At 44.5% G+C, this 72,089-nt stretch overlaps 1 protein-coding gene across 1 annotated transcript; it reads left to right on the top strand.

Annotated features, from left to right (window-relative positions):
- The first annotated feature begins 14,771 nt into the window (after positions 1 to 14,771).
- Positions 14,772 to 56,738, top strand: DUSP4 (dual specificity phosphatase 4). Its single transcript, XM_063920033.1, has 4 exons — positions 14,772 to 15,438; positions 44,246 to 44,382; positions 52,966 to 53,185; positions 54,051 to 56,738. The coding sequence occupies exons 1-4, from the start codon at positions 15,018 to 15,020 to the stop codon at positions 54,425 to 54,427; spliced, it is 1,155 nt and encodes a 384-aa protein (XP_063776103.1). The 5' UTR covers positions 14,772 to 15,017; the 3' UTR covers positions 54,428 to 56,738.
- Positions 56,739 to 72,089: the final 15,351 nt, after the last annotated feature.

The raw sequence follows: 72,089 nt of genomic DNA on the forward strand, positions 1-72,089 counted from the left end.
GCATCCCATTTTACACAGTAAGTCTCTTCCCAGGAGATTGGTCGGTGCCGATGCAGCCAGCAAAAAGGAATGCTTGGTATGTAAAGGCCCTATTGTAATCTCTGCTGGTTTGCTAACAGGGTAATGCTGGACTACTCCTGTTACTCCCACGGCTGGAATTGTCCTACCAGTGGTCCTCATGCCCACTGTCGAATTTATCACTGATTTGGCCGCCCCTGTGTCTACAAGAAAGTTTAATGATTTACCAGCTACATTGATTGCAATTTCTGGTTCACTTCCAAGACTTGCAATCAATTTTACTGGCTGCAGATTACAGGTATGGCCACACCCCTATTGGGTATGGTGACCTCCCTGAATCCCGCTGGCAGCAACTACTTGTGAGGGAGTTAGCTGGGAACTACCAGAGGTTTGCCAATCTCTGTTTGGGGGGTATCTTTTTGTTTCCCCTGCATGTGGCTCATAACTCCGTTTCTGCGGACCTTGCTCCCAATGTCGTGTGTCGTGTCGTTGTCTAGGGGGTTGGTATGAGTTTCGTACATTCTTTACTCTACAATCTCGTGCCATGTGTCCCTGTTTATGACAAGAATAACAAGTAACCACACTTGACTTACCCACAGGGTTTGGTGATACAAACAAAGGCTGCCTTGTGGTCAGGGCCTGTATACTTACGGCCATTAACTTATCACTTTGTTGTTCCCTGTGTCTGGTGATGTTCCTATCGTGATCAATAGCAGCCTCTCTCAAAGTAGCCACAGACAGACCTCGCCAACATGGTTGTGTGGTCTGTACCCTAGTCTTTAATGATTCTTTTAAACCATCCATCAGTACCGATACTGCTACTTCTCGATGGTTTATGTTTGTTTTAATGTCCTCTATGCCTGTGTATTTTGCCATTTCTGATAATGCTCTGTGAAAATACTCTGCAGCTGTCTCTGACTCCTTCTGTTTAATGGAGAATATCTTGTTCCATCTGACTACCGCTGGGAAATACTCTTTTAACTGTAAGTTTATTCTTTTTACATTGTCTTTGTTGTACACATCTGTAAGAGGTACATCCTGATCTAATCCGCAATCAGCTAAAAATTGAGTTGCGTCAACATTGGAGGGTAAACATGCTCTCAGCAATATCTGCCAGTCTTTATTGTTGGGCTCTACAGTGTTACCTAAGTCTCTGATGTATTTTTGACTGGCAACTAAATCTTTTCTAGGGTCAGGGAATTCAGACACTATGGTCCTTAATTCCATTCTGGAAAATGGGCTATACATGGCAATGTTCCTCACAGGGGTGACCCCTGATGTGTCAGTTTTCCCATTTGGAACAGCTATTACCCTAACAGGAGTAACTCTAACAACATCACTCTGTGTGGGTTCTACAGCCTGTGGTGAAATGGCTTCAGCATAGTGTATGGTGCCGTACTTACCTGTAGATACGACCTCACCTATCCCTCCGCTAGGGGCCTTTGTTACTAATCTCGTGGGTGGAGCTGTGCCTACTGTGGTCTCTGCTATGGTGGCTGCTAGAGAGAGCGCTGAAATTGTTGCCGATTCGTCTTCTTGATCACACTCCTGAGGAAAGTTCAAAACAGGCTACAACTTGCACGGGTTAATACTTGCATTGGTTAATTGGTTAACATTATCTTTAACATTTATACAGTTGCTAAGTGTTTGTGTTTTTCACCTTAGTGCGTCATTCTCCGCAACCAATTTCTCTCCTGATATGTATGGTGGCGGTGGGGCCGTGGCTATCAGTTTTCTGATTGAGCCAGATCCCGCCGCCTGAGCCAATCCTCTCTGTATGTCACCTTCCTGTTGCCACAACTGCAAATAATCGTAATGTTTGATTCGTCTCTTTGTTGATTTAATGAGACATATCCTTCTCCTTAAATTCGTTAACACTTCTGTGCTGAAGCTACCTACTCTTGGGAATTTCTCCCCGTCATGTACTGTCATTCTCTCCCATTCATCACATAAAGCTTCTGTGTGACTTCCGTATTTCTCACACATTACATACCTTGCCGACCCAATTGGTCGGTTCACTGAATCAACCCGAACCGAGGTTGATCGCCCCCTACCTGAACAAGTGGCCCCCATAGTTCGAAGGTGTTGCTTTATTCAACCAACCCTTACGCAAACCAAATGTCCAAAATAGGCTGACGGTGGCGGTTTACCGAGTACCCCACTCACTCGCCCACGCCGACCAATACGACCTGATCACACCGATATGGTGCTGGCGTACTCGACCTAGGGCCCCTGCGACCTGAACCTCTATTTACTGGAACCTGTGAGGGTGCTCCGAAGAACACTTACTCTTTCCAGTAACTATTGGTTGCTGGATAGTTCCTGAGTGAGCAGCGAACTTCCCTTAAAATAAAAAAAGTTACACAAATCACGTTAGAATGTACAAATAGCGTTTATGACCTTCGTACACAAATAGTACCGGTCAGGTTTACTAATGCACACAATTACGTGCGGTACAATCGTTTAGTACACAAGCAACTAATCTTATGTACTGAGCGACCAGTGGAATCGAAAATTTCGGCTGCGAATTCCTTCAGCCAGAGCTTATATGGCCTATATGGGTGTTGCACCAACCCTTTCTTGGTGTTGTGCCTGTGGACTGTATAGCGGACTTCCTTGTCTGCTGTACCTGAACCTGTTGGTCTGCTATGACCTCCTGGTCTGTTACAGTATAACCTCCTGGTCTGCTACACTCTAATGCTCAAATTGTATATTTAACCAGGGATGCCTCCCTAGCCACCATGTACGTCACTTACACGCATGTACCTCACGAGAACTCGACTTTTCTTGTGGTTCAACCTGTAAAATTGTATACAACACACTCACTCACCACATGTACACTTTTGTTTCTATTTCTATTTCTGCGCAGAAATTTCTCTTTAGACCAGATGTGTTTACAAATTAGGAGAAGGATCTATTAATTTAAATTTGGAATTAAAAAAAATTTGCGCGATTTATCGCCTGGCGTTATTTACCGCGTGGCGCTACTTATCGCGTTGAGAGGAGAGAAAAAAAAAACTTGTGATTTGAGTTACGTGGGCGTACCCGTACGCTCCGTTGCGTAATATACGCTGCGTGCGTCGGCCCTTGGATTGCGTACGCAAGTCTCAGTCTTTTGTTAGAGACACGTGTACGCAAAGCAAAGATCCACCGTAACACAATTTATACGTTTATCAACTATAGAACTGGCAAACAGGAGAGTGACATACGAAAATACACCAATGAAAAGGAAATGCAGATATATATGTGTGCGTGCGTGTGTACGCAAGACAGAAAAATAATAAGAATTTACTTACCGATAATTCTATTTCTCGGAGTCCGTAGTGGATGCTGGGGTTCCTGAAAGGACCATGGGGAATAGCGGCTCCGCAGGAGACAGGGCACAAAAGTAAAGCTTTTACAGGTCAGGTGGTGTGTACTGGCTCCTCCCCCTATGACCCTCCTCCAGACTCCAGTTAGGTACTGTGCCCGGACGAGCGTACACAATAAGGGAGGATTTTGAATCCCGGGTAAGACTCATACCAGCCACACCAATCACACCGTACAACTTGTGATCGAAACCCAGTTAACAGTATGATAACAGAGGAGCCTCTGAAAGATGGCTTCCTAAACAATAACCCGAATTAGTTAACAATAACTATGTACAAGTATTGCAGATAATCCGCACTTGGGATGGGCGCCCAGCATCCACTACGGACTCCGAGAAATAGAATTATCGGTAAGTAAATTCTTATTTTCTCTATCGTCCTAAGTGGATGCTGGGGTTCCTGAAAGGACCATGGGGATTATACCAAAGCTCCCAAACGGGCGGGAGAGTGCGGATGACTCTGCAGCACCGAATGAGAGAACTCCAGGTCCTCCTTTGCCAGGGTATCAAATTTGTAAAAATTTACAAACGTGTTCTCCCCTGACCACGTAGCTGCTCGGCAGAGTTGTAATGCCGAGACCCCTCGGGCAGCCGCCCAAGATGAGCCCACCTTCCTTGCGGAATGGGCCTTAACAGATTTAGGCTGTGGCAGGCCTGCCACAGAATGTACAAGTTGAATTTTGTTACAAATCCAACGAGCAATCGACTGCTTAGAAGCAGGTGCACCCAACTTGTTGGGTGCATACAGTATAAACAGCGAGTCAGATTTTCTGACTCCAGCCGTCCTTTAAATGTATATTTTTAAGGCTCTGACAACGTCCAACAACTTGGAGTCCTTCAAGTCGTCTGTAGCCGCAGGCACTACAATAGGCTGGTTCAGGTGAAACGCTGATACCACCTTAGGGAGAAAATGCGGACGCGTCCGCAGCTCTGCCCTATGTCGAATGGAAAATTAAATAAGGGCTTTTATAAAACAAAGCCGCCAGTTCAGATACTCTCCCGGCCGAAGCCAGGGCCAGTAACATAGTCACTTTCCATGTGAGATATTTCAAATCCACATTCTTTAGTGGTTCAAACCAATTGGATTTGAGGAAATCTAAAACTACATTTAGATCCCACGGTGCCACCTTAGGCACCACAGGAGGCTGTATATGCAGTACTCCTTTGATAAAAATCTGGACCTCAGGGACTGAGGCCAATTCTTTTTGGAAGAATATTGATAGGGCCGAAATTTGAACCTTAATAGATCCCAATTTGAGACCCATAGACAATCCTGATTGCAGGAAATGTAGGAAAACGACCCAGTTGAAATTCCTCCATCGGAGCACTCCGCTGCTCGCACCACGCAACATATTTTCGCCAAATACGGCGATAATGCTTCGCGGTGACTTCCTTCCTTGCCTTTATCAAGGTAGGAATGACTTCTTCTGGAATGCCTTTTCCTTTTAGGATCTGGCATTCAAACGCCATGCCGTCAAACGCAGCCGCGGTAAGTCTTGAAAAAAACAAGGACCCTGCTGAAGCAGGTCCCTTCTCAGAAGTAGAGGCCACGGATCGTCCGTGACCATCTCTTGAAGTTCCGGGTACCAAGTCCTTCTTGGCCAATCCGGAGCCACTAGTCTTACTCCTCTTTGCCGTATAATCCTCAATACCTTTGGTATGAGAGGCAGAGGAGGAAACACATATACCGACTGGTACACCCAAGGTGTTACCAGCGCGTCCACAGCTATTGCCTGCGGATCTCTTGACCTGGCGCAATACCTGTCCAGTGTTTTGTTGAGGCGAGACGCCATCATGTCCACCATTGGTTTTACCCAACGGTTTAATAGCATGTGGAAAACTTCTGGATGAAGTCCCCACTCTCCCGGGTGAAGGTCGTGTCTGCTGAGGAAGTCTGCTTCCCAGTTGTCCACGCCCGGGATGAATACTGCTGACAGTGCTATCACGTGATTCTCCGCCCAGCGAAGGATCCTGGCAGCTTCTGCCATTGCCCTCCTGCTTCTTGTGCCGCCCTGTCTGTTTACATGGGCGACTGCCGTGATGTTGTCCGACTGGATCAACACCGGTCTTCCTTGAAGCAGAGGTTCCGCCTGGCTTAGAGCATTGTAGATTGCTCTTAGTTCCAGAATGCTTATGTGAAGAGACTTTTTCAGGCTCGACCACACTCCCTGGAAATTTCTTCCCTGTGTGACTGCTCCCCAGCCTCTCAGGCTGGCATCCGTGGTCACCAGGATCCAATCCTGCATGCCGAATCTGCGGCCCTCCAATAGATGAGCCTCCTGCAACCACCACAGAAGGGATACCCTTGTCCTCGGCGACAGGGTTATCCGCAGGTGCATCTGAAGATGCGACCCTGACCATTTGTCCAACAGATCCCTTTGCATGGAATCTGACGAAAGGGATTGCTTCGTAAGAAGCTACCATTTTTTCCCAGGACTCTTGTGCATTGATGTACAGACACCTTTCCTGGTTTTAGGAGGTTCCTGACCAGGTCAGATAACTCCTTGGCTTTTTCTTCGGGAAGAAAAACCTTTTTCTGAACTGTGTCCAGAATCATCCCCAGGAACAGCAGACGAGTTGTCGGCATTAATTGGGATTTTGGAATATTCAGAATCCATCCGTGCTGCTTTAGCACCTCTTGAGATAGTGCTAAACCCATCTCTAGCTGTTCTCTGGACCTTGCCCTTATTAGGAGATCGTCCAAGTATGGGATAATTAATACGCCTTTTCTTCGAAGAAGAAATATTATCTCGGCCATTACCTTTGTAAAGACCCGAGGTGCCGTGGACAAACCAAACGGCAGCGTCTGAAACTGATAGTGACAGTTTTGTACAACGAACCTGAGGTACCCCTGGTGTGAGGGGTAATTGGAACGTGGAGATACGCATCCTTGATGTCCAAGGATACCATAAAGTCCCCTTCTTCCAGGTTCGCTATCACTGCTCTGAGTGACTCCATCTTGAACTTGAACTTCTTTATGTACAGGTTCAAGGACTTCAGATTTAGAATAGGCCTTACCGAGCCATCCGGCTTCGGTACCACAAAAAGAGTGGAATAATACCCCTTCCCTTGTTGTAGAAGAGGTACCTTGACTATCACCTGCTGAGAATACAGCTTGTGAATGGCTTCCAAAACCGTCTCCCTTTCTGAGGGGGACGTTGGTAAAGCAGACTTCAGGAAACGGCGAGGTGGCTCTGTCTCTAATTTCAACCTGTACCCCTGAGATATTATCTGCAGGATCCAGGGATTTACCTGCGAGTGAGCCCACTGCGCGCTGTAATTCTTGAGACGACCGCCTACCGCCCCCGAGTCCGCTTGCGAAGCCCCAGCGTCATGCTGAGGCTTTTGTAGAAGCCGGGGAGGGCTTCTGTTCCTGGGAAGGAGCTGCCTGTTGCTGTCTCTTCCCTCGCCCTCTGCCTCGTGGCAGATATGAATAGCCTTTTGCTCTCTTATTTTTAAAGGAACGAAAGGGCTGCGGTTGAAAGGTCGGTGCCTTTTTCTGTTGGGGAGTGACTTGAGGTAGAAAGGTGGATTTCCCGGCCGTAGCCGTGGCCACCAAATCCGATAGACCGACCCCAAATAACTCCTCTACGCATCGCCTGTCCACTGTCGTGTCCATAAAGCTCTTCTGGCCGAAATGGACATAGCACTTACCCGTGATGCCAGTGTGCAGATATCTCTCTGTGCATCACGCATATAAAGAAATGCATCCTTTATTTGTTCTAACGACAGTAAAATATTGTCCCTGTCCAGGGTATCAATATTTTCGATCAGGGACTCTGACCAAACTACCCCAGCACTGCACATCCAGGCAGTCGCAATAGCTGGTCGTAGTATAACACCTGCATGTGTGTATATACCTTTTTGGATATTTTCCATCCTCCTATCTGATGGATCTTTAAGTGCGGCCGTCTCAGGAGAGGGTAACGCCACTTGTTTTGATAAGCGTGTTAGCGCTTTGTCCACCCTAGGAGGTGTTTCCCAGCGCTCCCTAACCTCTGGCGGGAAAGGGTATAAAGCCAATAACTTCTTTGAAATTAGCAGTTTTTTATCGGGGCACCCCACGCTTCATCACACACGTCATTTAATTCTTCTGATTCGGTAAAAACTACTGGTAGTTTTTTCACACCCCACATAATACCCTGTTTAGTGGTACCTGTAGTATCAGCTAAATGTAACATCTCCTTTATTGCCAAAATCATATAACGTGTGGCCCTACTGGAAAATACGGTTGATTCGTCACCTTCACCACCGGAATCAGTGCCTGTGTCTGGGTCTGTGTCGACCGACTGAGGCAAGGGGCGTTTTACAGCCCCTGACGGTGTTTGAGGCGCCTGGACAGGCACTAATTGAGTGTCCGGCCGCCTCATGTCGGCAAACGACTGCTTAAGCGAGTTGACGCTATCCCGTAATTCCACAAATAAAGGCATCCATTCTGGTGTCGACCCCCTAGGAGGTGACATCCTCATATTTGGCAATTGCTCCGCCTCCACACCAATAACGTCCTCATACATGTCGACACACACGTACCGACACACAGCAGACACACAGGGAATGCTCTATACGAAGACAGGACCCACTAGCCCTTTGGGGAGACAGAGGGAGAGTCTGCCAGCACACACCAAAAAGCGCTATATATGACAGGGATAGCCTTATGATTAAGTGCTCCCTTATAGCTGCTTTTATATTAATATATTGCCATTTATTTTGCCCCCCCTCTCTGTTATACCCTGTTTCTGTAGTGCAGTGCAGGGGAGAGACCTGGGAGCCTTCCTGACCAGCGGAGCTGTGACAGAAAATGGCGCCGTGTGCTGAGGAGATAGGCCCCGCCCCTTTTTCGGCGGGCTCGTCTCCCGCTATTTAGTACATTTAGGCAGGGGTAAATATCTCCATATAGCCTCTGGGGCTATATGTGAGGTATTTTTAGCCTTTTTAAAGGTTTTCATTTGCCTCCCAGGGCGCCCCCCCCCCAGCGCCCTGCACCCTCAGTGACTGCCGTGTGAAGTGTGCTGAGAGGAAAATGGCGCACAGCTGCAGTGCTGTGCGCTACCTTAAGAAGACTGCAGGAGTCTTCAGCCGCCGATTCTGGACCTCTTCTTGCTTCAGCATCTGTGAGGGGGCCGGCGGCGTGGCTCCGGTGACCATCCAGGCTGTACCTGTGATCGTCCCTCTGGAGCTTCATGTCCAGTAGCCAAGAAGCCAATCCATCCTGCACGCAGGTGAGTTCACTTCTTCTCCCCTCTGTCCCTCGTTGCAGTGATCCTGTTGCCAGCAGGAATCACTGTAAAATAAAAAACCTAAGCTAAACTCTCTAAGCAGCTCTTTATGAGAGCCACCTAGAATTGCACCCTTCTCGGCCGGGCACAAAAATCTAACTGGAGTCTGGAGGAGGGTCATAGGGGGAGGAGCCAGTACACACCACCTGACCTGTAAAAGCTTTACTTTTGTGCCCTGTCTCCTGCGGAGCCGCTATTCCCCATGGTCCTTTCAGGAACCCCAGCATCCACTTAGGACGATAGAGAAAAACAGTTTTAAAAAGACACTATTGTTTTGTTCTTACCTCCGGTTCCCGGATTCCTTCAGCACCCTTTACTAAGAGAAGCAGACGCTTATCCAAACAGCACTACGAGGAATATGATCTCCCGCCCTTTGCTGCTGGATAATGTCTGCTGAAATTACCTAGTGTAGATATGTGAAGGACGGGCGAGCCGCCAATTGATAAAGCTAAATATTTATCGTATATAATACCCTTTATGAGGTCTAAGAACACTGTACGCTATTTACGTATGAAGTACCGTAAGGGTACGCTAGTTGCGTAACAATCGCTTTGCCGTGATCGAGACGCTCAAGCGTCACGTTCACTCACGGCCAAGAGATCACAGGCAGGCACGTTATTGGCTGTTGACTAACGTAATGATTCGCTATAGCGTAGCGGACGCTCTGGACCACGAGGAGATCACCAGCGGCGCTGACGCTCACTATGTTAAACCTTTGTATCTAAACCATAAACAGTGTATTGTGCAGTAAAACCTTTGTGTAATGTTAGAGTGTAAATGCAACACAGTATAACCTTATTACCTTAAAAGCTGTTTGAGCGTCACCGACGCTCTGAGAATACTTAATACTATAAGAAACACACAGATACCGTGCTCAGGGTCCAACGCCTAATATATATATTATGAATGCTATACTTGCAAAAGAGTTAAACACAATACAAGTCATACACTACAATATAACATAGACTACCTAACCAGATAACTACACAGGAAATACAATACAATACAATTTAAGGGAAAATGAGTGAGAAAGAGAAGGAGAGAGAGAGAGAAATTGAGAGAGATTGGCCCACAATAACAAGAAGATCAATATAGTTGCGGAGAAACACTTACGCACAAGGGGAAACGATCGCATGCGCCTCGATATCCAGCTCCCGATTATCAGCAATGAGAACCGTTGAAGAGAGAGAACTAGATATGGTCGGCCTGCCTATTTATGCCCCACACACAATACAATTCAATGGTCCCTACAATCTCATTGTTCATTGGACACAGGAATTCGGCTTCGCATTATAACAAAAGGTCATAGGTTGATTCATACAGGTGGGTTGTGACTGTTTCCAACTGTTCAGGTGGGTGGGATACTGAGTTTCCCGCCGCATGACTAAATAAGAACAAATAATAGTAAATGGACATAAACTTCTTATGTCCATAACTATTCGCACGAGCGATTAATCCGCTCCAAACCAACACCGGAATATTGCTATTTAAATACTCTTCCGATGGGTACCAAACACCACTGTATGAACCCTGTTAGACCCTTCGTACAATACAAAGAGGGATCTCTCTGTTCAGGAACATGCTATGTTAACTAAACTTTCAGAATCTATCAAAGGGACCATGATCTACAAAATACATTATTACTGAAAATATGTAACGATTGAGTCGCACGCTACGATCACATAAACTCTACCGTAAATACGCATACCGTGCGCCTGCGGGTGCCCGCGACTGTGAGTATGCGCACGCACGGGAGAGCGTACGCATGCGCAGCACGGACCTGTGTGAGGTGCAAATATGGTAGTGTGCATAGAGATATTTTTCTGACTTTGACAGTGTGTAAGATGTTTAATACAAAAATTGATGCATGTTTGACATGTATTGAGCCTTCTTATCATCAAAATTGGACCAAGTTGCAGTGCTTTTTTATTTTTCTGATAATCATCTTTGGGGTTTACAATTGCTCTTACAGATTATTATTTACTTGCCCACACTCATCTTAAATGCCCCTCAGCCCCACCATGTATGCTTTGTATGCCATCAGACCCCTGCAGGTTCCCTTACATGCCATCAGATTCCGTCATATACTTTTTATACTATGGCAGGGTTTCCCAAATATAGTCCTCAAGGCACCCTAAAAGTTCAAGTTTTAAGTATATCCATGCTTCTGCACAGATGGTATAATCAAACTGACTGAGGTATTATTAAGTCACCTTAAGCATGAATATCCTTAAAACCTAAACTGTTAGGGTGCTTGAGGACCGTGTTTGGGAACCACTGTACTATGGTGTTAATCATATCCTTCATTAAATTAACACCTGTTTTAATGGCTGGGCAATCCTCTCCGGTGGTTGGCCACACCCCCTTTGATGACTGGCCATACCCCTTAATGGGCCCCTATGATTGTTTTCCCTGGTTTGCTTTCACATCTCAGTCTGACATTGGTTGGTGTATAGTGATACAATTACAATATTAAAAGTATATTTCAATTCAGTTACATACATTTTGTTATCAGAAACACCAATCTTATGCAAAACTGACTTAAGCTGGGTACACACTAGAACGATCTCGGACCGATGTGTTGCTTCTGGCCAAATTGTAATGACATATCGGCTGGATCGTTCAGTGTGTACACCCAATCTGTACGCTTACACGGTCGTTAATGATATCTTCTGGTTGGCCCTGCTGCAGGCTCAACCAGAAGACATCCTCCGTCACCCCTACATCGGCAAGCATGGCCAGATTATAGGCAGGGCGGATGGTGCAGTCATCCAGGGACCTCCACACATTGGGGGCCCCCACACTACTGCAATCTGTCAGTAACCCGTCCCGCCCTACTCTGCACCCCCCTGGCCGGCTCCCAGCGGCAGCGCACATCAGTAGCGCACAAAGAGGTCCCTGTCACAGATGGGTGAGTTACAGTATGTAATTTGTTTTGAGACGGAGACAGCTTTGTTTGCCTCCATCTCTCAGTTGATGTCTGTGGCTGAAGATTGGAGCCCCGTGATTCGTGGGACTATAGGAGGGGTGGGGCCTAATGCATTTGAGTGCCCGCCCCTCACAGACCTGAGCTGCAAGCAGTATGCAACAAGTACTAGTGTGCTGCTGTATATAGCGCAAGTGAGTGGGTACATCGGTGTGGCTTCCTGCTTCTTGTTTTATTCTGTATATTTATGTTCTGTACTGTGGGACTCTTGTATTTATTTGTGAGGGTTTTTTTTGTACATATTTACATTTTCTGCAGAGTTTCCATAGTGACCAAGCCACCACTGTTTTATGGCACACCACTCAAAATCATGCATTTGCCCCTGGCAGTGGACTACATCATGTCTAAGAGGAGTCTGTTCCCTAATGTAATATACTTCCCAACTAGTCCATTTTTCTTGGACTGTCCTGCTGTCCCACCCGTGGGCCGCAGTGTCTTGCGGTGAAGGGGGGGGACAGTTGGGGGAGCACACACTGCTGCTCTGGTAGCAGCAGGAGAATAGATGCCTTGCACATGAGCACAGCATCTATTTACAGTGTATGGGGAGTCTGGGGACTCACCCCCACAGTGACAAGAACTGGGGGGGCTCAAAGTCCCCACCCCCTTTCCCGAGGCTCTGCCCCTTTTGCGGGTGCACACAGAGCCCGGCTCCCTGAACCTCAAATGTTGAGAGGTATGAGTATACTGTGGATGCTGCCGGTCAGCGGTGAGTCCACAGACAGCGTAAGGGGCATAGTCGTTGCAGCGGCGGAGGGCAGTGTTGATTTATTGATTGGGCCTCCACAATTTAGTTGCCCAGGGCCCCCACAAGCCTTAATTCGGCCCTGTAGGCGTGTGTATACACTTGCAGATGAATGGTCCCGTCACCTGCCGGATCGGCCGGCTACACACCGTTGTGATGTGCAGCCGGCTTAGGGGGACATTTACTAAGCAGTGATAAGAGCGGAGGAGTGAGCCAGTGGAGAAGTGCCCATGGCAACCAATCAGCACTGAAGTAACATCTGTAATTAGCATACTATAAAATTATACAGAGCTGCTGATTGGTTGCTGGGGCACCTTCTCCACTGGCTCACTTCTCTGCTCTTATCACTGCTTAGTAAATGTCCCCCTTAATTGGATGTACTCAGAGGCAGAACTCTGGGAGGCAACGGAGTCAGCTGCCGCCGGGCTCCTGCTTTGAAGGGGGGCACCTCTCCTCCTGTTCCGTGTGTTCAGTGACATTAATCAATTAAGTTAATTGACAGCAGCCGATATCTCTTCCGTAGCCGACTTCCCCACTAGTCACTGCACCTTACAAATCACACCCTCTTTATTATAGATATACTGGAAGCAGACACCTTACTGATGAAGCTATTTGCTCCTATAAAGGAAGCATGACAATTACAACTATATGAAGTTATTTCTCAGACAATTACACATAACTTCATATAGTTAGAAATAATTCTCATACTTCCTATGCAAGAGCACATATCTCCATCAGTAAAGTGCATGTTTCCAGTGTAATAGGTTGTGGGCTCTAATCCTGGATATGACACTTGCAAATTAATTGTCAGAGAAATAATCAGCATTGTGAGTGACTGAGCAGATCTATGTAGTGTGTGGCTGGACCCCTACATAGATCTGCCTAGTTGCAACGGTTTTGTAGTGGCTTCATATAGTTAGAATTAGAGATGAGTGGGTTCGGTTTTACTCAGTGTTACTCGGATCTCAAAACGGCATCTTATTGGCTTACGGATGACATATGGGGGGGAGGGGGGGGCACCAGAATTTTTCTTGCCTCCGGGCAACTGGGATAAACTTACGCCACTGGATGTACTGTATAGTGTTATAAAGTGAAGTCAGACACGTAGATACGCAAAATAATAATATACAAATTGGGGAAAAAACACACCACACATTTACGTAAAGTGATGCAAATATATGTCTTATTTGACATGTATGATGCAATTTTGTGTCCTTAATACGTACAATGCGGCATATTTCATTATAGATTTGCATGGATACTATCTAGGGTATGACTCATGTTTATGTTTAAATCATAAAATGTAATATGCAAAACAATGTAAGCTGGTGTATAATATTACTACTGACAGTACGATGAGTATAATATGATGCAAATGTCATGATACAAGGGATACAGTCAATTCCTTTTTGCCATTTCCGGTCTATAAAAGAGTTTATATTTTTTTTTAAATAACATTTATACAAAAGATGTGTTTTATTAAATGGATTAATCCGATGATGTTATTGTGTACCGGAGGGGTGTGACACGTGACAGCAGCTGGGTGAGCCTACAGGTCAGAACAATGCTCGTGTCTTTCTCCGGTGTCTCTGGTGTCTTTGTTTCAGAGCAGATTCTCTGAATGACACATACAGTAAGATTACGTGTGACAGCAGGAAGCTACTGCAGAGCCTTCTTCTCTCCATTCACAAATCTCCCCTCCTCCTCCTCCTCCCTCCCGCAGCCAGGCACAGAGCGCCGCCTCGCTCACTCACTCGCTCTTGTTATGAATGGGAGCGTTCTTGGAATAGCTCGATGCCGGCTTCTCTCATTGTGACGTCACGCTGCCCCTTCATTCAATAATACAAGTGTATAATAATAAGATGGGCACTGAGACACTGAGGAGGCGCGGAAGGGGCATCAATTCAGTGTACATCCGAGAAGACAAAGAGGCTGCCATGTGTAGACAAAGCATTCACAAGCCTGCACCCAGTAGTGCATTCTCTACCTATATTAATAATACATATACAAGGAGATCTGAAACTGTAACTATATATATATATATATATATATATATATATATATATATATATACACTTTATATATACACACATATCATACATCTTTATATAGAGGGGGGTTCTTAGTGCTGAGACACTGCGGTCATCAGAGCTGCAAAATATTTATAGATAGATACGCACACATATATACACACACGCTCGTTTACCTATAGACATGTATAGAATGACGGATGCTGATGTCCATACTCTTATAGTAAGGTATATAATACAGTTACACAGGGTTGGGGCTGGGGGGGTGTAGTAGTGTGAGAAGACAGGATGTACACAGGCTGACCTCCCTTCACTACGCTCCCCTCCCCCTCTCCCTCTCCACGGCTCTCATTCACCCTCCCTCCTAGGAGCAGGCAGTGGCAACAACAGCGGCGCAGACTAGAGAGAGAGAGAGAGAGAGAGAGAGAGCCGTGACAAGTGCAGGGCGGAGAGAGAGAGGCAACGTGCAGCAGCAGAGCCGTCTCCCTCCTCAGCCGCCGCTTGGGGTGCAGACAGCAGCCCGCCTCATAGACAGAGCGCAGGTTGCTGTCTCCGGTCGCTGCTATACACATCGCTGTGCCGCTGCTGGCACCGAGCTATGCTGACCATGGATGAGCTGAGGGAGATGGATTGCAGCGTACTAAAGAGGCTGCTGAAGAGGGAAGCTGTGCCCGCTAGGACTGGCAGCGTGGGGGTCGGGGGCAGCTGCCTACTCCTGGACTGCAGACCTTTCCTGGCGCACAGCGCAGGCTTCATCCTGGGCTCGGTCAACGTGCGCTGCAACACCATCGTCAGGCGCAGAGCCAAGGGCTCGGTGAGCCTGGAGCAGATCCTGCCTGCGGGGAGCACGGGAGAGCTGGAGGTGCTGAGCCGGCTGCGCTCGGGAATGTACTCGGCGGTCATTGTGTACGACGAGCGGAGCCCCAGAGCAGAGTCCCTGCGGGAGGACAGCACCGTGTCACTGGTGGTGCAGGCTCTGCGGAAGGACACTGACAGCACTGACATCTGCCTGCTGAAAGGTATGTGCCTGCTGCTGCGGGTGTACGGGTGGCTGCACGGCGCCGTGTGGGGGTTAGTGCACGTCACCGCGGCGTCAGGCTGGCAATGGCCAATGCTACTTACATGTCTGTGAGCGGTTCTCATTCATAAACGTGGCTGCTTCTTTGTCCTAGAGCTGCCGATGTATGTGATGGTTCTTCTCACTCCCCTGGTTATTACAGCAAGAAGAATATATGGCAGGCTACGTGTCCTGTGCGCATTCATCTAGAACTGGCTTTGTGCTATGTTATATTCTTTTATTTACCACCACTGTTTTCCATGGTTTTCAGAGCTGTCACAGGGAATTTATGGCAAAGCTGACAGGCCCTTATCACGCTGGCATCAGCCGTGTAGGAGGGCACAATACACAACAAGGCACCAATTTTCACTACAAAGTGTTAATATAGGGTACCCTCCACAAATTATATAGACTATAGACAGGGTTTGAGAGTGTGGGATTGATGCTGAACTATAGATACTTGGTGGATCCATATTAATAGATGATAATCTTTTTATATATATATATATATATATATATATATATATATATATATATATAGTAAAATTGTATACTAGGCCATACAGAGGACAGCCTGTCTTAAATCCCTTCTGACAATTATTTACAGTATTGGGGACAGTGGAGTTTACCTTCACCAATATTTTTTTTATTTTTTATTTAGGAGCTTTCTCAAAAAAAGACATTATCTTTTCTATATAAAGTACCACAGGGTGTCTACAGTGACATACAATATTAAGCAACACAGTATCTACTTCCCTCAAGATGCCAATGCTCAAGTGTTATTTTTATTTTTTTAAGCCATCTTGCCTCTTCCTAGCACTTTAGAATGGGGGAGATTATAGATGGTGACACACCTATACAAACTGCCTTACAAATTGCACCTACTACTTTTTAATAGTCACTAAACAGTTGCCCAAATGTGACACAAAATGTCCTCTAAGGCATATGCTTAGAATAAAGGGGTGTAAACATGGCTCCAAAAGTCTCCCTTTTCTAGCGTATTAGTGTGACTGTGACCTAAGCAGTATTTCCACGTACCATTGTTCTACATGTGTATTTTAAAGGAACATGTGACGTGACCTTTTCATTGTCTGATGTTACTAATTCTTTGGTTTATTTACGGTTTGTTTTTATATACACTATGTTTTTAGCAGCGCAGAACATTTACAATAGCCACATTGGGGTTAATTCAATTCGGCAATTTATGAATAGCGCCGGGAATTAGCTCCCGACGCTATTCATAAATTGCCGAATTGAATTGACCCCATTGTGTCTAAGTAGATAAATTAAGCTAGCAGGATAACCCTATAGGCCTAATTAGCAAATTGTATCTATTCTTTTTAACAATTAATAAAATGGGTGTTTTTTTCAATGTATATTTTGTTTGTAAACAAATCATAAATGCTGCTGCGTTCTGTGGGATTTGCTTAAGAAAATGGATTTGGCGCCTTGGTGAATTAAACATATACAGTGGCGTACATGACCTCTGCTTAAATGGACATATATGTTCTTTCTCTCAAATTAGTGCTTTTGACTATGCTGTGGTGGAATATATATTTACAAGATGGGAAAGTCAGATCCCATTTCCTAACACCATTTAGTTTTACATTAACAATGAATATACTGTTTTCCTAACTGTTAAAAATGGTGGTGTAGGAATACTGAGGCTGGGGGCACATTTTTCCCTCCATATGTAATATGTATTTTGTCCAGCAGAATTCGTTTTATGGACTGCTGGACAGAAGTAACTGGGGTTTTGCTTATAAAGGGAAATTGGTAAATTTTTTATTACTGCAGAACTGTCTTTCTTGTCAGACGGTGTTATAATGTGCAGCACTGACAATGAGACACCTGTTTTTGTTATTTGAAATGGTTGATTCTTATTCCAGGCAAAGCTTTGACCCCACTGACCAGGCTGAGAAAATGGCTTCTATTTCTGACTTGTTTTTTTCTTTTTCCTGTCCTGTTTTACGTATGCTGTAATTAGCAACATTCTCGAACATGGCAGAATTCAGTGTTGAAAACTATGTTAATTTCTTCCATAATTGTAGATCAGGTGCTTGTAGGATCTAAAATGAAAACAACAAATCATTGTAGTGATACATTATGATGCAAAATATAGAATCAGCAGAACAAGTTGGATCTCTGTGTATAAGATAAACATCACAAGTGGTGGATGACTCCTTTTTAAACAAAAAATACTTATTCTCAGTAACAATTTGATATGGACATATTACATTTATGCAGTACAAAAGCAATAGCATTTACATTTGATTGGTGCAATTCTGTCCTTATTCCAGTCATTTCATTCATGATTCTATGACGATAACAGTAATTCTCATTCATGATTTTGGTTCATGTACAGAAAACACAAAGCACGTAACTGACCTTCCACATGTTCTTCCATTAATAGAAATAAAAAAATCTAGATTTCTGCATCCAGACACCCACCCACACTTTATATGGTTGAATATGTAGCATACATTCTTGTGATTTCTCTCTTTTGTTGCCTTTAAGTAAGCATTAATGGCACTTGACTCCAAACCCCCTTCCATGTACCCTGCTATTATTCAATGAAAAGAAACCAGGATTGCTGCCTACTTGACAATTCGGGAAACTCTTGATGTCAACCAGTCTCTTGTTATCGTATCATTAATTGTACATTATTTAGACTTTGTGCTTTTCTTTAATTATTTACATACTGAAGTAACAGATTTCTATAAAGCTTGGCCAATATTTAGTTGGTTGGCTGTTTAAATGCTTATTGGTGACAGAATACAGTGAAACAAGCAAAAAATAGATACGCTGTTAAATATACAATCCAGTTCTAGAAGACTGATTTCACACAATGAGCTACACCTCCATCTTTACTTAGGAAATGCATACACTGCCAACATAATAATGCTTTTTATAAACTCCCTTCTGGTGACATTTCAGAATATTACATCTTCTGTATTTATAACTCCTCGATTAATTTAGGCTTGATATGTACTAAGATAGCCTGGGTGTAGTGTGTGTGTGTGTGTGTGTGTGTGTTTAACATATACACTTGCATTAAGCACCAATATACATCATATTTACCAGATACAATAGCCCCTCCCCCCTTATTTAGGGGCTTATATAGCAATCCATTTTGAGGTGGATATTTTCATTTTTAATGAAAATATTGCCTCTATGTACTAATGAACCCACAAGGACAGCGGCCATGATAAGCATGCCCCTTGCAAATTTTATCCCTGGCAATTGGAGGAGTCTTTTTTTTTGCTTTTCCGAGTTTGGTACATAGGGTCAGATCATAGTGCTCATTGGTGATAATGGGGACTGCAATATGCAATTTATGTGAAATCACCTACATTATGCTATTAGTACATAGTGGGAATACATACAATTATGAAGAAACTGCAGTTTCTACATAATCTTATGCAAAAAAGCTTGATAGATAGGCCCTTAGTGGTAGTTGTTCATTATCATTATCTAAGTGGGTCTCTTCCATTACCCCTGGCATGCCTTATTATCCATGCAATGTGTAAACTGTTTACATGTTATCTGGGTCACTGAGAAATGCGAGAAAACATGTCCGAACCGTGGTTCTGCTGCTGCTCAAAAGTGGGATATATGATTGATAGCTGCCAATGTAGAAGAAACATACTGGGCCTGTAAATGAAACGTGTGCATTTTTTGTAATTAAATAGCACGCATTATAAATATTACAAATATGGCCCTTGTTTGTTGTTTTTATCCCCCATTATGATGGAACTCTTTAGTGACTATCTTTGTAATTTACATAACGTAATGTGTTTGTGTAAATAGTATTATTTCCTGAGGGAATATCTTATTGCATTTGTGTCACACCTCTCTGCCCCTCCCCTTTAGACTGTAAGCTCTTACAAGCAAAGCCCTCTTTCCCCCATGTGCTGTGCCTGGGTCTTATCCCTGCATATGCTTAAATGTTTATATAGTTTGTATCATGTTCTGCAGTGTTTTTGTTATGTAAGTCGTTTGCATATTTTTTTATGTTTGAACTGTTTATGTATTTTGTAAGGTGCTGCAGACCAGGCCCCTTGTTGCACTATATAAATATAGGATGATAATATTAGGCAATCCATTTAGATTTTCTTTAACAACTTAATTCTACGGTGATTAGGTATTATGGGGCTACTAACAGTGATGTTGATTTGAGTGTTATGAGAATTTAACCACCTCCTTAGCAGTCTTCTTCTTTCTACCTACATTCTATTCATTCTTTTAAATTAGATAGGTATTCAAGCCAGTAATGTTAGTTATGTCATATCTATTAACCTAGGCAGAGGTCAGTAAGGAAGGAGCTGTTTCAACAAAGATGAACTGTACTTGATTTAAACAACCAGTTTAAAGGACACCACGAAGGTCCAGTACTCTATCTCCTCCCTCCCCCTACGCATTGCTGTGAGGTTACCTTTTTAAAAAGATACAGATCAAGAAAATGGTTACTGAGAAAAATTTAAACTCCGACACATATACAAGAGCATATTTATCAATCCATAGAGAGGCAATTCAAATGTTTTACCCCATGGCTGTAACTGGGGGATGCAAAACGGAGCAATTCAATTAATGCTCCGTTCTGGTGCCCATTAGCACAGGAGACACATTTCTTCTTGCAGCTAGCTAAGGTGGCGAGAAGAAATGTGCAAAAAGTCCATGGTTTGCTTGCTCTAACCAGGTATTTAGACTGGTTTAGCCACTATACATGGGTAACTAAGTCAATTTGGCCATGTGAAAAGTGATGGGTGCCCAATCAGAGCAACCATTGAATCGCCCTTTGCCCCAGAGAGAGAGATTGTGCTAACCAATCATCTTCTGTCTTTTTACAGGCTGTGTTTGAAAGATGACAAAAGCTGATTGGTTGGTACCTTATATCTCTAAGCTTTGAGAACTCTACCCCATAGTATTTATGGGATCCTAATAAAAGGGTGTACTATATTTTGTTGACATTCATAATGACGACAAGAGAAATGTCCACATTGTCATAATGCATTTTATTAGGTACTGTGGAACCCTTGTGGCGCCATATAAATGATTATTTAATGATTACCTTTTATATAATCTCAATAATGTTGACATTAAACACGTCATCATGCTTGGCATGACATCAAGTATGTTGACATTCATCATGTCGACTGATGAATTGTCAATATGACTAGAATGTCAACAAAACATTCCTGGTGGTCTAGTGGTGACTTACCTGGTCCGACTGTGAAATGTCAATATGATTAGAATGTCAGCAAAACATTCCTGGTGGTCTAGTGGTGACTTACCTGGCCCAATGGCTCCAGCTGTGACTTCCGGCTGATCCTACAGCGCCTTCGGTGTTTAATATCCCTTACCCCCCTCCAGTGCCTAATCCGCACACTGTTGTCCCTGCAGAATGTAGGCATTTCACACATCGACATTGCAAACATGTCAACATTATGTTCAATGGTGACATCATAACGCTGAACATTATGACTGCATCCCTAATGAAACATAAACTGGCTCATTTCTTGTGTGTAAATATTCCTTTTGTTACCAATGTTATTTATTAACCCTCGGTTCACTAGGTGGGCTGTGACATACCCCAGCAAGATTTAAATGCCTATCCTTTTAAAAAAAATACTGCACACAAGTTGCTGTTTCGTGTAGCTGGTGTTGCGATGTTGCCAGTTTGCATAGTGGCGACGGTTTAGTGCATCTAGCGCTATTTTTACACCGGGTTCACGGAAGGCTAAATATGTCCTTTTTTTTTCCAACGGAGGGTGAAAGAGTGAATTATCCCATAGTAGTTCCTGGGGCACCCCTTAATGACAAAATATATTTTCTAGGGTTATTTTACATTTTATTCCTGTATTTTCTATTACAGTGTATATATAAATTATTTTTTCTGCAGAGCCCTCTTTCTTTTATCTAAGAGGGATATACACAGCTACTGTACATGTATCTGTCAATAGTTGTTGTTTAAGTACTCCGTCACATAGTCTTGACCTGGCCATTACTGAAAAGATTCACTTCATTCATGTTTGCAAATTGTGCATTTTGATTTTAACATGTCTGATACATATGCTCTATTTTCTTTGATTTAGCAGAAGCCTCACTATAACAGGTTTGCCCCGAATAACCCTTACCGAGGCTGGCCACCATTTACATTTTTTCCCAGTTTTCATATGTAAGCAGATTAGCACTCTGGAGTAGACATAATATCCGGCTGTTAGATCTTGCATTTCTTGTTTGGTCATTTGACCAGTCAGCTGTCGTTGGTATGATAATTTGTTTGGCAGTTGCTCAAAACACTGTTTTGCTTTTGGTACTAGTAGTTACAATTGTTTTTATCCTTATTAAAGCAAAAGAAGATTGTTTAAGACTGCTTTATGTTTAATATTTAGCTGTATTGTATATCATAAACAGCAATGATTAATCAGCTGAGATGACTGCTTACGTTTCCCATAGCTCTTTGCATGGGATGCATTCTATGGATTTTTATTTTGTAATTGTAAACATAAACATTTGAGTGTTTCAATGGATTTACCATAGCATAATTCATTCCTATTTAGTCTCACGTTAGGTTAATGCCTTTTTACATAGTTGGTGATGTTATATTAATATATTGGTGGATATTCTGAAATAGCAATACAGGTTGAGTATCCCTTATCCAAAATGCTTGGGACCAGAGGTATTTTGGATATCGGATTTTTCCGTATTTTGGAATAATTGCATACCATAATGAGATATCATGGCAATGGGACCTAAATCTAAGCACAGAATGCATTTATGTTTTCTCTATCGTCCTAGTGGATGCTGGGGTTCCTGAAAGGACCATGGGGAATAGCGGCTCCGCAGGAGACAGGGCACAAAAAGTAAAGCTTTTCCAGATCAGGTGGTGTGCACTGGCTCCTCCCCCTATGACCCTCCTCCAGACTCCAGTTAGATTTTTGTGCCCGGCCGAGAAGGGTGCAATTCTAGGTGGCTCTCATAAAGAGCTGCTTAGAGAAAGTTTAGCTTAGGTTTTTTATTTTACAGTGATTCCTGCTGGCAACAGGATCACTGCAACGAGGGACAGAGGGGAGAAGAAGTGAACTCACCTGCGTGCAGGATGGATTGGCTTCTTGGCTACTGGACATCAGCTCCAGAGGGACGATCACAGGTACAGCCTGGATGGTCACCGGAGCCGCGCCGCCGGCCCCCTTGCAGATGCTGAAGTAAGAAGAGGTCCAGAATCGGCGGCTGAAGACTCCTGCAGTCTTCTAAAGGTAGCGCACAGCACTGCAGCTGTGCGCCATTTTCCTCTCAGCACACTTCACACGCAGTCACTGAGGGTGCAGGGCGCTGGGGGGGGGCGCCCTGGGAGGCAAATGAAAACCTATTAAAAGGCTAAAAATACCTCACATATAGCCCCCAGAGGCTATATGGAGATATTTAACCCCTGCCTGTATTCACAAAATAGCGGGAGACGAGCCCGCCGAAAAAGGGGCGGGGCCTATCTCCTCAGCACACGGCGCCATTTCCTCTCACAGTTCCGCTGGTCAGGACGGCTCCCAGGTCTCTCCCCTGCACTGCACTACAGAAACAGGGTAAAACAGAGAGGGGGGGCAAATTTAATGGCAATATCTTGATATATATAAAGCAGCTATAAGGGAGCACTTATTATAAGGCTATCCCTGTCATATATAGCGCTTTTTGGTGTGTGCTGGCAGACTCTCCCTCTGTCTCCCCAAAGGGCTAGTGGGTCCTGTCTTTGTTTAGAGCATTCCCTGTGTGTCTGCTGTGTGTCGGTACGTGTGTGTCGACATGTATGAGGACGATATTGGTGTGGAGGCGGAGCAATTGCCAAATATGGGGATGTCACCTCCTAGGGGGTCGACACCAGAATGGATGCCTTTATTTGTGGAATTACGGGATAGCGTCAACTCGCTTAAGCAGTCGTTTGACGACATGAGGCGGCCGGACAATCAATTAGTGCCTGTCCAGGCGCCTCAAACACCGTCAGGGGCTGTAAAACGCCCTTTGCCTCAGTCGGTCGACACAGACCCAGACACAGGCACTGATTCCAGTGGTGACGGTGACCAATCAACCGTATTTTCCAGTAGGGCCACACGTTATATGATTTTGGCAATGAAGGAGGCGTTACATTTAGCTGATACTACAGGTACCACTAAACAGGGTATTATGTGGGGTGTGAAAAAACTACCTATAGTTTTCCTGAATCAGAAGAATTAAATGACGTGTGTGATGAAGCGTGGGTTGCCCCTGATAAAAAGCTGATAATTTCAAAGAAATTATTGGCATTATACCCTTTCCCGCCAGAGGTTAGGGAGCGCTGGGAAACACCTCCTAGGGTGGACAAGGCGCAAACACGCTTATCAAAACAAGTGGCGTTACCTTCTCCTGAGACGGCCGCACTTAAAGATCCATCAGATAGGAGGATGGAAAATATCCAAAAAAGTATATACACACATGCAGGTGTTATACTACGACCAGCTATAGCGTCTGCCTGGATGTGCAGTGCTGGGGTAGTTTGGTCAGAGTCCCTGATTGAAAATATTGATACCCTGGACAGGGACAATATTTTACTGTCGTTAGAACAAATAAAGGATGCATTTCTTTATATGCGTGATGCACAGAGGGATATCTGCACACTGGCATCACGGGTAAGTGCTATGTCCATTTCGGCCAGAAGAGCTTTATGGACGCGACAGTGGACAGGCGATGCGGATTCAAAACGGCATATGGAAGTTTTGCCGTATAAAGGGGAGGAGTTATTTGGAGTCGGTCTATCAGATTTGGTGGCCACGGCTACAGCCGGGAAATCCACCTTTCTACCTCAAGTCACTCCCCAACAGAAAAAGGCACCGACTTTTCAACCGCAGCCCTTTCGTTCCTTTAAAAATAAGAGAGCAAAGGGCTATTCATATCTGCCACGAGGCAGAGGTCGAGGGAAGAAACAGCAACAGGCAGCTCCTTCCCAGGAACAGAAGCCCTCCCCGGCTTCTACAAAAGCCTCAGCATGACGCTGGGGCTTCTCAAGCGGACTCGGGGACGGTGGGAGGTCGTCTCAAAAATTACAGCGCGCAGTGGGCTCACTCGCAGGTAGATCCCTGGATCCTGCAGATAATATCTCAGGGGTACAGGTTGGAATTAGAGACAGATCCACCTCGCCGTTTCCTGAAGTCTGCTTTACCAACGTCCCCTTCCGAAAGGGAGACGGTTTTGGAAGCCATTCACAAGCTGTACTCTCAGCAGGTGATAGTCAAGGTACCTCTTCTACAACAAGGGAAGGGGTATTATTCCACTCTATTTGTGGTACCGAAGCCGGATGGCTCGGTAAGGCCTATTCTAAATCTGAAGTCCTTGAACCTGTACATAAAGAAGTTCAAGTTCAAGATGGAGTCACTCAGAGCAGTGATAGCGAACCTGGAAGAAGGGGACTTTATGGTATCCTTGGACATCAAGGATGCGTATCTCCACGTTCCAATTTACCCCTCACACCAGGGGTACCTCAGGTTCGTTGTACAAAACTGTCACTATCAGTTTCAGACGCTGCCGTTTGGTTTGTCCACGGCACCTCGGATCTTTACAAAGGTAATGGCCGAGATGATGATTCTTCTTCGAAGAAAAGGCGTATTAATTATCCCATACTTGGACGATCTCCTAATAAGGGCAAGGTCCAGAGAACAGCTAGAGATGGGATTAGCAATATCTCAAGAGGTGCTAAAGCAGCACGGATGGATTCTGAATATTCCAAAATCCCAATTAATGCCGACAACTCGTCTGCTGTTCCTAGGGATGATTCTGGACACGGTTCAGAAAAAGGTTTTTCTTCCCGAGGAAAAAGCCAAGGAGTTATCCGACCTGGTCAGGAATCTCCTAAAACCAGGAAAGGTGTCTGTACAAATGGTCAGGGTCGCATCTTCAGATGCACCTGCGGATAACCCTGTCTCCAAGGACAAGGGTATCTCTTCTGTGGTGGTTGCAGAGGGCTCATCTATTGGAGGGCCGCAGATTCGGCATACAGGATTGGATCCTGGTGACCACGGACGCCAGCCTGAGAGGCTGGGGAGCAGTCACACAAGGAAGAAACTTCCAGGGAGTGTGGTCGAGCCTGGAAAAGTCTCTTCACATAAACATTCTGGAACTAAGAGCAATCTACAATGCTCTAAGCCAGGCGGAACCTCTGCTTCAAGGAAGACCGGTGTTGATCCAGTCGGACAACATCACGGCAGTCGCCCATGTAAACAGACAGGGCGGCACAAGAAGCAGGAGTGCAATGGCAGAAGCTGCCAGGATCCTTCGCTGGGCGGAGAATCACGTGATAGCACTGTCAGCAGTGTTCATCCCGGGAGTGGACAACTGGGAAGCAGACTTCCTCAGCAGACACGATCTTCACCCGGGAGAGTGGGGACTTCATCCAGAAGTTTTCCACATGCTAATAAACCGTTGGGAAAGACCAATGGTGGACATGATGGCGTCTCGCCTCAACAAAAAACTGGACAGGTATTGCGCCAGGTCAAGAGATCCGCAGGCAATAGCTGTGGACGCGCTGGTAACACCTTGGGTGTACCAGTCGGTGTATGTGTTTCCTCCTCTGCCTCTCATACCAAAGGTATTGAGAATCATAAGGCAAAGCGGAGTAAGAACGATACTAGTGGCTCCGGATTGGCCAAGAAGGTCTTGGTACCCGGAACTTCAAGAGATGGTCACGGACGATCCGTGGCCTCTACCTCTAAGACAGGACCTGCTTCAGCAGGGACCGTGTCTATTCCAAGACTTACCGCGGCTGCGTTTGACGGCATGGCGGTTGAACGCCAGATCCTAAAAGGGAAAGGCATTCCAGAAGAAGTCATTCCTACCTTGATTAAGGCAAGAAAGGAAGTCACCGCGAAGCATTATCACCGCATTTGGCGGAAATATGTTGCGTGGTGCGAGGATCGGAGTGCTCCGACGGAGGAATTTCAACTGGGTCGTTTCCTACATTTCCTGCAATCAGGATTGTCTATGGGTCTCAAATTGGGATCTATTAAGGTTCAAATTTCGGCCCTGTCAATATTCTTCCAAAAAGAATTGGCCTCAGTTCCTGAGGTCCAGACTTTTGTAAAGGGAGTACTGCATATACAGCCTCCTGTGGTGCCTCCGGTGGCACCGTGGGATCTAAATGTAGTTTTAGATTTCCTCAAATCCCATTGGTTTGAACCACTAAAAGATGTGGATTTGAAATATCTCACATGGAAAGTGACTATGTTACTGGCCCTGGCGTCCGCCAGGAGAGTATCTGAACTGGCGGCTTTATCTTATAAAAGCCCTTATTTAATTTTCCATTCGGATAGGGCAGAGCTGCGGACGCGTCCGCATTTTCTCCCTAAGGTGGTATCAGCGTTTCACCTGAACCAGCCTATTGTAGTGCCTGCGGCTACAAGCGACTTGGAGGACTCCAAGTTGTTGGACGTTGTCAGAGCTTTAAAAATATACATTTCAAGGACGGCTGGAGTCAGAAAATCTGACTCGCTGTTTATACTGTATGCACCCAACAAGTTGGGTGCGCCTGCTTCTAAGCAGTCGATTGCTCGTTGGATTTGTAACACAATTCAACTTGCACATTCTGTGGCAGGCCTGCCACAGCCTAAATCTGTTAAGGCCCATTCCACAAGGAAGGTGGGCTCATCTTGGGCGGCTGCCCGAGGGGTCTCGGCATTACAACTCTGCCGAGCAGCTACGTGGTCAGGGGAGAACACGTTTGTAAAATTCTACAAATTTGATACCCTGGCAAAGGAGGACCTGGAGTTCTCTCATTCGGTGCTGCAGAGTCATCCGCACTCTCCCGCCCGTTTGGGAGCTTTGGTATAATCCCCATGGTCCTTTCAGGAACCCCAGCATCCACTAGGACGATAGAGAAAATAAGAATTTACTTACCGATAATTCTATTTCTCGGAGTCCGTAGTGGATGCTGGGCGCCCATCCCAAGTGCGGATTATCTGCAATACTTGTACATAGTTATTGTTAACTAATTCGGGTTATTGTTTAGGGAGCCATCTTTCAGAGGCTCCTCTGTTATCATACTGTTAACTGGGTTTAGATCACAAGTTGTACGGTGTGATTGGTGTGGCTGGTATGAGTCTTACCCGGGATTCAAAATCCTCCCTTATTGTGTACGCTCGTCCGGGCACAGTACCTAACTGGAGTCTGGAGGAGGGTCATAGGGGGAGGAGCCAGTGCACACCACCTGATCTGGAAAAGCTTTACTTTTTGTGCCCTGTCTCCTGCGGAGCCGCTATTCCCCATGGTCCTTTCAGGAACCCCAGCATCCACTACGGACTCCGAGAAATAGAATTATCGGTAAGTAAATTCTTATTTTATATGCACCTTATACACACAGCCTGAAGGTAATTTTAGCCAATATTTTTTATAACTTTGTGCATTAAACAAAGTGTGTCAACATTCACACAATTCATTTGTTTCATATACACCTTATATACACACAGTCTGAAGGTCATTTAATACAATATTTTTAATAACTGTGTGTATTAAACAAAGTTTGTGTACATTGAGCCATCAGAAAACAAAAGTTTCACTATCTCACTCTCGCTCAAAAAAGTCCGTATTTCGGAATATTCCGTATTTCGGATATTTGGATATGGGATACTCAACCTGTACTGTAAGGTATATACTGATGAATAATAAACTGAACTATTTTCACAGGAGTGCCTCCATAGTGGAGGTACCAGAAAGGTTTGGGCAGCACATTGGATAGCTTGCTGAGGTCTTGGGTTCCGTTTTCATAAAGGCCTGGTGTGCGTGCAGTTTGTGTGATCTCCCCTTATTTGAGTGGGCTTCCTTGCAATATTTGGATTCTAATAAAATAAAAAATTAACCCTAGTGTGTGTATTGTGTACCTGTGGTAAGGAATATCGGGGTAGATTTATCAAATCTCGGAGAGAGCTAAAGTACTTACCAATCATCTTCTTAAGCAGGGTACAAAACTCTGCAGTCACTCAGCTTTACTGTTTTACTATAGTGATTTTTTTTTTTCTTTTGTATATTTTCTACTGATAAAGTATTTAAGACTAGGAGAAAAAAAAATATTTGTGGTTTTAAAACTGTTCACGTACTTGAATGTATTGTGATAGAAGCACTGGTAAAGTGATAAACAAAAGATATGTTTGTCCCAGGTTTCTGGCTTATGTATTTTAAAACCCCAGGAAGATGTTTGTGGTTGCTCTGATGAAAGCTTTTTGGTAAAAGCCAGATAAGGGTTCCTGGGGTGTGGATGTGAGAGACAAGGGAGGGCTCCATCCACAAAGCCCATTTTGGTTTTTTTATTCCTTTAGCCTGGAAGCAAGCTAATTAGCGCCTGCACCTTTGAAAGCTGATAATGCTGTGTCTTATGGTGATATTATATGCCCAAGATCAATAAAGGGTTTGTAGACCAGCATTTCTGTGTGCCTATCATCTACTCTGTTTTTACACAGAACAGTGAAAGAACCAAATTAATTGTCCTTTTGACATTACATGATGTAATCTTTATTTTATATTCTTTCAATGCGATTTATGATGGATTACCAGAAACATTACATATTTAATAAAGAAAAAAAAATAGTATATATAGTTGTATATGTGACATGAAAATCCTGCCGCTATAGGGGATTAGGGGGTGGGGAGATATATCACATCTTGGAGAGCTATCAAATGGAAAGAGAAAAAGTATCAACCAGTCAGCATCTATCATTATATAGGATGTGTTTGAAAAATGACAGGTGCTGATTTGTTAGTACGTTATCTGTCTCCAAGGTTTGATACACCCCCCCCCTCCCCTCCCCTCCCCTGCCCCCTCACCTTCCCTCCCCTTCCCCTCCCCCTCCCCTTCCCTTCCCCCTGTTCATTAAAGCAATGTGGAGATTCCCATATCTGTTTATGGAACTTTATTTTTTTTAACCGTTAAAATAAACTACTTCTAGGGTGTATTTCTCTTGTAAAATCCTTGGTAATCACTGTATTGCATTATAGCTGTGATGACTGCAAGACATATGTAAGAGGGATGCGGTCAACATCCCGCTGGACGGGATCCCGGCGGTCGAAATACCGACGCTGGAATCCCGACCGCCACAATCCCGACATATTCTCCCTCCGTGGGTGTCCACGACACCCATAGAGGGAGAATATAATAGTGTGCCGAGAGTAGCGAGGCACCGTGCCCGCAGCGTGGCGAGCGAAGCGAGCCCGCAAGGGGCTGCGTTCCGCTCGCCACCCCTGTCGGGATTGTGTGGCCGGGATTCCGACGTCTGTATTTCGACCGCCGGGATCCCGTCCAGCGGGATTACGTACTGATGCCATGTAAGAGACTGTTCATTGGTTAGTACTACAGTTGAGATGTCAGCCATTTAAAGATGGAGACAAAATGTGTACACTTTTTGGCAGCATTACAGTGTAAGCAACTGCAAGTATTCATGGTGCCTTTCAGCCGACTGCAAAGCAACACTGATGCAGGAACAATAATGAATAGCGATCCCTACTTGTTATCAGAATTCACAAGCAGAGCCCAAGGTTGAACTACTCCTTTTCATGCCAAATCTAATAAAATTGCATATTGCTAAATAGGATTGATTGAACACCTGAAATTGCAAAACCATTTTCTTTTCCAAACATACATCTTCACATATTCCTGTTTCCCAGAGTGTGTGTCTGTTAACTCCTACATCTGCTTCCTGTTGCCAGAGAAACCGATCTATGGAATGGTATATTCATTGATATTAGTGGCAAAGCTGTGCATGAAAATATGAATCATTTCAGTGATAGAGATAAGATAGCTCCCTGCTGTTAATTCTTGAATGTGGGAAGTCTGTCTATTTGCAGCCTAGGTCCATTCAGAAAATTGTGTGCCACCCTTGGGAAATTAAAGAAGGGCAGCTGCTTTCCTTCCTTCCTGTGCTTGTGTTTCCAGTTGTAGATGAGGTGTTAATCTTGCCTCACACTAGATTTTCCTTATGGTTCATTCACAAATGTGTGTGCAGTTCTCCATGGCTAGTTTATTTGCAGCTAAAGCTAAGCAATGATTAGAAACCATAAACTCCCCAAGGATATATAGTATATGTATGTATGTATGTGTGTGTGTGTGTGTGTGTGTGTGTGTGTATATATATATAAAAACAGCAGGTGCCGGCTCTCCCATCCGCTTTCATTCATGCACCGGGTGTCCGCATGTAAATAACAATAAATACACAGAGATGTGCGGCACTCCAGGCGACTGTCAAATGATACAACTGGAGACAGTGAAATGTCAGCAACGTTTCAATGCTTTATGCATTTTCCTCAAGTTGTATCATTTGACAGTCGCCTGGAGTGCCGCACATCTCTGTGTATTTATATATATATATATATATATATATATATATATACTCCTATATATTGGTCCAGATCTGTGACTCTATGACTCATTTGCTAACGCTGGGCTTGGCTAGGAGCTCTGAGTCATAGGGTCACATATCTGGATAGGAGAGACCAGGCCTGCAAGTGTGGCGGTACGCTCAGGTACGGTGTACCGTTAAGATTCTAGCCACCCGTACACCATACCCGCAGGCCGCCACTCACACACACCATAGCCTCCGTTAGTGGCTATTACTGTAAAAGCCGCCAATGTGCTCCTCCTTCCCTTCCCAGCCCGCTGTTGTGTAGGGAAGGAGAGGAGAGTGCAGCGCGTTAACGTCCCTCAGTGCTTCTCAGTCAGACTTTGGTCTCCTGCCGCGGCGTGTATCTTCTCAACAGAGCACCGGTTCATTAGCCAATCAGAGCTTGCGGACCGGCAGCCAATCAGGAGCCGCGGCTGCCGGCCCGCGAGCTCTGATTGGCTAACGAACCGGTGCTCAGTTGAGAGATACACGCCGTGGCCGGAAAGGACTGAGCAGCACTGAGGCATGGGCCCACGCTCCGCTCTCCTCTCGGTCCCCCGACCCTGACACAGCAGCGGGAGGGAGGGGTGGGGTGGGGTGGGTGGGGCATATGTATAACTGGCATTGTGGGGCATATCTGGCACAGGGCATATGTATAACTGGCACTGGGGGGCATATGTATAACTGGCACTGTGGGCCATATCTGGCATTGTGGGCCATGTGTTTTTCTGGCATTGTGGGGCATATGTATATCTGGCATTATGGGGCATATCTGGCATTGTGGGGCATATGTATAACTGGCACTGTGGGGCAAAAGTGTATCTGGCACGATAGACTGCGGAGGGTGCGAGTCACCGTGACATCACGGCAGTACTGTGGGGAGACTACAATTTCCGGCATGCCGTGCGCGGCCAGGAAGGAACATGGTGGTTGCTACTTCTGGTGCTGGTATATATATATGAGAAATAATCTCCCAACACACACACTGTGTATGTGGTATTTACCAAATATTGTCTTTATACCTACGTTATGTACACATAACATATTATTAACACACTAGGTCATTCATCGTACCCTGCGTCCGCTCTTCATGCCGTCGCGAGGGCCTACGCCCCCTTGACCATTGCACGCCCTTTGGCCGTAAAATATTTAACCACTAACAACGTTATGCTTGAAGATAATACACCATACAATACAAATATTGCCCTCCCAAAGGACGTGCAGGGGTTAAGGGGGCACAGCCACTTGCGACGGTGTGAAGAGCGCTTACATTGGGTCTGATTCAGCATGGAACGCATCTGCGATACGTTTGCACGCTGAAGCCCTTTTACAGTGTGCGAGTGCGCAGAAGCTGCATTTGGCATATGCACACTGGGGGTAATTCCAAGTTGATCGCAGCAGGAAATTTTTTAGCAGTTGGGCAAAACCATGTGCACTGCAGGGGAGGCAGATATAACATTTGCAGAGAGAGTTAAGGGGGGTACTCACGGAGCGATATTCTAAGCAATCTGACTAGATTGCTTAGAATATCAGCCTGATCGCTCCGTGAGTACCCCTTACAGCGATAGCGATGCGCAGCCCCGCGCATCGCTATCGCTGCTGCTAGATTGGCCTGCATGCAGGCCAATCTAGCGGGTCGCTCGTTTCACCCGCTGGGTGAAGTGAGCGGCCCCCTGTCTCCCCCCGCACGCTCAGCACAGATCGCGCTGTGCTGAGCGGCAGGAGAGATGTGTGCTGAGCGGTTCGCTCAGCACACATCTCTCATGCATCGGCCCGTGGGTACTGGGCTTTAGATTTGGGTAGGTTATTTTGTTTCTGTGCAGGGTAAATACTGGCTGCTTTATTTTCACACTGCAATTTAGATTGCAGATTGAACTCACCACACCCAAATCTCTCTCTCTCTGCACATGTTATATCTGCCTCCCCTGCAGTGCACATGGTTTTGCCCAACTGCTAAAAAATTTCCTGCTGCGATCAACTTGGAATTACCCCCACAGTGCGATGTGACTGCATCTCACTGTGATGTGACGTCACACGCAGCCGCTGCTACCCAAAAGATGGTAGGTAGCCATCTGCCTTCACAGCTAGGCTGCACAGGCAGAGGGCTACCCTTATCATACGCGCGTTTCGCTGCTGAGCGAAGCATCCACATGATAGGGGGGCCATCATGCGGGGTGGACTTGCCTTGTGCTGGGCGTTCCCCCGCATGCTAGTGTAAAGGGTTGTATTTTCACACTACAACCCATGCTGAATTAGGCCAATTGTCCTCTATATTCTAATTCCTTCTTTGCACATATTAACAAAAGCTCACATACAGCTATTATACTTTTTATTTTATTTTTGTGAAAAAGAACATTCTCCAAGTGTTGCCTTACTAAATAGATTCAGATTATTGCATGCAAACAGCTCTCTTCATTGGAAACAGCATTCTGTGTGAGAGCTTTAAATAGGATGTTATCTAGTGTTATCTACTTTACCACTTTGTACTCCTACGTTCCCAGTGGCCATCAGTATTAACTTCTCTAAATAAGGTGAAGCATTATTTTCAACCCAGCCCTCTTAGATTATAAACCTTTGTTTCCTAATGTTTTCTATATGCACAATACAGTGCTGTGTCATGTTTGGCTGCAATTTAGCATTCTTAAATAGCTGCACCTTCATAAACGACAAAGACTATCACTGTTGTCCTGCTTAGCAAACTTTTTTGATTACCCTGGTGTTTATGGAAGGTCTTCTCTAAATGCAGCATTCTTGCTGCCTAGATATACCCTGGGTTTTCTTGTCTGAACGACCAAGTTCAGATAGTACACTATGTTGACAAAAGTAATTGGACACTGGCAGCAAATAGAGCAACAAGATTTTACGGACGTCGGTACTTTGTAGGTCCACCATGTGCAGGGATTACTGCAGACACCTTTCTTGGCAAACAGTGCACAAGTTCCATGATAACAGCAGATGGTACGTACAGTGACCAGCTGCAACACTGAAGAAGATCAATTCAGTCTAGAACACACCCATCACTCCAGTTCGTCCCAGAGGTTCTCAGAGGGGATAAGATCTGGACTCTGAGCTGGCCACTCCACCCGGGTAACCAAATTTTCTGTATGCAGTCCAGCGTCGCCCTGGAAACATGACAGGTGACATTGACACCCTGATCAAAACATGAGATGTTTCTGAAGAATTGGCACAATGTAGGGAGCACAGAGTTATCAAAAACATCTCCATACTTCTTAGAATTAATGTGACCTTGCATTACAGCTAGTAGACCCATGCCAAACTAGCTGAAACAACCCCACAGCATTACACTACCACGTCCATGCTTTACTGTAGGTACTGCACACTCTGGCTTCTCCTGGCAATTGCCAAACACGTCTTTCTGATCTGAACAGTGTAAATCGTGATTCGTAACTCCATAACACTCACCCCTATTCTTACACTGGCTAGCTTTTGCGCTCTTTACACTACCAGAAGCACTTAGCTGCATTCTTCTATGTGATTAGAGTGAGCTATATGAGCAGCTGTTTGTCCATAATATCCAAGTACATGGGCCTCCCTACAAACTGTTCTTGATGAAACCGGCACATTAGTGGCCATTTGGAACTTGTGCAGTGGTATGCTGTTTCGTAGCTCCCTGGTTAGCACTCTCAGGTCCCTCGGTTGTAGTTTTGGGGGTCTTCCAGAATGAGGTGCATTCATGCAATTACCTTTCTTTTCCCACACATTACTGACAAAGACACAGTGGGTCCACAATGCTTCTCACATTGCTCCAATCAAGAAGCCTAAAATGATCCTCTTTTCTAACTCTGTTAGCTCCTTCTAGTAAACCATTTCAGTAGCAAATGATCTAATCAGTGCCCCTTTACCTGTTATTTACCTTCACAAACACATGACTGCTGCAGAAGCACACAGTTTCGCTTGTGCGGGGGTGTCCGATCACTTGTCGACTATGGGGTATATGCAATTGCGGTCGAATTCCCGAAATTGTCGAATTTCGGGTATTTTTCGCCAAAAAAAAAAAATTCGTCAATGCAATTCAGTGCTTTCCGTCAAAAAAACGGACTTTCAAAATTCGACTTTTTGAAATTCGACTTTTTGCAAATTCGACTTTTCTGCAATGATACAAGTGCTGCAGTTCGACATTAGCATATTCAATTCAAGTTTGGAAATTCGACAGCAGTGCTTTTAGACAGCAAATTCGTCATTTTCAATCCGCCACACTTTGGAGGGTGAAACCAATAAAAAAAATTTAAAACATGTTTTTTTTGTGGGTTTTTTTCGTGGTAATATCAGATCTATTTATATTAGAAGGGATTAGGTACTTGGTTTGTCTTTTTGGGAGGCACAAGTATTATTTATATATTTTTAAATTTTTTTTTTTTTTTTTTATAGATGGAATGGTGAAATCCCTGAAAAAAATGGCGTGGGGTCCCCCCTCCAAAGCATAACCAGCCTCGGGCTCTTCGAGCTGGTCCTGGTTCTAAAAATGCGGGGGAAAAATTGACAGGGGATCCCCCGTATTTTTAAAAACCAGCACCGGGCTCTGCGCCTGGTGCTGGTGCAAAAAATACGGGGGACAAAACGAGTAGGGGTCCCCCATATTTTTTACACCAGCATCGGGCTCCACTATCTGGACAGATAATGCCACAACCGGGGGTCACTTTTATACAGTGCCCTGCGGCCGTGGCATTAAATATCCAACTAGTCACCCCTGGCCGGGGTACCCTGGGGGAGTGGGGACCCCTTCAATCAAGGGGTCCCCCCCACCCAGCCACCCAAGGGCCAGGGGTGAAGCCCGAGGCTGTCCCCCCCATCCAAGGGCTGCGGATGGGAGGCTGATAGCCTTGGTAAAATGTCAAGAATATTGTTTTTTCCAGAAGAACTACAAGTCCCAGCAAGCTGGTACTTGGAGAACCACAAGTACCAGCATGCGGGAGAAAAACGGGCCCGCTGGTACCTGTAGTTCTACTGGGAAAAAAATACCCAAATAAAAACAGGACACACACACCGTGACAGTAAAACTTTATTTCATACGTCGACACACACATACTTACCTATGTTCACACGCCGACATCGGTCCTCTTCTCCATGTAGAATCCACGGATACCTGAAAAGAAAAGATCAATATACTCACCTCAACCAGGGTCCAGAGATAAATCCACGTACTTGTAAAAAAACAACAAACCGGACACCCGACCAAACGGACTGAAAGGGGTCCCATGCTTACACATGGGACCCCTTACCCCGAATGCAGAGAGACCTCTCAGAGTGACAGCTGTCACAGAAAGGTCTCTAAAGCCAATCAGGAAGCGCAACTTCGTTGCGCTCACCTGATTGGCTGTGCGCTGTCTGAACTCGGACAGCGCATCGCACAGCTCCGTCCATTACTTTCAATGATGGGAATTTAGCGGCTAGCGGTGAGGTCACCCGCCGGTCAGCGGCTGACCGCGGGTAACCCCCGCAGACGGCAAAGTTCTCACCATTGAAAGTAATGGAGAGGCTTTGCGATGCGCTGTCTGACAGCTCAGACAGCGCACAGCCAATCAGGTGAGCGCCACGGAAGTAGCGCTTCCTGATTGGCTGAAGGGACTTCAGTGACAGGAGTCACGTGATGTCCCGGCATTCGGGGAAAGGGGTCTGATGTGAAAGCATGGGACCCCTTTCAGTCCGGTGGTACGAGTGTTCGGTTTTTTTTTTTAACAAGTACGTGGATGTATCTCTGGACGTGGATGTACCTCTGGACGCTGGAAGGTGAGTATAATTTTTTTCACAGGTACCCTCGGATCGTCGGAGACCGTGGCAGTCGGCGTGTCAACATAGGTAAGTATGTGTGTGTCGGCAGTGTGTAATAAAGTTTCTCTATCGTCCTAGTGGATGCTGGGGTTCCTGAAAGGACCATGGGGAATAGCGGCTCCGCAGGAGACAGGGCACAAAAGTAAAGCTTTCCGATCAGGTGGTGTGCACTGGCTCCTCCCCCTATGACCCTCCTCCAAGCCAGTTAGATTTTTGTGCCCGGCCGAGAAGGGTGCAATCTAGGTGGCTCTCCTAAAGAGCTGCTTAGAAAAGTTTAGCTTAGGTTTTTTATTTTACAGTGAGTCCTGCTGGCAACAGGATCACTGCAACGAGGGACTTAGGGGAGAAGAAGTGAACTCACCTGCGTGCAGGATGGATTGGCTTCTTGGCTACTGGACATCAGCTCCAGAGGGACGATCACAGGTACAGCCTGGATGGTCACCGGAGCCTTGCCGCCGGCCCCCTTGCAGATGCTGAAGTAAGAAGAGGTCCAGAATCGGCGGCAGAAGACTCCTCAGTCTTCTAAAGGTAGCGCACAGCACTGCAGCTGTGCGCCATTTTCCTCTCAGCACACTTCACACGGCAGTCACTGAGGGTGCAGGGCGCTGGGAGGGGGGCGCCCTGGGAGGCAAAATGAATACCTATTTTGGCTAAAAATACCTCACATATAGCCTCCGGAGGCTATATGGAGATATTTAACCCCTGCCAGAATCCGTTAAGAGCGGGAGACGAGGCCGCCGAAAAAGGGGCGGGGCCTATCTCCTCAGCACACAGCGCCATTTTCCCTCACAGAAAGGCTGGAGGGAAGGCTCCCAGGCTCTCCCCTGCACTGCACTACAGAAACAGGGTTAAAACAGAGAGGGGGGGCACTAATTTGGCGTTAGAAATATATAAAAAAGATGCTATAAGGGAAAACACTTATATAAGGTTGTCCCTATATAATTATAGCGTTTTTTGGTGTGTGCTGGTAAACTCTCCCTCTGTCTCTCCAAAGGGCTAGTGGGTCCTGTCCTCTATCAGAGCATTCCCTGTGTGTGTGCTGTGTGTCGGTACGTGTGTGTCGACATGTATGAGGACGATGTTGGTGAGGAGGCGGAGCAATTGCCTGTAATGGTGATGTCACTCTCTAGGGAGTCGACACCGGAATGGATGGCTTATTTAGGGAATTACGTGATAATGTCAACACGCTGCAAGGTCGGTTGACGACATGAGACGGCCGACAAACAATTAGTACCGGTCCAGACGTCTCAAAAACACCGTCAGGGGTTTTAAAACGCCCGTTTACTTTAGTCGGTCGACACAGACACAGACAGGGACACTGAATCCAGTGTCGACGGTGAATAAACAAACGTATTCCTTATTAGGGCCACACGTTAAAGGCAATGAAGGAGGTGTTTCATATTTCTGATACTACAAGTACCACAAAAGAGGGTATTATGTGGGATGTGAAAAAACTACCGTAGTTTTTCCTGAATCAGATAAATTAAATAAAGTGTGTGATGATGCGTGGGTTCCCCCCGATAGAAAATTATGGGCGGTATACCCTTTCCCGCCAGAAGTTAGGGCGCGTTGGGAAACACCCCTTAGGGTGGATAAGGCGCTCACACGCTTATCAAAACAAGTGGCGGTACCGTCTATAGATAGGGCCGTCCTCAAGGACCAGCTGACAGGAGGCTGGAAAATATCATAAAAAGTATATACACACATACTGGTGTTATACTGCGACCAGCGATCGCCTCAGCCTGGATGTGCAGAGCTGAGGTGGCTTGGTCGGATTCCCTGACTAAAAATATTGATACCCTTGACAGGGACAGTATTTTATTGACTATAGAGCATTTAAAGGATGCATTTCTATATATGCGAGATGCACAGAGGGATATTTGCACTCTGGCATCAAGAGTAAATGCGATGTCCATATCTGCCAGAAGATGTTATGGACACGACAGTGGTCAGGTGATGCAGATTCCAAACGGCACAAAGGTGTATTGCCGTATAAAGGAAGAGGAGTTATTTGGGGTCGGTCCATCGGACCTGGTGGCCACGGCAACTGCTGGAAAATCAGCCGTTTTTACCCTAAGTCACATCTCTGCAGAAAAAGACACCGTCTTTTCAGCCTCAGTCCTTTCGTCCCTATAAGATCATATCTGCCCAGGGATAGAGGAAAGGGAAGAAGACTGCAGCAGGCAGCCCATTCCCAGGAACAGAAGCGTTCCACCGCTTCTGACAAGTTCTCAGCATGGCGCTGAGACCGTACAGGACCCCTGGATCCTACAAGTAGTATCCCAGGGGTACAGATTGGAATGTCGAGACGTTTCCCCTTCGCAGGCTCCTGAAGTCTGCTTTACCAAGGTCTCCCTCCGACAAGGAGGCAGTATGGGAAAAAATTCACAAGCTGTATTCCCAGCAGGTGATAATTAAATTACCCCTCCTACTACAAGAAAAGGGGTATTATTCCACACTATATTGTGGCCAGAAGGCTAGGTGAGACTTATTCTAAAAAATTTTTTTTTGAACACTTACAAAGGTTCAAATCAAGATGGAGTCACTCAGAGCAGTGATAACGAACCAGGAGGAAGGGGACTATATAGTGTCCCGGGACATCAGGGATGCTTACCTCTATGTCCCAAATTTGCCCTTCTCACTAAGGGTACCTCAGGTTCGTGGTGCAGAACTGTCACTATCAGTTTCAGACGCTGCCGTTTGGATTGTCCACGGCACCCCGGGTCTTTACCAAGGTAATGGCCGAAATGATGATTCTTCTTCGAAGAAAAGGCGTCTTAATTATCCCTTACTTGGACGATCTCCTGATAAGGGCATAGTCCAGGGAACAGTTGGAGGTCGGAGTAGCACTATCTCGGATACTGCTACAACAGCACGGGTGGATTCTAAATATTCCAAAATCGCAGCTGATCCCGACGACACGTCTGCTGTGCCTAGGGATGATTCTGGACACAGTCCAGAAAAAGGTGTTTCTCCCGGAAGAGAAAGCCAGGGAGTTATCCGAGCTAGTCAGGAACCTCCTAAAAACAGTGCATCATTGCACAAGGGTCCTGGTAAAAATGGTGGCTTCCTACGAAGCAATTCCATTCGGCAGATTTCACACAAGAACTTTTCAGTGGGATCTGCTGGACAAATGGTCCGGATCGCATCTTCAGATGCATCAGCGGATAACCCTATATCCAAGGACAAGGGTGTCTCTCCTGTGGTGGTTATAGAGTGCTCATCTTCTAGAGGGCCGCAGATTCGGCATTCAGGATTGGATGCTGGTGACCACGGAGCCCAGCCCGAGAGGCTGGGGAGCAGTCACACAAGGAAAAAATTTCCAGGGAGTGTGATCAAGTCTGGAGACTTTTCTCCACATAAATATACTGGAGCTAAGGGTAAATTTATAATGCTCTAAGCTTAGCAAGACCTCTGCTTCAAGGTCAGCCGGTATTGATCCAGTGGGAAAAACATCACGGCAGTCGCCCACGTAAACAGACAGGGCGACACAAGAAGCAGGAGGGCAATGGCAAAAACTGCAAGGACTTTTCGCTGGGCGGAAAATCATGCGATAGCACTGTCGGCAGTGTTTCATCCCGGGAATGGAAACTGGGAAGCAGACTTCCTCAGCAGGCACGACCTCCACCCGGGAGAGTGGAAACTTCATCGGGAAGTTTTTTCCACATGATTGTAAACCGTTGGGAAATACCAAAGGTGGACATGATGGCGTCCCGTCTGAACAAAAAACGGGACAGGTATTGCGCCAGGTCAAGAGACCCTCAGGCAATAGCTGTGGACGTTCTGGTAACACCGTGGGTGTACCAGTCGGTGTATGTGTTCCCTCCTCTGCTTCTCATACCTAAGGTGCTGAGAATTATAAGACGTAGAGGAGTAAGAACTATACTCATGGCTCCGGATTGGCCAAGAAGGACTTGGTACCCGGAACTTCAAGAGATGCTTACAGAGGTCTTATGGCCTCTGCCGCTAAGAAGGGACTTGCTTCAGCAAGTACCATGTCTGTTCCAAGACTTACCGCAGCTGCGTTTGTCGGCATGGCGGTGGAAAGCCGGATCCTAAGGGAAAAAGGCATTCCGGAAGAGGTCATTCCTACCCTGGTCAAAGCCAGAAAGGAGGTGACCGCACAACATTATCACCACATGTGGCGAAAATATGTTGCGTGGTGTGAGGCCAGGAAGGCCCCACAAAGAAATTTCAACTCGGTCGTTTCCTGCATTTCCTGCAAACAGGAGTGTCTATGGGCCTCAAATTGGGGTCCATTAAGGTTCAAATTTCGGCCCTGTCGATTTTCTTCCAGAAAGAATTGGCTTCAGTTCCTGAAGTCCAGAAGTTTGTCAAGGGAGTATTGCATATACAACCCCCTTTTGTGCCTCCAGTGGCACTGTGGGATCTCAACGTAGTTCTGGGATTCCTCAAATCACATTGGTTTAAAACCAGTCAAATCTGTGGATTTGAAGCATCTCACATGAAAAGTGACCATGCTCTTGGCCCTGGCCTGGACCAGGCGAGTGTCAAATTGGTGTTTTTTTCTCAAAAAAGCCCATATCTGTTTGTCCATTCGGACAGGGCAGAGCTGCGGACTCGTCCCCAGTTCTCTCCCTAAGGTGGTGTCAGTGTTTCACCTGAACCAGCTTATTGTGGTGCCTTGCACCTACTAGGGACTTGGAGGACTCCAAGTTGCTAGATGTTGTCAGGGCCCTGAAAATATGTTCCAGGACGGCTGGAGTCAGGAAAACTGACTTGCTGTTATCCTGTATGCACCCAACAAACTGGGTGCTCTTGCTTCTAAGCAGACTATTGCTAGTTGGATGTGTAATACAATTCAGCTTGCACATTCTGTGGCAGGCCTGCCACAGCCAAAATATGTAAATGCCCATTCCACAAGGAAGGTGGGCTCATCTTGGGCGGCTGCCCGAGGGGTCTCGGCTTTACAACTTTGCCGAGCAGCTACTTGGTCAGGGGCAAACACGTTTGCTAAATTCTACAAATTTGATACCCTGGCTAAGGAGGACCTGGAGTTCTCTCATTCGGTGCTGCAGAGTCATCCACACTCTCCCGCCCGTTTGGGAGCTTTGGTATAATCCCCATGGTCCTTTCAGGAACCCCAGCATCCACTAGGACGATAGAGAAAATAAGAATTTACTTACCGATAATTCTATTTCTCGGAGTCCGTAGTGGATGCTGGGCGCCCATCCCAAGTGCGGATTATCTGCAATACTTGTACATAGTTACAAAAATCGGGTTATTATTGTTGTGAGCCATCTTTTCAGAGGCTCCGCTGTTATCATACTGTTAACTGGGTTTAGATCACAAGTTGTACGGTGTGATTGGTGTGGCTGGTATGAGTCTTACCCGGGATTCAAAATTCCTCCCTTATTGTGTACGCTCGTCCGGGCACAGTACCTAACTGGCTTGGAGGAGGGTCATAGGGGGAGGAGCCAGTGCACACCACCTGATCGGAAAGCTTTACTTTTGTGCCCTGTCTCCTGCGGAGCCGCTATTCCCCATGGTCCTTTCAGGAACCCCAGCATCCACTACGGACTCCGAGAAATAGAATTATCGGTAAGTAAATTCTTATTTTTACTGTCACTGTGTCTGTGTACTGTTTTTATTTGGGTATTTTTTTTCCAGTAGAACTACAGGTACCAGCGGGCCCGGTTTTCTCCCGCATGCTGGTACTTGTGGTCCTCCAAGTACCAGCTTGCGGGGGAGGCTTGCTGGGACTTGTAGTACTGCTGGAAAAAACAATATTCTTGTCATTTTTCTCAAGGCTATCAGCCTCCCATCCGCAGCCATTGGATGGGGGGACAGCCTCGGGCTTCACCCCTGGCCCTTGGGTGGCTGGGGGGGGGGACCCCTTGATTGAAGGGGTCCCCACTCCCCCAGGGTACCCCAGCCAGGGGTGACTAGTTGGATATTTAATGCCACGGCCGCAGGGCACTGTATAAAAGTGACCCCCGGCTGTGGCATTATCTGTCCAGCTAGTGGAGCCCGATGCTGGTGTAAAAAATACGGGGGACCCCTACTCTTTTTGTCCCCCGTATTTTTTGCACCAGGCGCAGAGCCCGGTGCTGGTTTTAAAAATACGGGGGATCCCTGCCCAATTTTTCCCCGCATTTTTAGAACCAGGACCAGCTCGAAGAGCCCGAGGCTGGTTATGCTTTGAAGGGGGGACCCCACACCATTTTTTTTACGGGTTTTTCCCGTTTTTTCCCGTTTTTTTAAATTGCGGCAAAATCCGGCAAATCGGCCGTTTTTCGCCCGCGGGACTGTCGAATCCGTTTTTCATTGAATATGGTGAATTCCGGCAGCCACCTGCCGGAATTCACCTGTCGAATTGTGTTGAATTAAAAAACGGCGATAATTTGCCGCGATTCGCCGTGAATTGCATATACCCCATAGTGTAGTAGCTAAGGTGCTATGCTTCAATATGAAAGATAAAATATGCCTCCATGTATTTTAGCTTACACTCTTGTTTATTTCCTCTTTTTGTAATCTGTTGCATTATTTGCTCATGTCTACTGCCCACTATTCAGACCCCTAGTAAGATTCCTAACCTACTATCCTATAGGAGTATACTATGAATCCTGATGTACAAATTCTGAAAGGACTGTGGCTTATTTATATATTATTAGTTTTTGCGATTTTGGGGGATGCTATCGTGCCCCTCAGCCAGTTCTATAAAAAGAGAACTGGGTTGCATGTTGAGTAGTGTCCCTGGGAGATTAAACTCCTTATATATTATATTACATTATTATATTACATTAGTTCAGAAGACAATGTTGATATGCCATGAAAGTTACTGAAATGACATGTACAGTATGTCTATTTGAAAAGTGTGAAGATTTTATAGGTGACGAGGATACACAATTTGGAGTAGTATTGGATATGGCATGTTAGTGAATTCCTGAGAAGTTCTTAGTAATGCAGCTTTATTTTGGCAAGTCATTCCATCAGTATTATTTAATCAGAATCCATGCTGAATAATTCTCTGAATTGTCCTAATTTTTTTAGAAATCAGTTGTTATTGCAATTTGTTATCCTGGATGAAAAATACAATTACAGCTATTTGACGTAATAAATAGTGTTAACAAATGTGTCCGTGTAAATGCTTAGGGAATTATAAACTGCAAGAAAGGGCTGGGATACACTTACTGGTCACCACACAAAAAAGTAGAGGCTGAGTATTTTCAGATAAGTTTTCTGAACTTTATGGCGCTGGCTTTTCTGCCCAATGTGTAGTAGAATGTATCTTTGTAAAGACTAAGATAAGGGTTTCACATCTGTACTTCATAAGCAGGCTAACTGCAAACCATCACTATGTGATTTGATTATTAAACATTATGGGTCACATGCCTTGACAGTGTATGGTAGGATCAGGCTCTAGTCCTATAAATAATAATTTTGTTAATGCATGTAAGTTTATAAAAGTTATATTTTTATACATTTTACACTAGGAATGTTTTTTTTTTTTTTTTTACTCTGTATGCATTATAACGGCTAAAATGTGTAAATAAAACTACATACGCTTATTAAAATATATATGTGATTCAAAATTAATATTTTCTTTATTTTTTTTACCATTATTCTTCGTAGGAGGCTATGAAAGATTTCACTCTGAGTACCCAGAATTCTGTGCAAAAGCTAAATCCATAAACAGTATTTCTCTGCCTGCTAGTACAGAGCCTGCTGAAATGGGCTGCAGCTCATGTACAACGCCACTGCATGATCAGGTAACAAAAACAGCAATACTAATGCATCTACATTTGTTATGTATACTCGCAAGGGGATAAAAACGCTTATGTTTTACAGTAGCGTTCACATTTTAGGGGTTACTAAGGAAGCATTTTTCTCTTAAATCAGTGAACGTTTCCACGTGATTTCAGTATTCCAGCTATGCAGGAAAGGCTTAATGTAGAATATAAGGCATTTAACTCGTCCGACAATCCTCACTCCTACAACATAACATTGTAGAGAGCAAGCAATCTATAGTGCTTAACATATTTTGCTATTCAGGTTGCAGATAAACATTAATGAAACCCTTAAAGGTTTACCTTATATAACATCATCTGAGATGGAGTTACAAGAAGAAAATGCTTATTTCAACCGAAAGGTGCGGGAATAGATGAATCTTCTCATCCAATCAGACCCTGCAGCTAGCTGCAACTCCTTACACTCTCCCTCCTCTTCAGTAATTGCACTGCCAGTGTGCCTGGCTTTGCAATTACACAGCTTTGTATAAATGCATATATATGTAAATTGTTTATATGTAATCTATATCTATCTACATGAGATCTAATAAATATATACACATACTGTATATAGTGTGCAGGCATGTAATCCATTGTAATTACAACGCACTGTATAAATGTGTGTGTGTGTGTGTGTGTATGTATGTGTGTGTATATATATATATATATATATATATATATATATACAGAAGAAATGAAGGTGGCACTCACGCAGGTTTTTGCAAAAGTAGAAGTGGTCAGTTTTAATATACCGACATGTTTCGGGGACTCGCCCCGTCCTCAGGGCATAATATATATATATATATATATATATATATACAGAAGAAATGAAGGTGGCACTCACGCAGGTTTTTGCAAAAGTAGAAGTGGTCAGTTTTAATATACCGACATGTTTCGGGGACTCGCCCCGTCCTCAGGGCATAATGCCCTGAGGACGGGGCGAGTCCCCGAAACATGTCGGTATATTAAAACTGACCACTTCTACTTTTGCAAAAACCTGCGTGAGTGCCACCTTCATTTCTTCTGTATCTATATGAGGTAACCCCTCTGGGATGGCACCGCAGTAACTATACCCTGTTAGAAGAGTGCCGGGATTGTCTGTTCATATATATATATATATATATATATATATATATATATATATATATACACATACACATACACACACACACACACACACACACACACACACACACCTACTTCAGCAGCACTCAGAAATAAAGACAGTAAAACTGGTCTCCAGTTCAACGTTTCAATGATCAACTCATTTTCGTCAGGCAGTTGATCATTGAAATGTTGACCAGGAGACCAGTTTCACTGTATTTATTTCTGAGTGCCGCTGAAGTAGATGTGTATGCAAGTAACACTGCTGCTGTGCAGTGTGTTAGGCGCCGGGGTCCGCTCGTCGGTGCGGCCCGGCGCCTAGCAACCAGGGACGCCGTGCGTGTACAGCCGCCGGCTCCCTGGCAACGCTAGACGCCGGGCGCACGGAGCCGCTCTGACCCTAGCAACGGGGACGCCACGTTCGGGCCGCGTTCCCCGTTGCTGGGTCTGTTCTAATTGTATCATGATGTGCTGATTGTATCATGGTGTGCTGGCCGTGCAGCATGCAAGCTGCACGGCATTAATTGTGATGACCCAGTCTGGCTCCTGATTGGGGAGCTCACACTTATAAGCACCCTTTGGACTTCTCACAGACGCCGGTGATAGCTTCCTGTTTGCCTTTGTCAGTTGCAGAGAGTTTCCAGTCCTGCTCTATCCGGTTGTTCCTGTCCTCAGTGGTCCTGTACTCGGATATTTGTCATCTATTCCTGGAGTCTGACCGAGCACCTTTAACATCCTGTGGTGTTCGTGAGTCGCGGCGCAGCCGTGTGTTGCGGCTTGTCCGCTTACTGTTTATTATTTAGTTTATTTGTGTTCTGGAGCTTTTGCGGAGGATTTCGCTCCCACAGATCCACTCTGGTATCCAGCGGTGCTGGATAGGAGTAACGGATCAGTGGATCTTTGGTTGTCCTTTTCCCTGGCGGCTAGTCCGCACATACCTTGGTTTAAGTTAGTTAGCTTGTAACCCCTGGCCTGGTTGCTTAGTCAGAGGGCCCCTTGTTATCACCCTGTCTCGGATTTCCCTTTGTCTCCCATTAAGACCTGAGGGGGCATCGGGGTTGGGCAGACATAATCCGCCCTTCGAACGCGGCTGCCATGGGCTCAAGCAACCATAGTCTCGCAGGGGATTTCTGATAACACGGGCGAGACAACGGAGTTAGGACGCCAGGGGTTACTAGGCTCTCCTGCTCCCACAACCAGCAAATCTTCCCAGTACTCAGACCTCTGCCATTAGATCTCCTCTGGTCTGGAGTACGGGAATCATAACATTATCACCGGCCAGACAAAAAAAAAAAAATTTAAAATTAACAGGAGTTGATTTTTTTTTACTTATTCAGTTGGGAGATTTTTGTCGGCCTCATGAATCCCACCGGTGTTGGGCCAAATCCTGGCCAGCTTCTAGTTAGTCAGATTCAAGAACTTACTCAGATGGTTCAGGATCTGTCCCTCCGGGTGAGGTCACAGGAAGATCTGTTACGGACTTCCCCGAGGGTCATTCCTGAACCAAAGATGCATCTGCCTGACCGTTTTTCTGGGGATAGAAAACAGTTTTTTAATTTTAAAGAGTCTTGTAAACTTTATTTTCGTTTAAGACCAGTCTCCTCAGGTACGGAGGCTCAGCGGGTTGGAATTATTATTTCTCTGCTTCAGGGGGATCCTCAGACCTGGGCTTTTGGTTTAAAGACAGACGATCCAGCCTTATTGTCTGTGGACGCCTTTTTAAAATCGTTAGGGCTACTGTATGACGACCCTGATAGAGAGGCGTCCGCTGAGAGTCAGTTGCGTGCTCTCAGACAGGGTAGGAATCCCGCAGAGATTTATTGTACGGAGTTTCGCCGTTGGTCAAACGACTGTGGATGGAATGACCCAGCCCTGCGCAGTCAGTTTCGCCTCGGCTTATCTGAAACTATTAAAGACAGTCTCCTTCAGTATCCCGCTCCTGAGACTCTCGATAAACTCATGGAGCTCTCTATTAAGATAGATAGTCGGCTCAGAGAGCGGAGGGCTGAAAAAGGAGCATCTGTCGGGTCTACTCCTTGTGTTTTTTCCATCCCTGTGGACATGGAGGAGCCTATGCAGATAGGTCTCTCCAAATTGTCTCCTGAAGAAAGAACCAGGAGGCAAAATTCTGGTCTTTGTTTATACTGTGGAGGTAAGGGACATTTTGCCCGTAGTTGTCCGAACAAGTCGGGAAACTTCCCGACCAAGTGAGTTGTGAGGGGGTTCACTTTGGTCTGCCGCTTATCTCCTCAAATAATTCACTGTTAGTTCCTGCTAAAGTTTCCTTTGGCAGCCTCTGTTCCTCGGTCTCTGCTTTTGTGGACAGTGGAGCTGCAGGGAACTTTATGGATTTAACATGGGCCAAGGCCTTAGGTATTCCTCAGTTAACCTTGGGTAGGTGTGTCACCATGCATGGTTTAGATGGGAGTCCCTTGTCCAATGGGGTTATTTCTCTCTGTACACCTCCTGTTTTACTTTCGGTAGGAGCTCTACATTCTGAAAAGATTGAGTTTTTCCTTACCCATTGTCCAGCAGTTCCTGTGGTTCTGGGTCACCCTTGGCTGGCCTTTCATAATCCCATCATTGATTGGCAGTCGGGGGAGATCTTACAATGGGGTACCATCTGTAATAAAGAATGTATTACGCTTCCTATCCGAGTAGCTGCCGCCGTTCCCGCACCCATTCCTGTGGAATACCAGGATTTTGTTGATGTATTTTCCAAGGGCAATGCGGATATTCTGCCTCCCCATAGGCCTTATGATTGTGCCATTGAGCTAATTCCTGGTGCCACGTTGCCTAAAGGAAGGTTATATGCATTGTCTGGTCCTGAAACTGTGGCCATGAATGAGTATGTGAAAGAAAGCCTTGGGAAAGGATTTATCAGGCCATCCAAATCCCCTTTAAGTGCAGGTTTCTTCTTCGTAGAGAAGAAGGATGGTTCTCTCAGACCCTGCATTGATTTTAGAGCTTTGAATAAAATCTCAGTAAAGAATACTTACCCTCTGCCGCTGATCTCTGTCCTCTTTGATCAGCTACGTTCGGCTGTGATTTTTTCTAAGATTGACCTGAGAGGAGCATATAACCTCATCAGAATCAAGTCAGGGGATGAGTGGAAAACGGCATTCAGTACTCAGTCAGGCCACTATGAGTATCTGGTCATGCCATTTGGCCTGTCTAACGCTCCGGCAGTCTTCCAGGATCTCATTAACGATGTGCTCCGTGAATTTCTTGGAAGGTTCGTTGTAGTCTACTTAGACGATATTTTGATATATTCTGATTCTGTAGAACAACATGTTACCCAGGTGCGTCAAGTTCTAAAAAAATTACGTGAAAATCACCTGTATGCCAAGCTGGAGAAGTGTGAATTTCATGTTACGGAGGTATCCTTTTTAGGGTACATTATTTCCCCTCGGGGATTCTGTATGGAACCAAAGAAGCTCCAAGCCATCCTTAGTTGGGCGCAACCCACCAACTTAAAAGCAATTCAGCGCTTTTTAGGGTTTGCGAACTACTATAGAAGATTTATTCACTCTTTCTCTGACCTAGTTGCTCCCATTGTGGCACTAACTAAGAAGGGAGCAGATCCTACCAATTGGTCACGTGAAGCTGAGTTATCTTTTCAGGCCTTGAAACAAGCCTTTGTCTCAGCCCCTGTCCTCAGACATCCCAACCCAGAATTGCCTTTCATTGTTGAGGTTGATGCCTCGGAGGTTGGAGTGGGGGCTATCCTATCTCAGAAGGATCCGGATTCCCTTGAATTACATCCTTGTGCCTTTATGTCCAGGAAATTCTCATCTGCAGAATCCAACTACGATGTTGGTAACCGGGAATTGCTGGCTATTAAATGGGCTTTCGAGGAGTGGAGACATTGGCTTGAAGGAGCGACTCATACTATTTCAGTTTTGACTGATCACAAAAATCTTCAATACATTGAATCAGCTAAGCGACTGAATGCCCGGCAGGCTCATTGGGCTTTATTTTTTACTCGTTTCAAATTCATTATCACCTTCAGGCCAGGTTCCAAGAATACTAAGGCAGATGCCCTGTCACGCAGTTTTCTTCCAGTTCAAGACAACAGTCCTGTTACTCCCATACTGCCGTCCTCAACCATTCGGGCAGGCCTCACACAGGATGTATTTACCCAGTTAAAGCTGCTTCAACATCAAGCTCCTGGAAATACTCCTGCTGGTCGTCTTTTTGTCCCTGAGTTTTTGAGAGCAACTGTTTTGACGGAGTTTCATGATAGCAAAGTTGCCGGGCATCCGGGAATCGCTAAGACTTTGGAATTAGTCTCCCGCTCAGTATGGTGGCCTGGTCTTTCCAAAGACATTAAAGAGTTTGTTTTTTCGTGTCAGGTCTGTGCACAGCATAAAGTTCCCCGTTCTTTACCCATCGGTCAACTTATGCCCTTGAATGTTCCTCTTAGGCCATGGTCGCATATCTCCATGGATTTTGTGGTGGACCTCCCTCTGTCAGCCGGATGCCGAGTCATATGGGTGGTAGTGGACCGTTTTAGCAAAATGGCACATTTCATTGCTCTTCCCCGATTGCCATCTGCCCAGGGATTGGCAGTCTTGTTCCTCCGCCATGTTTTCAGACTCCATGGCTTACCCACTGATATTGTTTCTGATCGGGGTCCACAATTCATTGCACAATTTTGGAAGTCTTTTTGTGCTTCATTAAAGATGAAGTTATCTTTAACGTCCGGCTATCATCCCCAATCCAATGGGCAGACTGAGCGAGTTAATCAATCTCTAAAACAATATTTGCGTTTGTACTCGGCCAAACTCCAAAATGACTGGTCGGAGTTTCTTCCATTGGCGGAGTTTGCTTATAATAATGCCTGTCATTCTTCCACCAATGTGTCTCCATTTTTTGCAGTTTTTGGTTTTCACCCCAGAGCTAATTCATTTTTTCAACATTCCTCTGTCTCCTCACTGGCCCTGACCTCTCATCTTAAACTTATTTGGAGAAAAGTGCACCTGGCTCTCAGAAAAGCGGCATTCCGGGAAAAAAGATTTTCTGATAGGCTCCGGCGGCCGTGCACTTTTAAAGTAGGAGATAAGGTGTGGTTGTCGACTCGCAACATTAAACTTCGACAAACCTCAGCCAGATTGGGTCCTAAATTTATTGGACCATTTCACATTATCAAAAAAGTCAATCCAGTTGCTTTCCGGTTACGTTTACCAAAAACTTTACGGATCGGAAATACCTTCCATTGCTCATTGCTGAAACCATATGTTTCGTCCAGTAGATTTCCTCGTAAAATATCTCAGGGGAGATCACCTATAAATGTACAGGGTCAGCAGGAGTTCTTGGTGGAGAAGGTTCTCGATTCCAAGTTGTCCCGGGGTCGGCTTTATTTTTTGGTACATTGGAGAGGTTATGGGCCAGAGGAAAGGTCTTGGGTCCTGGATGAGGATCTTCATGCCCCGAGGCTCAAAAGGGCATTTTTTCGAGAATTTCCTCAGAAACCTGGCTTTAGGGGTTCCTTGACCCCTCCTCAAGGGGGGGGTACTGTTAGGCGCCGGGGTCCGCTCGTCGGTGCGGCCCGGCGCCTAGCAACCAGGGACGCCGTGCGTGTACAGCCGCCGGCTCCCTGGCAACGCTAGACGCCGGGCGCACGGAGCCGCTCTGACCCTAGCAACGGGGACGCCACGTTCGGGCCGCGTTCCCCGTTGCTGGGTCTGTTCTAATTGTATCATGATGTGCTGATTGTATCATGGTGTGCTGGCCGTGCAGCATGCAAGCTGCACGGCATTAATTGTGATGACCCAGTCTGGCTCCTGATTGGGGAGCTCACACTTATAAGCACCCTTTGGACTTCTCACAGACGCCGGTGATAGCTTCCTGTTTGCCTTTGTCAGTTGCAGAGAGTTTCCAGTCCTGCTCTATCCGGTTGTTCCTGTCCTCAGTGGTCCTGTACTCGGATATTTGTCATCTATTCCTGGAGTCTGACCGAGCACCTTTAACATCCTGTGGTGTTCGTGAGTCGCGGCGCAGCCGTGTGTTGCGGCTTGTCCGCTTACTGTTTATTATTTAGTTTATTTGTGTTCTGGAGCTTTTGCGGAGGATTCCGCTCCCACAGATCCACTCTGGTATCCAGCGGTGCTGGATAGGAGTAACGGATCAGTGGATCTTTGGTTGTCCTTTTCCCTGGCGGCTAGTCCGCACATACCTTGGTTTAAGTTAGTTAGCTTGTAACCCCTGGCCTGGTTGCTTAGTCAGAGGGCCCCTTGTTATCACCCTGTCTCGGATTTCCCTTTGTCTCCCATTAAGACCTGAGGGGGCATCGGGGTTGGGCAGACATAATCCGCCCTTCGAACGCGGCTGCCATGGGCTCAAGCAACCATAGTCTCGCAGGGGATTTCTGATAACACGGGCGAGACAACGGAGTTAGGGCGCCAGGGGTTACTAGGCTCTCCTGCTCCCACAACCAGCAAATCTTCCCAGTACTCAGACCTCTGCCATTAGATCTCCTCTGGTCTGGAGTACGGGAATCATAACACAGTGTGAATTTGAGGGCACCGGAGCCAGTATTTTTTTTTATTTCTTATAAGCAAACGTTTAGTGCCAGATTCAAGATTGTTTGTGTGTGTGTGTGTGTGTGTGTGTGTGTATAAAATATATATATATATATATTTTTTTTTTATATATTTATTCTCTTCCCACCACTCGTCTGCCTTGAATTCATGTTGCTCTTCCATCTCCCAGGTGGTGTTTCTACTGAGAAGCGTGTGGGGGGAAACAGTATGAAAGAGTCAGCCAAGTGCCGGAAGGATATATATTGTACATATATTTATATAATACTGTGCAGGTATGGGGCATGCACAGCGAAGGCAGCCTTTTCAGATATACGTGAAAAGATTGCCTGCAGGGACAGTGTGTTAATGCAACCACTGTCCATGCAAGGATTTTCCATGCATAGCAGGGAAAACTAAGTACAAAATGCAAATAACGATGATTATATTGGCCGGAAATATTCAAGCCAGTATGGTAATTATTGCTAATAGTTCCCTTTAGGAGATGAGCATAGTATGTATGGCCTAGGATTCACAAAGAAAACTGTTGAGATTTCTTAATTTGATGTAGCATCGCTCTTTAGGTCTAGAGGCAGGAGTGTTCAAATGAGAGGTGAGCGGCTCAGCAGCCTTCCAAAAATTGTAGCCCAGAATAGACCATTTCCTTTACAACAGAATGTTACTTTATTTTCTTGTTGTGCTTTTTCCAACTGCCATCTGTATGGTGTAGCCTGTTAAATGGAAGTCATGTATGTTTGTAGAACAAATGCACAGGATTAGGAGTATGTTGAAGATTTATATTTTTCATATAGTAAGGGAAAACCTATATGTTGGCTGCCTGTTTATATATGAGACACTTCAGTGATATAGATGACTTATACTAGTGTATTACCACCTTCTTATCTATATTCAATTGTTGTGTGTTTCTTTTTTGGAACAGGGTGGTCCAGTGGAGATCCTTCCCTTCCTTTACCTCGGCAGTGCTTATCATGCTGCTCGGAGAGACATGTTGGATGCCTTGGGTATCACCGCCTTACTGAACGTATCTTCTGACTGCCCAAACCATTTTGAAGGTCATTTTCAGTATAAATGTATACCAGTGGAAGACAACCATAAAGCTGATATCAGCTCCTGGTTCATGGAAGCAATAGAATATGTAGGTAAGTGTTATCACAGTTTACGTACTGCTGCTTTCTCTTTATGCCGGCGTGTTCGGACCACTATTCTAACACCTATTAAAATAACAATTAGCTACATGAGTGGATTCTTTACATAAGGATCTGTGTAGTTTTGTACTGAAATTGTTTTGGAATTGGGAAGAAATAAATTCAGTATTAAATTAGCTGTAACCATCTTCCTTAACCTAGATTTCTGCTAAATTGGCCTCTTCTCCCTTTATAAACATAGATTCTGCTGTATTTTGACGTTCAGAAACTCTAGTTCATACAGAGCAGTAGTGCGTTTTTCTGATAAATGTTTTTTCTCCACCCTCGCCCTATATTCCAGCGCAGAAAAAGCAGATAACCAGGCTTCAGTCTCTCATGATAAAGCTTTATTTGGTCTATCTGCCACCTGTTGCTGTACTGTGTATGATAATTACTCTATGCCTTTTCCTTGTACAGTAAAACATATCCGTTTTTATTACATATAAATTAATATGCTTAATTAGTGGGTAAGATCCTTTGGGAGATTACAGAGGCTATGTGAACCTACTGTCACTGATATGATGTAATGTGCTATACATGATAGCACTTTATGGTGTAATCTAGCACTCTAGTTTGTTTGTTTTCAGCACATTACAGTGTAATACAGTGAGTGACAGATAAGGGTTTGTTTCCATACAGGGTTAGAAGTAGGACGCTGGTGGTTTCAGCATTTGCATATCACTTGATTGCTGACTAAGTAAAAAATAAATTACCATTCATGAGAATGATTGCCATTAACAGTTGGGGGCTCGGGACAGTTTTATGTTTTTCTCTTAACGCCATAGAGTAATTTCTATACACTTCTTTTGTTTCTTTCAAGATTCAGTCAAGGATAATCATGGACGTGTGCTTGTACATTGCCAAGCTGGGATTTCTCGTTCAGCAACCATCTGTTTGGCCTATTTGATGATGAAGAAAAGGGTGAAGTTGGAAGAGGCCTTTGAGTTTGTTAAGCAACGTCGAAGCATCATTTCTCCAAACTTTAGCTTTATGGGACAGCTGTTGCAGTTTGAATCTCAGGTCTTGACCACTACCTGTGCGACGGAGGCTGCTAGTCCTTCTGCCACCCTTTTGGAGCGCAGCAAGAATTCCTCTTCACCCACATCTCCTTTCGTATTCAGCTTCCCTGTATCAGTAGCAGCACCAAGCAGCCTTCCTTATCTCCACAGTCCCATCACAACGTCGCCCAGTTGTTAAATGGAAAAGAATACAACAAACCTACTGACTTTAACTGGCTTTGGCCACTTTAGGTCCAAAAGACCTTTTATATTAACTGAACTTTCATTGAGGATAATGTAAATCCTGAAATAACTGAGCGTGGGTGAACCCTACAAGCAATAATAATTGAGCAGTTTTCCATCTCCAAAGCCATTTGAGCATTAGTGTTTGATTTTATTTTAATGTTTTATGTTGATTTTCCTTCTATAAATATATATTATTTTTTATAAATATTTATATAGTAACATTGATATTTCATGTTCAACTTTTATTTATTATTATTATTATTATTATTATTATTAAAAAAGTGGCTTCAGGGCAGCTTTTTGCTTTAAAGCAAATAAAGTTTGGGAATTTTTTTTTGATTTTCCCAAAGTGCCTACTTTTATTTATATGTATATATACAGAGATTTTTTTGTTTGTTTCAATTTGAATCTGGAATTTAAATTATTTTGTATTTCCTTCAAAGTTCTGTCCTCCAAAGTATCAAAATGCAATAAGAGAAAAAGCAACATTTCTGGAACAACATTCTTTCTATATAATCTAACCAAGAGCACAACAATGGATTTTGGCATTAACCATTATTGCTGGACTCAAGTCAGGAACAATCAGCTGTTACATAGAGCTCTTTATGTACCACTATAGTATTTCATACCTATAATGCTAAATTATTCTTAATTGTATCAATGTTTTTACTTTGAGCTCGCCAGTCAATGGATATTTGTTGGGTTTAAAATATGCCACTGGATGTGGTGTTATAGTCAAATTAGCTTGCAGTATATTTATTTTAACTATGTAGTTAATCTTTAAGCCACTGTAAAAATTCTGATATGAGGATTCCTACTGGACTTCACAGTTGTGTGACTCTAGAGAGCATCATTCCACTCCTAATTAAGGTATTGTAGTCCTTAGCAGAAATATCAGTATTAGGAAGGCCCTAGGGTTGGATTTTATATTTTCATGGGTAAAAAAAAAACAAAAAAACAAAGAAGGTGGTCTTATTATTCAGTATTTTCTTGTGTGTCAGGATTTGCAATATGATCTTTAAGTATCTGTTCCATTCCTCCTCAAACTCAACCACCCTTATTAAATGGCATAGACACATGGTTCTTCTTCTAAATTTCAGATTATGGCATTTTAATGCCTTGGTAGAATCTGCCTCCCCATGCTGTTTTTTTGTTCCAAGAAATGCAAGCTTATAGTTGATAATAATTGTGGAGGAGTTTAATTTGTGATTTTATAACCAATACATTTTGTTGCTTACTCGGAAGTGTGAGCTGAACATTGACTCTATTCTCCATACACCTGGGCGTTACATGTTACTCAGGAGGCTCTTTTTTAGTTTGATGCAACTCCTGTGGAGTAAGCTCTTTAAAGCAGCTCTTAACACATTGTGAGGGTTAGACAGATGTATAACTTGATGCAAGGTTGAAGCTTTGTTGATGATGGTATGAATTTGTATAAATCGCATTGTGCTTTCACTGGAAAGTGCTATTGATATAGCCTAACTTAGTGCTTTTCAGCCTTGACCTCCTTATTTTTTTTTTTATCAAGAATTTAATTTTTTTTATTATTTTTTTACCATTGAGCCAGCAATTTAAATGTATACAAAAGTCCCCTAAAATGTGGTTGCTTTAGTATTACATAGGAAGACCCTTGAGGTATCTTAATATTGTGACTGAAACCCACATTATGTTTTTTGGGGTTACCATCATTGATATTACTCATAATAAGCCTGTCTTCCCTTTTTGAGCCAATACCTAATCACTCACTTGTAGTATTTGAAATAAGCCTAGAAACATGTCTTTACTCGAACTGGTAGATTGGCTCCTGCCTTACTCCATGCTTTGCGAATAAGTATTATTTGATAGGAACTCTTCCCTTTTACTGAGAGTATTCAGACAATTGCACTTACGGCATTAAAGTTTAGTTGGCTAATTGTAGTCTACATAAACTGAAAGCTGCAACAAATGAAATGTTACTAATGTCAGTCCTTCATCAAAACACTGTGATGTGATTTCACATATATTGAGTTGTGGACAAACCTCCCGGAGATCCTGTTTGGCAGCTGACTCTCGCATTCAGATTATAATCTCTATGGCCAGTCAATACCCTTGTTTGTCCATTTCCTTTTCAAAACTGTTGATATTCCTGTTGATAACACACACCTACATTAGCCTATCAAAGGGGGTCTATGTACTAAGCCTTAGCAAGAGATAAAGTGGACAGAGAGAAAGTACCAGCCAATCAGCTCCTACCATGTTACAGACTGTGGGGCAGATGTATTAACATGGAGAAGGCATAAGGAAGTGATAAACCAGTGATATGTGCAAGGTGATAAAGGCACCAGCCAATCAGCTCCAATATGTAAATTAACAGTTAGGATCTGATGATTGGCTGGTGCCTTTATCACCTTGCACATATCACTGGTTTATCACTTCCTTATGCCTTCTCCAGGTTAATACATCTGCCCCACTGTTTGAAAAATGAACTATGAGCTGGTTGGTTGGTACTTTATCTCCATCCACTTTATCTCTCTATGGCTTAGTACACAGACCCCCAAGCAGTCTTGCTGAAACTTTTTATCAGAAAAAGCCATGTTGCCCATTTTACTTAGGTTTCCAGACAAAATAATTTATTAATATTTTATTTAAAAAAAATCAGAAATAAAAATAGCTGATTAGACCCTTTTTATGGGGTGTTTCTTTGTCTGTTTGCTTCCATTATAAATGGCACATGTCAGCCTTCGGAAGTATATTTTTCCAACATAATTATTTGCTTTGTTAGTTTGTATCCACTATACGTATGTCTTTAAGGATTAACTATAGATGAGTAGTTTTTAGCTCTAAAATTGTGACTCCAATTATGCAACTCTCTACATAGCACGTACAACCAGTCACACAGTACCTGCCCAGTTGAGCTTACAGTCTAAAATAAATTCTGGTAACCTGCCAGTATGATTTTGCACCGAGGAAGGAAACTAGTGACCTTGGAGAAACAATCAGCCAATAATATAGGTAACATTGCACATTAAGTTGGCACTAGTTACTTCGTCCTCACTAAATCTTGTCCTTGTCAATAATTCCAATCGAAGTGAGTATTGTGGTAGGCAAATAAAAAAAATAATTATAATTAATAATCTGTTGGTAATTGAACATTACTGTTCTAAGTTCCTTTGCTTATGTCACAATTAAAAGGAGACTTTTGTTTGTGCTGCTGAAAATCTAAGCAATCCCATTTCCATAGATATTTCACTGCTTTTGCCATTGAAATCCAAATGGAAGCATGAAGATACTGTAGTACAGTATCTATGGACTGAGAATTCATAAAGTTCACTATAAGGATGTTAATTTTGTTTTTCACTGCAAATTTGAGCAATTAAAGAGAGGTGTATGCACTCTGTCATATTGAATATGTTTGCTGGCGCTCCACTGGAGTTTAATAAAAGGTGTGTGTGCTATGGTTGCTCTTTACTACTGGAAGTGTGGGAATATGAAATCATTGCAATAGTGTATTTCTAAACTTTAATGTAAATATTCTGTTCTTTTAAGTGGTTTATCTTATTCTGTATCAGGGCAGCTGTATGTTGTATATATGTTTTTTCTGATATTTAAACATTTTTAATTTATTGCTTGAAAGATTGTTTTGAAGAAAAATAAAACAATGATAAAATATTTAAGACTCCAGTGACTCTTTAGCCATAATACTTTTAAAAGTTTTATTATTGTTTAATATTACATAGCTAAACACGTATTGAGCTGTCAATCACATCATATATAAACAAATTAATTTTCAATTTCTGCTATAAGACTGCCATTTTACTTAGTATACTGACACTTGTATATGCACTAATAATGAAGGGAAAAGGGGATTGGGAAGAACTACTGTACCAGTATGTAGCAACATAATATACTTTTATTCTTAGTATTATATTAGTATTATATTAATCACGTCAAGTGTAATCACATTTGGGGGTGCTGCCACAGACCGTATTGGTGCCAATATACGTTGAAGCAAATTCAAGAGAGAAAAGAATAGGTCTTAAGGGCCGTATTCACGACCCGATTTGGGGAGAGATGTGTGCTGAGCGAACCACTCAGTACACATCTCTCCCTCCGCTCAGCACAGCGCGATGCGTGCTGAGCATGCAGGGGGAAGGGGGGCATATTTCACCCAGCGGGTGAAATGAGCGACCTGCTAGATTGAGCCTGCATACAGGACAATCTAGCACCAGCGATAGCGATGCACGGGGCCGCGCAGCGCTATCACTGTGAGGGGTACACACGGAGTGATCACTGCTTAAAATCTAAGCAATCTAGTCAGATTGCTTAGATTTTAAGAAGCGATCGCTCCATGAGTACCCCCCTTTACAGTGGTGCACAAACTTGTTTCCTTAACAGGTTGTTGTTGTTTTTTTTGCCCTTGCCTAGGCTTCATAAATGATTTAATTCCTAAATAAAATAAAAAATAATGACAAAGTTTTCCAGCATGGTCCTATTACATTTTCTGTGCAGTATCTAAAATTAATCCAAAAATTTATTTTTTGTTTACTTACAAATTTGCCACAATATTTAGGATTTTCAACCACTAAATCCAGGGAAAGCACCCATCGATAGCATGTGATTGGGACAGCAACGTTTCAGAAGTCTTCTACTTTTCTTTATATTTTTGTTTTTTCAACTCTAACAGAATGGGTACCCAAGGAATGTTATATCACTTAGTGGGAGATGTATCAACCAATCAGCTCCTGACTGTAATTTTTAACATTAAAACTGTAAAATGGCAGGTAGAAGCTGATTGGCTGCTACTTTCTCTCTCTCTCTCTCTCTCTCTCTCTCTCTCTCTCTCTCTCTCTCTCCAATATTTGAAAGGTCTGAATTTACATTTCTAATAAGGTTATTGGTGAGAATAACCGATTCAGTAAATCTATTTTGGGGATTTAACTGTCTTTTCTCAAACCGCAAACCTAAGATCTGAATAGAACAGAGGATCCCAAATTCGGTCCTCATGGCACTCTTACAGTCCAGGTATTGCGCGTAACCATGCTTGACTTAATTAGTACCTCAGTCAATTTGATTTAACAATCTGTGCTCATCCATAGATATCTCTAATATCTGGACTGTTAGGATTCCTTGAAGACTGAGTTTGGGAACCATTGGAACTGACACTAGCAAAACAGTACCAATTAGTCTTAATATGCTGCATTAACAGAACGCATATGACATAACCAAGTTCATTCCTTTGAGGAGAGCGAAGCCTACAAAGAACACTGATTTGAATAAAAGGGTTACTACCAACATTCAGAAACATCAAATTGTGGCCAAATTTAAGACCATTATGATAAGGGTATTGGCGTATCATTGTGAAAACTCCTTTATGTTGCTGGGAGGTAAGAGAACATATTTAGGTGAATACCTAAGTAACGAATGCATATATGGCCAGATGTACTAAGCCTGAAAAGTGATAAATATCACAGTGATAAAGTACCAGCCAATCGGCTCCTAACTGTCATTTCTCTAACGTCCTAAGTGGATGCTGGGACTCCGTAAGGACCATGGGGAATAGCGGCTCCGCAGGAGACTGGGCACAAAAGTAAAAGCTTGAACTAGCTGGTGTGCACTGGCTCCTCCCCCTATGACCCTCCTCCAAGCCTCAGTTAGATTCTTGTGCCCGAACGAGAAGGGTGCATGCTAGGTGGCTCTCCTGAGCTGCTTAGAGTAAAAGTTTATTTTAGGTTTTTAATTTTCAGTGAGTCCTGCTGGCAACAGGCTCACTGCATCGTGGGACTAAGGGGAGAAGAAGCGAACTCACCTGCGTGCAGAGTGGATTGGGCTTCTTAGGCTACTGGACATTAGCTCCAGAGGGACGATCACAGGTTCAGCCTGGATGGGTCCCGGAGCCGCGCCGCCGGCCCCCTTACAGAGCCAGAAGAACGAAGAGGTCCGGTGAAATCGGCGGCAGAAGACGTTCCTGTCTTCAACTAAGGTAGCGCACAGCACTGCAGCTGTGCGCCATTGCTCTCAGCACACTTCACACTCCGGTCACTGAGGGTGCAGGGCGCTGGGGGGGAGCGCCCTGAGACGCAATAAAAACTGAAATACCTTAGGATGGCAAAAGAAATACATCACATATAGCTCCTGAGCTATATGGATGTATTTAACCCCTGCCAGTTTTCCAGAAAAAAGCGGGAGATAAGGCCGTCGTGAAGGGGCGGAGCCTATCTCCTCAGCACACAAGCGCCATTTTCCCTCACAGTTCCGCTGGAAGGACGGCTCCCTGACTCTCCCCTGCAGTCCCTACAGAATCAGGGTAAAAACGAGAGAGGGGGGGCACTATTGGCAGCTAAATTATAAACAGCAGCTATAAAAGGGAGTAACACTTATATAAGGTTATCCCTATATATATATATATATATATATATATATAGCGCTCTGGTGTGTGCTGGCAAACTCTCCCTCTGTCTCCCCAAAGGGCTAGTGGGGTCCTGTCCTCTATCAGAGCATTCCCTGTGTGTGTGCTGGGTGTCGGTACGATTGTGTCGACATGTATGAGGAGGAAAATGATGTGGAAGCAGAGCAATTGCCTGTGTTAGTGATGTCACCCCCTAGGGAGTCGACACCTGACTGGATGGTTGTATTTAAAGAACTACGTGACAATGTCAGCACTTTACAAAAAACTGTTGACGACATGAGACAGCCGACAAATCAATTAGTGCCTGTCCAGGCGTCTCAGACACCGTCAGGGGCGATAAAACGCCCGTTACCTCAGTGGGTCGACACAGACCCAGATACTGAGTCCAGTGTCGACGGTGAGGAGACAAACGTAATGTCCAGTAGGGCCACACGTTACATGATCACGGCAATGAAGGAGGCATTGAACATTTCTGACACTACAAGTACCACAAAGAAGGGTATTATGTGGGGAGTAAAAAAACTACCAGTAGCTTTTCCTGAGTCAGATGAATTAAATGAGGTGTGTGATAAAGCGTGGGTTTCCCCCGATAAAAAAGTGCTAATTTCTAATAAATTATTGGCACTATACCCTTTCCCGCCAGAGGTTAGGGCGCGTTGGGAAACACCCCCTAGAGTAGATAAAGCGCTCACACGTTTATCTGAACAAGTAGCGTTACCGTCTCCTGATACGGCCGCCCTCAAAGAACCATCGGATAGAAGGCTGGAAAATATCCTGAAGGGTATATACACACATACTGGTGTTATACTGCGACCAGCAATCGCCTCAGCCTGGATGTGCAGTGCTGGAGTGGCGTGGTCGGATTCCCTGACTGAAAATATTGATACCCTGGATAGGGACAGTATATTACTAACTATAGAGCATTTGAAGGATGCATTACTATATATGCGTGATGCACAGAGGGATATTTGCACCCTGGCATCAAGAGTGAGTGCTATGTCCATTTCTGCCAGAAGAGCGTTATGGACGCGACAGTGGTCAGGGGATGCGGATTCCAAACGACATATGGAAGTATTGCCGTATAAAGGGGAGGAGTTATTTGGGGCCGGTCTATCGGACCTGGTGGCCACGGCAACGGCCGGAAAGTCCACCTTTTTACCCCAGGTCACCTCTCAGCAGAAAAAGACACCGTCTTTTCAAACTCAGTCCTTTCGTTCCCATAAGTACAAGCGGGCAAAAGGCCACTCATTTCTGCCCCGGGGCAGAGGAAGAGGAAAAAGACTGCACCAGGCAGCCTCTTCCCAGGAGCAGAAGCCCGCCTCTGCTTCTGCCAAGTCTTCAGCATGACGCTGGGGCTTTACAAGCGGACTCGGACACGGTGGGGGCCCGTCTCAAAAATTTCAACGCGCAGTGGGCTCACTCGCAAGTGGACCCCTGGATTCTGCAGGTAGTATCACAGGGGTACAAACTGGAATTCGAGACGTCTCCCCCTCGCCGGTTCCTGAAGTCTACTCTACCAAAGTCTCCCTCCGACAGGGAGGCAGTTTTGGAAGCCATTCACAAGCTGTATTCCCAGCAGGTGATAATCAAGGTACCTCTCCTACAACAGGGAAAGGGGTATTATTCCACGCTGTTTGTGGTACCGAAGCCGGACGGCTCGGTGAGACCAATTTTAAATCTAAAATCCTTGAACACTTACATAAAGAGGTTCAAATTCAAGATGGAGTCACTCAGAGCAGTGATAGCAAACCTGGAAGAAGGGGACTATATGGTGTCTCTGGACATCAAAGATGCTTATCTCCACGTCCCAATCTACCCTTCTCACCAAGGGTACCTCAGGTTTGTAGTACAAAACTGTCATTATCAGTTTCAGACGCTGCCGTTTGGGTTGTCCACGGCACCTCGGGTCTTTACCAAGGTAATGGCCGAAATGATGATTCTTCTTCGAAGAAAAGGCGTTTTAATTATCCCTTACTTGGACGATCTCCTGATAAGGGCAAGGTCCAGGGAACAGTTAGAAGTCGGAGTAGCACTATCTCAGTTAGTGTTACGTCAGCACGGGTGGATTCTAAATATTCCAAAATCGCAGCTGATTCCAACAACACGTCTCCTGTTCCTAGGAATGATTCTGGACACAGTCCAGAAAAAGGTGTTTCTCCCAGAGGAGAAGGCCAGGGAGTTATCCGAGCTAGTCAGGAATCTCCTAAAACCAGGCCAGGTGTCAGTGCATCAGTGCACGAGGGTCCTGGGAAAAATGGTGGCTTCTTACGAAGCGATTCCATTCGGAAGATTCCATGCAAGAACGTTTCAGTGGGATCTTCTGGACAAATGGTCCGGATCGCATCTTCAGATGCATCAGCGGATAACCCTGTCGCCAAGGACAAGGGTGTCTCTTCTGTGGTGGCTGCAGAGTGCTCATCTACTAGAGGGCCGCAGATTCGGCATTCAGGATTGGATCCTGGTGACCACGGATGCCAGCCTGAGAGGCTGGGGAGCAGTCACACAGGGACGAAATTTCCAGGGCTTGTGGTCAAGCATGGAAACATCTCTTCATATAAACATTCTGGAACTAAGGGCCATTTACAATGCCCTAAGTCAAGCAAAACCCCTGCTTCAGGGTCAGGCGGTATTGATCCAATCGGACAACATCACGTCAGTCGCCCACGTAAACAGACAGGGCGGCACGAGAAGCAGGAGGGCGATGGCAGAAGCTGCAAGGATTCTTCGCTGGGCGGAGAATCATGTGATAGCACTGTCAGCAGTGTTCATTCCGGGAGTGGACAACTGGGAAGCGGACTTCCTCAGCAGACACGACCTTCACCCGGGGGAGTGGGGACTTCATCCAGAAGTCTTCCAAGAGATGGTAAACCGTTGGGAAAAACCAAAGGTGGACATGATGGCGTCCCGTCTCAACACAAAACTAGACAGATATTGCGCCTGGTCAAGGGACCCTCAGGCAATAGCGGTGGACGCTCTGGTAACACCATGGGTGTACCAGTCAGTGTATGTTTTCCCTCCTCTGCCTCTCATACCAAAAGTACTGAGAATCATAAAAAGGAGAGGAGTAAGAACTATACTCGTGGTTCCGGATTGGCCAAGAAGGACTTGGTACCCGGAACTTCAAGAGATGCTCACGGAGGAACCGTGGCCTCTACCTCTAAGAAAGGACCTGCTCCAGCAGGGGCCTTGTCTGTTCCAAGACTTACCGCGGCTGCGTTTGACGGCATGGCGGTTGAACGCCGGATCCTGAAGGAAAAAGGCATTCCAGAAGAAGTCATCCCTACCCTGATAAAGGCCAGGAAGGATGTAACCGCAAAACATTATCACCGCATTTGGCGAAAATATGTTGCGTGGTGTGAGGCCAAAGAGGCCCCTACAGAGGAATTTCAACTGGGTCGCTTCCTACATTTCCTGCAAACAGGACTGTCTATGGGCCTAAAATTAGGGTCCATTAAGGTTCAAATTTCGGCCCTGTCGATTTTCTTCCAAAAAGAACTGGCTTCAGTGCCTGAAGTCCAGACGTTTGTCAAAGGGGTACTGCATATACAGCCTCCTTTTGTGCCCCCGGTGGCACCTTGGGATCTCAATGTGGTTTTGGGGTTCCTAAAATCACATTGGTTTGAACCACTCACCACTGTGGAATTAAAATATCTCACATGGAAGGTGGTAATGCTGTTAGCCCTGGCTTCAGCCAGGCGTGTCTCAGAATTGGCGGCTTTATCTTATAAAAGCCCTTACCTGATTTTTCACACGGATAGGGCAGAATTGAGGACTCGTCCTCAATTTCTCCCAAAGGTGGTTTCAGCGTTTCACGTGAACCAGCCTATTGTGGTGCCTGCGGCTACTAGGGACTTGGAGGACTCCAAGTTACTGGACGTAGTCAGGGCCCTGAAAATATATATTTCCAGGACGGCTGGAGTCAGGAAATCTGACTCGCTGTTTATCCTGTATGCACCCAACAAGCTGGGTGCTCCTGCTTCTAAGCAGACGATTGGTCGTTGGATTTGTAGTACAATTCAGCTTGCACATTCTGTGGCAGGCCTGCCACAGCCAAAATCTGTAAAAGCCCATTCCACAAGGAAGGTGGGCTCATCTTGGGCGGCTGCCCGAGGGGTCTCGGCTATACAACTTTGCCGAGCAGCTACTTGGTCAGGGGCAAACACGTTTGCTAAATTCTACAAATTTGATACCCTGGCTGAGGAGGACCTGGAGTTCTCTCATTCGGTGCTGCAGAGTCATCGCACTCTCCCGCCCGTTTGGGAGCTTTGGTATAATCCCCATGGTCCTTACGGAGTCCCAGCATCCACTTAGGACGTTAGAGAAAATAAGAATTTACTTACCGATAATTCTATTTCTCATAGTCCGTAGTGGATGCTGGGCGCCCATCCCAAGTGCGGATTGTCTGCAATACTTGTATATAGGTATTGTTACAAAATTCGGGTTATTATTGTTGTGAGCCATCTTTTCAGAGGCTCCTTCGTTTATCATACTGTTAACTGGGTTCAGATCACAGGTTGTACGGTGTGATTGGTGTGGCTGGTATGAGTCTTACCCGGGATTCAAGATCCTTCCTTATTATGTATGCTCGTCCGGGCACAGTATCCTAACTGAGGCTTGGAGGAGGGTCATAGGGGGAGGAGCCAGTGCACACCAGCTAGTTCAAGCTTTTACTTTTGTGCCCAGTCTCCTGCGGAGCCGCTATTCCCCATGGTCCTTACGGAGTCCCAGCATCCACTACGGACTATGAGAAATAGAATTATCGGTAAGTAAATTCTTATTTTTTCAAACACAGCCTGTAATATGGCAGTTAGGAGCCGATTGGCTGGTGCTTTATCACAGTGATATTTATCACTTTTCAGGCTTAGTACATCTCCCCCATGGTATAAATATGTTTAGGTAACTTATACATACCACCTATATGTACTTGTTTGCCTATTCATTCACATATTTCCCTACTCCAGTGCAGCTTGCAATCGGACTCCAGACTACAAGCATAGAAATTCATTCATTTCTGGCAGAAGCCAATCCGCTTTGATTGACTTATATTGGTATATTCACAATATGATGATCTTACACTGTTACATCATATAATGCTTGTATCCATATTTGCGATTTCCGGTGAGATCTGCCATGTATTGCCTGAATTATACAGTACACATTATTGAAAACCGAACAATAGACCTCGAGCCATTGATCGAATTAATGAAAATGATTGTGGCAGTGAGGTTTATTTTCTGTGTAAGCCTGGATGATCTGTTTGTCCAGCCCCCTCCCATCTCACTCAGGGCATGCACGTACTGCTTACCCACAACCAGCAGATGTGAAATTATGTAACAGAAATAAGACGAATCAAGGCTATTTCATAACTGAGCACGCTGATGACAAATGCTGTGCTTTAAGATTGCAAACAAGCTTATATATTATGTCATTGGGCCAGGAAGTTGTTGACACAATTCATATGTCTGCAACTGTTTTGCTTCTAGAAAACGTACCTTTCTGTGGGAGGTGTGGCTGGTAATGATACATATTGTGGCAGGCATTGAAGGCAGTAGGATTTGGTGGATGATGGCCAATTAACATACAAGGCTGTTTCTGCAAGTTTAAGTAAATGGTTTTTACATAACAACCAGTAGCTGCATAAAAATACTACTAACCAATGGCTGCTGTAATATTGGCAGCTTATGCTTCACAGTAGCACCTCATACCTTTCCCACCACAAGTAACGTCATTCAGCTACCTTATAGTTCTGTTGTTCCCCATACCTCCTATTGTAAACTTCTGTTTTCTATAATTATGTTGTTTGTTATATGAACTATAATGTACAGCACTGAGCAATATGATGGTGCTTCTAAATAAAGGATAATCAAGATCATGTTACATGCATCTAAAAAACATATCCAAAATACGACCATACCTTACACAAGACACTGCTAAAACTCTAATCCACGCTCTCATTATCTCCCGCATTGATTATTGCAATAGTCTCCTAACTGGTCTTCCCAAAACGAGACTCTCACCACTACAATCCATTCTGAATGCAGCGGCGAGGCTTATCTTCCTCGCTACATGTTCATCGTCTGCAGATCCGCTCTGTCAGTCCCTCCATTGGTTACCTGTACTCTACCGCATTCAATATAAAATACTTTTACTCACACACAAGGCCATTAACCAAACTACACCAACGTACATCACTTCGCTTATCACAAAATATCTCCCAACCCGACCTCTTCGCTCTTCACAAGACCTGCGTCTCTCATCCACACTCATTACTCGCTCCCACTCACGACTGCAGGACTTTCATCGGGCTGCACCCACTCTGTGGAATGCCCTACCACGCACAATAAGACTCTCCTCTAGTCTCCAAACCTTCAAGCGTTCCCTCAAAACTCACCTCTTTAGGCAAGCGTATCAAATTCCAGAACCGCTCACATAACTTTCATAAACCTTCCTATCAAATTACATCCACTCTGTACAGTCCACACATATCCTCACATGTCTTCTCATTCTATGCAATAGATAGCACCTTTCCTTATGTACACATGCCTATTTCCCTATAGATTGTAAGCTTGCGAGCAGGGCCTTCCTACCTCTATGACTGTTATCACCCATTTTGTTATTGTTATTTCAAATTGTAAAGCGCAACGGAATTTGCTGCGCTATATAAGAAACTGTTAATAAATAAATAAGGATAACTATGTAGCTAAGCAGATATTTAGTCTGCCAAGTTGTGCATTTGTAGCAGTTATTCAACTACTGTGTTCTAAAGATATGCCAGTTTGACCTTTTTTACCTGGATGATGTGTCACAAAACATGTATAAGATATCAGACACCTTTGTACAGAGTTCTGAATGATGCCTTCTTTGAATTAACCACATTCATTACCACTACATTCATTGGCGAACTTAAAAGGCTTGCGTAATATGTCTGACAGCTGAGGTAAACCTCTCGGTCCTAGTCAATATAAACACAGTATGTTCCTAATAGTGTGTGTTCTAAGATAGTGTATACTAGCTAATGTGCCCGGTTTTAACTGGGCAAAGGTTTGCAGAGTGGAACATTTTACCCCTTTTCACCTCATTAGAAGTCTAATTTTGAATATCTGTGCTAGGTGCTTGGCTGCAAATAACGGTCACAGTTTCCAAACCACCCAGCAGGTCACATGTTCCAGGTCACCCACCAGGTGCATAGAGAGTTCATTAACTATCACATTTTCCAGAGCACGATGGTGATGCATTTTTCTGCAAATCTATGGCCCAAGACCATTCATTTGGTATATGATGTGCCCTGCTAAGACAATGGCATCATAGACATATGTCACTCGTAAAAGTCATTGTTCTGCTATTAATATACAGGTATCCTATAAAGGGGTCTGCAGTATGTACTAAGCCTTGGAGAGAAAGAAAGTGACCAGAGATAAAGAACCAACCAGTCAACCATATTCTGTCATTCTTCAATAATGGGCTAATTGAGGTTGGATCGCAATTCGCAATCCAACCGTAATTTTTTCATTCGCCTCACGGATGCATGTGTAGATCCCGTCCTGCATATGCGCACACATTTACTGAGGGTGACCAACAGTAATTACAAATGCTTCTGTCTGATTGACATAGTTTACATAGTATCTAAGGTTAAAAAAAGACAATTTGTCCATCGAGTTCAACCTATTTGTGGTCTCCTATGCAGGATTATTTTGTCTAAAATTTTGACTGATGCTGATGGTCTGCCGTTACGTTTTATCCCTCTTTTTTATAATAACTATAGTGCGCGACTACGCACCATAACCCTGGATATCCTTATCTATTAGGAATTTATCTAATCCATTCTTAAAGGTGTTGACTGAATCCGCCATTACAACTCCCTCAGGCAGGGAATTCCAAACACGTATCGTCCATACTGTGAAAAAGCCTTTACGCCGTATTATGCGGAATCTCCTCTCCTCTAACCTGAGCGAGTGTCCACGAGTCCTCTGTGTTGATCTAACCAAAAACAGGTCCTGCGCAAGGTCTGTGTATTGTCCCCTTATATATTTGTAGATGTTGATCATGTCCCCTCTTAGTCTCCTATTTTCCAATGTAAACATGCCTAGCCTTGCAAGCCTTTCCTCATATTACAGCGTCTCCATGCCCTTAATTAGTTTGGTTGCCCGCCTCTGAACCTTTTCTAGCTCCAGGATATCCTTTTTGTAGTATGGTGCCCAGAACTGTACACAGTCTTCAAGGTGTGACCTCACTAGTGATTTATACAACGGGAGTATAACGCTCTCGTCCCTAGCATCAATTCCCCGTTTTATGCATGCTAATATCTTATTAGCCTCCTTTGCTGCAATCCTACTTTGGGTACTACTGCTTAGTTTGCTATCTATGAGGACACTTAAGTCCTTTTCCAGTACAGAATCCCCTAATTTTACCCCATTTAGTATGTAGGTGTTATTTTTGTTCTTGTTACCACAGTGCATTACCTTACACTTGTCTGTATTGAAGCGCATTCTCCATTTCGCTGCTCATGCTTCTAATTTAACTAAGTCGTTCTGAAGCGACTCAGCATCCCCCTCCATATTTATAACTTTACACAATTTGGTATCATCTGCAAAAATTGACACCATGCTCTCTAGAACTTCTGTTAGGTCGTTAATGAAAATATTTAACAATAGCGGTCCTAATACTGAGCCTTGTGGCACACCACTTCACACTTCAGTCCAATTTGAAAAAGATCCATTAACCACAACGCGCTGCTCCCTATTATCTAACCAATTTTTGATCCAAGTGCATATTGTGCTTCCTAACCCTATTTCTTGTAGCTTGTAGATAAGTCTCATGTGTGGTACAGTGTTGAAAGCTTTCGCAAAGTCTAAAAAGATTACATCCACCTCTTTACCCTGATCTAAGTTTGCACTTACTGTTTCATAACAGCCAAGTAAGTTGGTTTGACAGGATCTGTCCTTCACAAATCCATGTTGATTCCTTTTAATGACCTTATTGACTTCAAGGAACTTCTGAATACTATCTCTTAAAATACCTTCCAACACTTTCCCCACTACAGATGTAAGACTAACTGGTCTATAATTACCTGGTTCAGCTTTACTTCCCTTTTTGAATATAGGCACTACTTCCGCTATACGCCAGTCTTTGGGAACCATACCTGATATTACTGAATCCTTAAAGGTCAAAAACAGCGGTTTTGCAAGTTCAGAGTGAAGCTCCATTAGAACCCTTGGGTGAATTCCATCGGGACCCGGTGACTTATTAATCTTTAAATGTTTTAATCGGTCACAGACTACCTACTCGCTTAAATAAGTACCTATCAGTGGGATAGTCTCATTATTGAGATTATGTGTTAGTCCCTGAATTGGGTCCTCTCTAGTAAATACTGTTGAAAAAAACTAATTTAGTGTGTCCGCTATGTCATTATAATTTTTGCTTAAGACTCCCAACTTGTCTTTTAAAGGGCCTATACTCTCCTTCTTTAATCTCTTGCTATTAATGTATTTAAATTTTTTTGGGGGATTTGCTTTGCTTTCCTTTGCTACTAGTTTTTCAGTTTCTACTTTAGCCGCTCTTATTTCCTTTTTGCATATTTTGTTACAGTCCTTATAGTGCTGAAATGACTCCGCTTCCCCGTCAGATTTGTATTTTTTAAATGCTCGCCTTTTCTTACCTATAAGTTCCTTTATCTTTTTGTTAAGCCACATCGGTTTATGATTTTTATTTCTTTTTTTGCTGCTCATAGGAATAAATTTGAGAGTATTTTTAGCTAGCAGGAATTTTATTACATCCCATTTCTCCGTAGTATTTTTTCCTAGAAACAAGCCTTCCCATTCAATATCCCTGAAAAATACCCTCATCTTTTCAAAATTCGCTTTGCTAAAGTTTAGAGTCCTAGTCGAGCCAGTATAGGACTGTTTATGAAAACTGATATTGAATGTGACCATATTGTGGTCGCTGTTTCCTATGGGTTCCCCTACTATAATACCTGATAGTAAAATCCCCATTGTTTGTTAATACCAGGTCTAAGATTGCATTGTAGCTGGTAGGTTCCTCAATTAGTTGAACTAAGTAGTTATCATTTAGTGTGTTTAAAAACATATTACCCCTAGCAGTGTCACATGAATCATTTTTCCAGTTTATCTCTGGATAGTTAAAATCTCCCATCGCTACTATGTCACCTACTCCTGCTGCTCTTTCAATTTGCTTCAGTAACAATTCCTCATCAGATACATTAATACCAGGCAGCCTATAGCGTACACCCAATACCAACTTTTTAATTCCTTTATCCCTGCATGCAATTTCTACCCATAACGTCTCGAGAGTGTCTACAGTCCCCTCCTGAATATCTTCCCGTATATCAGGTTTTAAAAACGGCTTTACATAAAGACACACCCCTCCACCCTTTTTATTTAGTCTGTCTCTCCTAAACAGCGTATAGCCCTCTAAATTGACTGTCCAATCATGAGATTCATCCCACCAAGTTTCAGTAATGCCTATAATATCATACTATTTGCTTGCTGCAAGTATTTCTAGTTCGTCCTTTTTACCAGTAAGGCTTCTAGCGTTCACATACATATAACTAAGATAAGTATTTCCCCTTGCGTTAGGGACATCTTTCACCGTATGTAGCAACGATGACCTGTAATTGTCATTGGTTAGTGCTTTGGTAAAATCTCTTTTAGTACCCATGTTAGTAACCTTACCGGCTGCTCTTACCCTCCCCCCAACTTCTCCCCCATTTCGTTTACTACCGCCATCCCCACTATTCTCACTACATAACCCGTAGTTTCTTGCTAAACCCACCCCCCAGGCTCCTAGTTTAAAATCTCCTCCAACCTTCTAACCATCCTTTCCCCCAGCACCGCTGCCCCCTCCTCATTCAGGTGAAATCCATCACAACAAAAAAGATGGCGTCTGACTGAGAAGTCCGCCCAGTGTTCTAGGAACACAAACCCTTCTTTCCTGCACCAATCCCTAAACCACACATTTACCTCCCTAATCTCCCTCTGTCTCCCTGGGCTAGCGCGTGGCACGGGTAATAATTCAGAGAATATTACCTTAGATGTCCTTGCCTTAAGTTTCTTGCCTAATTCCCTATAGTTTTTCTTAAGGACATCCCACTAACTTTGTCGTTGGGGCCAACGTGCACCAAGACCGCTGGATCATGTCCAGCCCCTCCCAACAATCTATCTACCCGGTCCGCGATGTGCCGTACCCGAGCACCCGGGAAACAACACACTGTACG

The sequence above is a fragment of the Pseudophryne corroboree genome, chromosome 1 (assembly GCF_028390025.1).
Source record: "Pseudophryne corroboree isolate aPseCor3 chromosome 1, aPseCor3.hap2, whole genome shotgun sequence".
Taxonomy (NCBI): Eukaryota; Metazoa; Chordata; class Amphibia; order Anura; family Myobatrachidae; genus Pseudophryne; species Pseudophryne corroboree.

What these genes read in the sequence shown, in the direction of transcription:
- DUSP4 (XM_063920033.1), top strand. Translation starts at nt 15,018, where the DNA reads ATGCTGACCATGGATGAGCTGAGGGAGATGGATTGCAGCGTACTAAAG. An exon ending in CAACGCCACTGCATGATCAG is followed by an intron (nt 44,383 to 52,965) that starts GTAACAAAAACA and finishes TTTTTGGAACAG; the next exon opens with GGTGGTCCAGTGGAGATCCT. An exon ending in GGAAGCAATAGAATATGTAG is followed by an intron (nt 53,186 to 54,050) that starts GTAAGTGTTATC and finishes GTTTCTTTCAAG; the next exon opens with ATTCAGTCAAGGATAATCAT.